The 68,563-nt window shown below is 42.0% G+C and overlaps 1 protein-coding gene across 3 annotated transcripts; it reads right to left on the bottom strand.

Annotated features, from left to right (window-relative positions):
* Positions 1 to 13,429: 13,429 nt before the first annotated feature.
* Positions 13,430 to 67,865, bottom strand: TAPT1 (transmembrane anterior posterior transformation 1). 3 transcript variants are annotated; one of them, XM_035112367.2, is made up of 15 exons: positions 67,406 to 67,865; positions 52,693 to 52,823; positions 50,539 to 50,657; positions 45,430 to 45,453; positions 35,783 to 35,945; positions 28,829 to 28,964; positions 27,494 to 27,591; positions 27,261 to 27,330; positions 25,652 to 25,732; positions 23,265 to 23,374; positions 21,069 to 21,128; positions 20,191 to 20,259; positions 17,733 to 17,809; positions 16,998 to 17,158; positions 13,430 to 15,261 (listed from the first exon to the last, which is right to left on the bottom strand). In XM_035112367.2, exons 1-15 carry the CDS (start codon positions 67,863 to 67,865, stop codon positions 15,044 to 15,046), a joined length of 1,977 nt encoding a protein of 658 aa, XP_034968258.2. In that variant the 3' UTR covers positions 13,430 to 15,043. The 3 variants fall into 3 exon arrangements, with proteins under 3 accessions (XP_034968258.2, XP_060134968.1, XP_034968259.2); XM_060278985.1 differs by lacking the exon at positions 67,406 to 67,865 and adding an exon at positions 57,060 to 57,963; XM_035112368.2 differs by lacking the exon at positions 45,430 to 45,453 and having other exon boundaries at positions 67,406 to 67,756.
* Positions 67,866 to 68,563: the final 698 nt, after the last annotated feature.

The raw sequence follows: 68,563 nt of genomic DNA, 5'->3' as shown, positions 1-68,563 counted from the left end.
TACACGGAAAAATACAGTATATACTTCTCTGTATCTGGGAAGACTTCTCACTATATAGAATCAGTTACCTTCTTTATGGGGGGCCCCACTGGGTGATATTGAACCTCACAAGTTCAGTAAAAGAAAGGGAATGATAAGAAACAGCCCTTTAAGATAGCTCAGCGATCCTATCCCACATTGATTCTGAAGCTGAGACGTAGGAACGGTAACAACCCTACAACGCTGACTTCTGAAAGAGATTAGATTAACTGGAAATTTTCCGGTTTCACAGCTCAGAGTAGTGCTAACATGTTATAAAATAAAATAAAATATCGCAGGATTTAGATATAATAATTTATTATACACCGCCCATCTGGCTAGGTTTCCCCAGCCACTCTGGGCGGCTTCCAACAAAATATTAAAAATATATTAAAGCATCAGTCATTAAAAACTACCCCAAACTTTTCTTGCAAGTTTGTCTGCCTCCCAAGTCCATTCCGGGAAGCCCTGCAATGTCATCCATGATTAGCTTTTCGAATAGCACTAAGAGGTTTACAGGAGCTAATTTTTAATCTGTCTCATTTAACCTTCATATACATACTGCCTTAGTTGCATTCTAAGATCTGATGATGTCACTGCTTGTAATTGGCTAGGACAAAATTTAGTCCAGATTTATGAATGCTTTGATGGCAGTGGAATCATGCAATTATTTTGATCCAAATAGTCTCCAGAGGGAAAATATCTACCGGCTAATTTATGTGTCATTAGCCCTAATTGGAGGAATTTCCCCTCTTCATTAATCTCAAATTGAAGAGAATTTGCAAATCAGAAAAGCACACACACCTGTCTTTGGCCAAATGGATTAGTATTTCCTGTGTGATACTGCAAGGAATGCTGCAATTACTTCTTGGGTAAAGATGGGGAGAAGCTTTTTATGGGTCAAAATGAAGGGGGCATAACATGGTGACATAGAAGGCACCTGGCTTCGGTTAAAACAAGGCAAATTGTCACAAGGTGGGAGGATGGGAATTCATATGTGGCTTTCCAGATAATAGAGGACTCCAGTTCCCACCAGTTTTACCCATTGTCTTGTTATGCTATCAGAATTGTACTGTACACAATAGTTTGTTGTGTCTTTCTCCATGCTTTTCCAAACATTATCACTGGGAAAATCATGTTGCTTACTCAAATCCTCCTCTTCCCCACTCCCACATCTCTACCAACTTTTAGCTCTCTTTGCTCTGCTACAGGAACCTTTTTTGGGGGGAGGGGGGGAAAGAAGATAGAAGAGTACTTGGAGCTGAATAGATCTAATGCAGGCATCCCCAAACTTCGGCTCTCCAGATGTTTTGGACTACAATTCCCATCTTCCCCAACCACTGGTCCTGCTAGCTAGGGATCATGGGAGTTGTAGGCCAAAACATCTGGAGGGCCGCAGTTTGGGGATGCCTGATCTAATGCATACCCTATTTCTCCGAAAATAAGACATAGCCATAAAATAAGTCATAGCAGGATTTTTAAGCATTCAAGGAATATAAGCCATACCCCGAAAATAAGCCATAGTGATAGGCAGTTTAACCTTGTACAGTGGTACCTCAACTTACGAACGACTCAACAACCGAATTTTTCGACTTACGAATGGGGGTAATGGCCGCCCGCCTATGAATGTCTCGACATCCAGAAAAAACCCGCGGCGGTTTTAGATAGGGATTTTTCGACTTACGGATTTTTAGATAGGGTTGCTTCGACTTACGAATTTTTCCATTTTCAATGCATTCGTATGGGAAATCGCATTTCCAATGGCGTTTTTCGACTTATGAATTTTTCGACTTATGAAGGTGCCTTCGGAATGGATTAAATTCGTAAGTCGAGGCACTACTGTAGGTTAAACTGTACCATAGTTAATTTAAAAAAAGACATCCCTTGAAAATAAGCCATTGTTGTTTTTTAAAAGGAAAAATAAACATAATACGGTGTCTTATTTTCGGAGAAACACGGTAGAACCTAAGGTCTCACACGGTAAGGCAGCCGCCACCAGACAGGAACGGGGGACATCAGAATTTGTGTGGCATGCCAGAGGAAGGATGCTGAGATCATGGCAAATAAAGATGCTGGATTATATGGAAGTTGCTGACCTGACCGGAAGACTACGCGACCGGGGAGAGGAGAAGGTGGAAGAGGAATGGAAGAAATTTCGAATCTATTATAAAAAATATTGTAGAATTGATGTATGAGGAGAATTATAAGCAATTGTGAAGTTGCAGGTTAAGAAATTAAGTGAGATATAATTGAAAATAGGTTAGAATAGTGTAATGAGTGGTAAAATTGAGAAAAGGATGTTGTATTTAGATAGTAAGATATAGAATTTGCCAAGAATGTTATGCAATGAACCATTAGAAGGGGGACTCGGGGAAGTCACTTACTAAAATGAGGAAAAATGAAATGTATATGTTGTTGTTGTTTTTTAAAAAAACTTTTTTCATTTTTGTATTTTTGAATATCAATGTTATAACAATGTATAATTATATGGATGTTAGTTTTTTCTTCTTATAAAATTTAATAAAAATTATCTTTTTTAAAAAAGGAAGGATGCTGAGATCAGTGGCGGAGCTTCATGCCTGGGGGGGTGGGGCTGGCACGCGTCCCAGGGGTGTGGCGTGCGTCCTGGGGGTGCGGTGCCCGGCGTGGACGGGGAGGGCAGCCACGATGGCACCCCACCGGGATTGCGCTACCGGGGGTGGTGCGCTCCCCTTGCACCCCTCTACCTCCGCCAGTGGCTAAGATCACACCACACCACCCAAGAAGTGAGTAGGTTTACTGCCTCATCATAGAGGACTCCCTCTTGATCTGCATTGAACTTATTTTACAGTTGCCAGTTCAGTAATGGAACATTAGCATTTTTATTTATGATAAATCTTTGGTGTTCCTTGTGCTTCAGTCTACGACAGGGTGACACTGGGTAAAGGCTAAACTGATCACTGTAAAGGCAAATGTGATGGTGGTTTCTCAAGGCAATCACAGCATCAGCAGACCAGTCTTTCAAAGCACAGCTCTTTTTATTTTAATCTGGTTCTCCCTCCCCCTCCCCCGCTTCGTTTCTAGTCCTCGAGCAAATCTAAACATGAAACAGAGAGAGATGGAAACCCTTAATAAAAAGGCTAATTAGGACAACTGATATGCGAGATCCAGCTCTAACCAGCTGTTAGATTTATTTGAGCCAGTTAATGAAGATAACTATCTTTGATTTATTTATTTTTTAGGAGAGAATAACGTTCATTTATATTTTCATTACTGGACAAAAGTGGTCCAGTTATTATTGTGAACCTTTATTTACATTGTGATATATCATTATATCATGTTTATCTGATGATATATCACAGTGCTGAAAACCAGATATTGCCCAGCCCTATTTGAGGCATGGCTTTTTTTGGCAAATGCTTGTCTATGGCATTAAAATATACATATATTTAGGTTGCCGAGGCACCATGAAGTGCTTCAAGTGTCCCCAATTTGATGTGGCACCTCATATGGATCCTGCTTTACCTCTGGCAAGCCAAAAACACCCTCTACCTCTTCGCCACAGGATTTGGAATCAATCTGAATCAGATCCACGTTTCTATGAAAGTCCACAGTGCTTATGTTACCGACTATCTACACTGACCTAGGTAAAAACCCAGGCTCTCAAGGCCAGAAGCGAGATGAGCGCCGCACCCCAGGGGCGTTTTGCCTATAGAGGCAAGTGGCGCAGGGTGCCAGGGCGCCAAGTTCTGGAGGGCACCAGGGAAGAGGCGGAGGCTGGGTGCAGCACCTCCTAGCATCAGCTTGCCGCCCTCGCCCCATAGCTGCCAAGTACCCCGTTTTCCCCGGGAAACCCCTGATTTTACTTACCTTTTCCTGGTGGTCCCCCGTATCACTTTGTCTCCCGTTTTTCTCCGTTATTTTCTCCTGCCGGTGGCCATTTTTTTTCTTTCCGATTTGCCCTTCTATGGGCACCAAAAATGGCCACCGCCGGCTTCAAAAGTCGTATCTACGCATGTCCGGAAGTGCATAGAAGCGACTTCCAGTGTCGGCGGCGGCCATTTTTGGTGCCCATAGATGGGCGGAGCGACACCGGAAGTTGCATTGACACACTTCCTGACATGCGTACAAGTGACTTTCAAAGCCGGCGGCGGCCATTTTTGGTGCCCATAGAAGGACAAAGCGACATCAGAAGTTACGTTGACGCAACTTCCGGTGTCACACGGCTGCCGGTCCCGGATTCTGCAGTCCGGGACTTGGAAGGTAAGTTCGCCTGCCTCGCTGAAGCAGCACCGCGCCCGGAGCCTCCACCTCCTCCCTGCTGGAGGAGCCGCCCTCCAGCCGCCGCCCGCCTCCTCCAGCCCCGCAAAGCTGCCGGCAGTGCCGTAAAAAGGTTGGAAACTCTGGGAAACGGGGGGGGGAGCCGGAGGAATCTTTGCACCATGGCACCGGATATACTTAAGACGACCCTGCTACACCCCATAGTCGCCTTTGACTGGACTCAACCGTCCAGGCGTCCTCTACCTTTTACCTTTACCTTACACTGATCTTGTACAGATGTGCAAGTTTTCAGCAACATGCACCAGGTGATTTAACAAAGGGGTGGGGATTTGACATTGTCTCGTTATTGAGCTCCCATTCAGATGCTAGCATAGGCTTGTGTTACTGTTCCCAGGCAAATTGGCTCCTTTTGAAATCCACCTGAAGTTCAAAAATGGTCTTTTAAACAGAAATGTTAAGGCTAGGTACATTAGCTCAGGAGGGAATGTAGGCATTTAAAGGCCAAATATAGTCTCAGCTTTTCATTTTCCTTCCTAATTAGATAGGTCTAGTTTCCAACCCCATCCATTTGCCTCACAGCAAGCAATTAGTTCTTGGAACAATGGCAGGAAGAAGTAAGACTCCGTTTCCTCCTGTGCTGAGAATGTACTATTAAAGAGAACTGTTACATGCCCTGTTGCTTTTAGATTACTTCATTGTAATTTCCATTACGCATAAAACTACCTTATTTGACAAATTGAATGGAAATTGAAATGACTCTGTGGCTAGATTCACATCTTATCAGATTAAGAATTTTTGTCATATATCTCCTGCTTTTTCACATCGTTGCCAACATTTTACCACCTCAAGAGACAGTTTTTATCAGGAGATTCCTGCCAAGGCACCACCAAGCAAAAGTTATTTACCTGTTCCCTTTTTGAAATGACCTCGCAGAAGCTATGCACAAATACAAAGATCTGAACTGTTTCTTCGTGCGTCAAGATTGAATCATAGAATCATAGAGTTGGAAGAGACCACAAGGGCCATCCAGTCCAACCCCCTGCCAAGCAGGAAACACCATCAAAGCATTCTTGACATATGCTTGTCAAGCCTCTGCTTAAAGACCTCCAAAGAAGGAGACTCCACCACACTCCTTGGTAGCAAATTCCACTGCCGAACAGCTCTTACTGTCAGGAAGTTCTTTCTAATGTTTAGGTGGAATCTTCTTTCTTGTAGTTTGAATCCATTGCTCCGTAGCCGCTTCTCTGGAGCAGCAGAAAACAATCTTTCTCCCTCCTCCATATGACATCCTTTCATATATTTGAACATGGCTATCATATCACCCCTTAACCTTCTCTTCTCCAGGCTAAACATACCCAGCTCCCTAAGCTGTTCCTCATAAGGCATCGTTTCCAGGCCTTTGACCATTTTGGTTGCCTTCCTCTGGACACGTTCCAGTTTGTCAGTATCCTTCTTGAACTGTGGTGCCCAGAACTGGACACAGTACTCCAGGTGAGGTCTGACCAGAGCAGAATACAATGGTACTATTACTTCCCTAGATCTAGATGCTATACTCCTATTGATGCAGCCCAGAATTGCATTGGCTTTTTTAGCTGCTGCATCACACTGCTGACTCATGTCAAGTTTGTGGTCTACCAAGACTCCTAGATCCTTTTCACATGTACTGCTCTCAAGCCAGGTGTCTCCCATCCTGTATTTGTGCCTTTCATTTTTTCTGCCTAAGTGTAATACCATACATTTCTCCTTGTTAAAATTCATCTTGTTTGCTTTGGCCCAGTTGTCTAATCTGTTAAGGTCATTTTGAAGTGTGATCCTGTCCTCTGGGGTATTAGCCACCCCTCCCAATTTGGTGTCATCTGCAAACTTGCTCAGGATGCCCTCAAGCCCATCATCCAAGTCATTGATAAAGATGTTGAATAAGACTGGGCCCAAGACAGAACCCTGTGGCACCTCACTAGTTACTACTCTCCAGGATGAGAGTCTGCAGGGAATGCCTTCACTTTGGGCAATATCCAACTAAGTCACCCCCGGTGAAGACCCATTGAATAAAAGGACTTTAGTTACCAAGTTCCTTGGTTTTATTGGGTGTCTACTTTGAAGATGGCACAGCCGGCGATCACCCTTTGGCTTTTGATTACTAGAATTAGGAACATGATAAATTATAGTAGGGGCCAGGCTACCTTATGTATCTGCCTTGGTCTTAAGATGCTCAGAAGAGCCCATTCTCTTTCTCCCACCAGTAGCCATTGCTCATTTGATGGGAACTTGACAGACAACTTTCTCAATGGCCGTGCCTAGGCTCCCTTCCTCTGGCCAGATGAAGACTTTACTTACAGTTGCCTTTGGCCTGTGATTTAATATTATTTTCTTGCTGCTAATTTTAATGAGGCTTAATTGCTGCTGCTGTTATTGTTTGGTTGCATCTGGTCGTGTTTCGTTTGTACACTGTTGCTTTTACTGTGATCATTTTCTTATCATCGTTAACGTTCTTAGGCACTCTGCAGAAAGGTGGAACAAAAATATAAATAACAGCAGGAATTACAGTATATGGTGTGGGGCGACCCCACGTCAACACAGCTGCATAGAGTGCATGTAATGTGCCCTCTTCCAGCCAGCCATAGACCCTGGGCCATACCAAGTTGGAGCTGAAGCGGGCAAACAGAGGGCAATGGCAAGAAACAAACAGCCCATTGCAGAGAGCTGGTCAAACTCAAGTCTTGAAGAAACTGGAAAAGCTCCCAGTCAAACAATGATATTTATATTGTAGAATTTCATAAACATTGTATACTGCTGGATTGCAGAGAAAACCTCAAAGTGGTTTACAAAAAAGATGAAACAATAAAATCATTTTTTAAAAAAACTTTTCAATCATTATGCAAAACACACAGAAGATCAGAAGCAATAGAATCAAACCAAATAAAACTCATACAAAAGTTTTTATTGAGAGATTTTCATGGATAACAAAGGTACATATAATGTCTGTTTTCAGTTCATAGAGTCATATCTACTGGCCAGCTACATTTGGTTTGAGACATTTGGGGGGGAGAAAGAGATGGGGAGAGGTGGGAGAAAGAGGGAGTGATGATTTTTACTTCTTTTGCCTAGTGTATGTGTACATGGGTGTGTGTGTGTGTTTGAGTGCCAGGTGGGTAGGTTCTTCATCTATTTTTTTATTAGTTTTCGTTGGCAGTGAGAGAGCTTGGGGAGCCTAGGCATGGTTGGTTGCATTTGGTTGACCGCAGTGAATAAAACTCACAGAAACTTTCTGAACACCTGGATAGGCTTGTTCAAATAAGAATGTCTTCAGCAGATGCCAAAAAGAATACAGTGAAGGTGCCTGCCCGATAACAATAGAGACGGAGTTTCAAAGTGCCCGTGCTACCAAACTCAACAATCACTTTCTTACAGATACGGTGGGGGTAGCATGTTGCCCTTGCAAAAGTGCCAATTCTTCCAATTAAGATGCTCAAGTGGGTGCATGTGGGGTGTGGCGATCTCATAAAGTGGTCCTAAATTGTTATATGCCCGAGTAAATGAGCCTTGCTGCCAGGGGCGAGCAGGACGCTGGGGAGTGTGCACTGGGGGAAGTGGGACTGGAGTCTGTGAGGCAGTGGTTTGTGGGGACCTGTAACAAACAGGAGGCAAGAGGCAGAGGAAACTTCAGGGCTGGAGGGTGGAGCACAGGAAGGGTCGGAAGAAAGGAGGAAAAAGCAGGCCAGGCAAATGAAGGATTGGGTGCTCCCCCACACTCTACTTCACCACTTTCCCCCAGAACCAGGAAGAGACTGAAGAGGGAAGAGCAGAGGACATTGTTACGCAGGCGCAGTCTCTAGTTGCATTCAGGCAGCCCATCGGAAAAAGGTACATAAGGTAAATGTAAAGGACCCCTGGATGGTTAAGTCCAAAGGTGACTATGGGGTTATGCTGCTCATCTCGCTTTTGGGGCTGAGGGAGCCGCTGTTTGTACACAGACAGCTTTCCGGATCATGTGACCAGCATGACTAAACTGCTTCTGGTGCAACAAAAGACCTTGACAGAAACCAGAGTGCATGGAAACGCTGTTTATCTTTCCAACTGCTTTCAAACTGCTAGGGCTTTCAAACTGTGCGCTTTCAAACTGCTAGGAGCCAGGACAGAGCAATGGGAGCTCACACCGTTGCATGGATTTGAACTGCTGACCTTCTGAACAGCAAGCCCAAGACAGCACCATCTGCGTCCCGGTACAAAAACTGGTGGAGAGGGAGTGGCCCATAGAGCATGGACCTGGAATTAACTGCCTAGCCTTTAGACTGGTGTGCTGGAGAGCTGTAGAAGCAACTGTGTAATATTTGACAATAAATACCATGTGCATTCCTTTGGCTGGGAAGTGCCCTTGACACCTGGCATTTCAATGAAGCTGTAAAGAGAAGGGATGGTTCAATATCAAATGGCCTCAGCTTGCATCTTTTATTTTCTCCCACAGCAACCTTGAGGAGAAAGCAAAGCCTTGGGTGACTGGCTGGCTGAGAATGCACATAGACAAAAATCATTTGAGATGCCAAGCTATTGTGGACCTGCACTCGCCCTGTTTTGGTCAATTTCCACTGTAGGATCAAGGCCAGCAGAAATCTGGTTCTGATAGTTCCCAGCAGAAGCCAGCTGTGCACAGCACTGGTTGGCTGGCCTTTGTGACATCATGAAGTCACCTCCTGTCAACCCAGGCACAAGAATGAAAACTGTCTTCATATGAGAATGGGGCGGATATTTGAATAAAGCAGAGCTTTCCAAACTTTTCATGTTGGTGACACACCATTTCACGACACAGTAATTCAGTTTTACTAGCAAACCGGATGTTAAACCAATCCCTTATAAGAGCGTTCGCGTGACACACGTAAACACTTTGGGCAACACAATAACATGTCACAACACCCAGTTTGGAAAGTATCAGCTGCTCTAATTAGTTTGGCCCTCAGTTTGAACTCTTAGTTTCACACTGGGTGGCTTCAGTCAGCAGTTCACCAAATAGTTGTCTAGCAAACTAATAGTCACTCACTATGGTTTGTGGCAAAGGCAATGGCAAAGAGCGCTCTGGGTGGTTAAATCCAGTCAAAGGCAACTATGGAGTGCAGCGCTCATCTCACGTCAGGCTGAGGGAGCCATTGTTTGTCCACCACCAGCTTTCTGGGTTTGTGCACATGATACAACAGCCATGTTTTAACATGTTAGGATTCTACCACACACCCACAGTCACTCACAAATCAGGAGAGCAATAAAAGACCTTCACCACTTAACACAACCAATCTGCCAAGGGATTACAAGACAACCGTGTTAAATAACCCTGCAGGAAATATATACCGTATCTACCCCCAGTGGCCAACACTTCTAAACCATAGTGTTGTACTATAAATAGAACGCTTCTTTCTACCTGGAAGAACTATCAGGATTTTGACTTTGAGTCATTTGGAGTCAAAGATTTCGTTCAACCATCTTCTGCTGAAGGAAGCAGTGATTTTATTTAACACAAAGTTCCCCAATCCAGATCAAGTTAGCTACATTTAAATCCTAATGAAATCAAGTGGGTCACTGTGGAGGATAGATCTAAGATCTGCAGCTCAACTGGGTGTTCCTATTGAGTTGGCAATGCAGACAGGTCAGAAAATAAGTATTATATTACTGTAGCTGCTGCTGCTACATTCAATCACTGCTGTTGAGCTCATAGGTGCAAATATATTGAACTCAAACCTGATGCTTGTTTAAGCGGGACACTTTTAAGTGGGTGATATTTAAGCTGCCATTCTACACAAATACACTGAGAAATAGGACTAACACCTGGGTCTGGCTTTGGAGCATATTGTACATTTCTCTAGCCTGGGCCTGAAATGACCCAGAAAGAGTATGAGAGTTAGGATTTTATTCCTTATCCAGCAAAATGTTTTAAGCAACAGTCATTTATCTTGTTTATGAGCTGGACTTTTGTACAGTATGTGAAATCTCTCCCACCTGAAGATCAAGTTTGTTACATTATACCCCACCCCACCCCCAATCTTCCTTTAAAAAGTATCCTGTGGCATATTTGATACAGAATTCATCCTTCCCTCGTCTGTCATCAGGTATCATAATTGCAACAACAAAATGTGGAATCTCAATTATAGGCATGAGAAGAAACAGAGTATCATCTTCTAAAATGAATCTGTGGATGTAACTGGACCATTTACTTACTACAGCATAGGGTCAAGTGAATAGGAAACTACTTGTACTGGGACACAAAGGTGCATTATTTATAGTTACAAAGAGGACTTTGAATCGAAGTCTTTCAATTCCCCCCCACCTTCAATCGAAATCTGAAGTTATACTGCAATTGCAATTTGCTTGCGGGCAAGGGAGGGGAATTGAACCTTGCCAAACCACAGAGGGGAGGCCATAGAATGTGCACCGTACCAGCATTTTCTCAACACAGTTGCTAAGGCTTGTACAATCTGTGTTCACAGCTGGCATGCAGACTTGTGGGGCTGTTGGCAAGGCTACCGCATGTGAACAAGGGGCTCAAACTGATTTGTGGTAATCAAAGGCAAGTGGGCACTGATAGATTCCATTCCAATAAATAAAAATAATAAGAGACTTGTGCTAAAGTTTCAGTCACCCCTTAAAAGGGGTGGGGGTAGGGAAGAGACCCTAGTCTTGCATGGAAACCTAGAAATTGTATTTTTGTATATATATATTTTTCTGTCGCCTCCTCCAGGCAATCAAGTCAACCCAGGCTTGCTGTCCAACATGAATCACTTGCCTGAGGTCTATATAAGTGAGCTGTAGACCTGCAGCTACTGCTGACCGGTTCACTAGGCAAACACATGAGCAGCTGTGCTCACATGTAAGGCCAGAGCAGTCAAATCATCTGGCTTTCTGTTTCCCTGATTAAGGGTACAGAGGCTGGCTTTCTTTTGACATAGGCCAACTTAATGCAGCTCCCCACTCTGTAGCCAGAAGCAAGCCCTGTGGACTGAATTGAGCACAGCTGCTTCGTTCTTGCAAAGGAGAAACTGAAGATGGGAAAGAATCTCAGGTCTCGGTGGTAGGGACACTTATTTGGAAGCAAGTCTAGCTGACGTCAGCGGGACTTACGCTGAAGACATGAATAGTAGTGGTTTGTCTTACACACAGAGCCATGCAAGCTGTTCACAACCAATTCAATCATAAAATAATGAAAGCTGAGCTCTGGTACTGCAGCAATGGCCAGCACCAATAGTCTGAATCCCTGGCAAGTGCATTTACACCAAAGGTGCCATGTGCAGGCATGTGAGGAATATACCGTAATCCACAATGCAGCATGCAATAAAATTCAACACAAGAACCCTACTCCAACCCTACAGTCTACTAGATGCACTGTAGCTCATGCACATTGTCCATACAAAGTAGGGTTGCCAGACTCAATAGAGGACAGGACTTCTGTGCCTTTAATTGCCCTGCTCTCTTTTGAGTCTGGAAACCTTAAAGAGAAACCAGCAGACCCTTTGTTTAATTTCCAAGCAAAGGGTCTGCTGGTTTCTCTTTAAGGTTTCCAGACTCAAAAGAGAGCAGGGCAATTAAAGGCACAGAAGTCCTGTCCTCTATTGAGTCTGGCAACCCTAATACAAAGTGGTAATGCAACTTGAGAGTCTTGGCCAGCACTGTTTATGAATGCATGCCCAATTCATCTGCAACATGATAAGACTGCTCAATGTGGATGGGGAAAGTGCAAAGTCTGAAAACTATGGCTCTATTTTGATCTATTTTGCTCACATTGTATTAATCAACTAATGTGGTTAATGTAGAAAATTTGTTTGAAATTTGGGAGAGATAGGAGAAATAAGTCTTGCAAGGGTAGAAATGTTTTCTGCTAACACAAGCCACCCCCTGCAGTTTAAAACAGCCACGCTGGCTGGAGCTGAGCAGAGTTGGGTTGCTATCTTCTTCTTCTTCCTCTTCTTCTTCTTCTTCGGCGATCACTCATAGCTCCGAGTAAGATCGTCTTCCATAAACACGGTTTTAACAATGAGTCCGTAAGTGACTGTGGAGGCCAATTCTGGATCCACACGTCCTTCCACAGTGGGGACATTGGCTTCCGGGTGGGAGTTGATCACGGTGTGGATTTGCCAAGCGTGCCTTCCTCTTAGCATGTTTCACCCTTGCAGCCTGAGTTCAAGTGTCTTCAAAGCCCATGACACCTTTGGTGAAGGCTGTTCTTCAGTTGGAGCACTCGCAGGCAAGTGTTTCCCAATTGTTGGTGTTTATACTACATTTTTTAAGATTTACGCTTTCCATTTTAAAGTTCGGAATAGAGTAGCTGCTTTGGAAGACGATAATCAGGCATCCGCACAACATTAAGGTACCATGGACTATTAGCTATTAAGGTACCGTGGACATGTGAATGAACAGGCAGAGTACGGATTTATTAAAAGTTGGTTCACACTTGCAGAGGTTCCTAAAGCATCAGGATGGTAGACTGAACGTTGAACAGTAACTTTTATTGGGTTCCAACATTCACCACAAACTTGAGTCTCATGCCTCTCATTCCTACCCAGCCTGGCTTTGGAACTCATGAAGGATCAGCAAATCCACATTATATCCAAAAGTGTCATCTAGACATTTCACATCAATTTAACTATGATCAATTCATGTCAGCTCCAGCAGCAAGCCCTCAAGTGAGGAACATGAAAGCATATTTTTCCCAAGGGAGACATGTTGTTAACCAACCTTTAGTAAAAAAAGTAGCATTTAGTTAATTGAAAGGTATTGACCAGGATCCAAATGACCACATACAGCACTTCTACAGCACAGAGAGGTTTTCTTTGTTTACTTAGGTCTTCCTTCCACAGCCAGATTCCTGTCCTCCAGAAGCATTGTGGAATGGTATGAGATGCTGCTGGTGGAAGGAAATATCACCCCTCATTTGTGTGTACACAGTAGCACTTTGTACTTATGTAGAACGTATTCTGGATCCTAGTGTTAAGTATTATGTTCCATATAACAATATTCAACACTCAGTTTCATTCCAGCAAGAGAAGCAGAGCCTTGAATTTTTTTAAACAAAGGATACAAAATTGATTTTTTTATTGTCACACAAGATGCACTTATAAAATTCATACAGAATATCATTTAAGAGGGGGGGAATCATTCCAAGCTTCCCTTGAGCAACAATTAAATAAAAATTAAATTACAACAAATTCACAAATATTCTGAATTAAATGTTAATGAATCAAAATTTGTCAAAATGAACACATCTGAAACAATCATTTCTGTATATTTCTAGCTTAGTTTTAAAATTCCTATTCCCACAGTATTCTTAACTTTGGCCACTTCAAGCAGAAGTGAGAAAATAGGCTTGACAAAAGGGGTGTGGGCTGGGAAATGGCTCCTTCAGAACAGCCTATATATTTCCACCTTTGTAGCATTCACTGAAGCCTCTTTAATCTGGATTTAATTTCTGTACACTGATTTTATTTTAGCAACAGCATCTGTAGCTTTGGAGGAATAAATGTGTATTTTGAATTTTAAAATTTAGTGTAACTTATCATTTTTTCCCGGGCCACTTTGTAATAGCTAATAAATGAACCAACAAAGATCTAATCAGCACAAAAAATTCTCATATTTAAAAAGTTTTAAATATTGCATTGTGTTTCTTAGACATTTGCTGATCAGGTAGCAAGAAAGCACCTTGAGTGCAACAGGCTTTCTCACTATGCTGAGCTGAAATGTCTGTTATTCCAGATTCAACCCTTCTGGAGTTCCTCTTTGCCTGTTTCCCAAGCCCTATGCACCCCAAGTAAAACAGCTTAATACTTCAAAGCCCAAGTACTTCTAAAGCAACATTCATTCTACTTAAAGTCTAAAACTAAAACCACCTATTTGGGGCTGTCTCCATTTTTGGCCATGTGCAGCTTTTCCAGCAAAGTCAAAGAAATGGGTCTTAGCTGATTGACACATTACCATGTGCAAGTAACTTATCTTGTCTATTTCAACGCAAGGGCTCACAGTTGCAAGTGAAACATCTTTAAGTGCCAAGTGCAAACCCACATGTTGATTTCACCCTTCCTCTCTCAAGCTTGTACACTTTTAACATTTACAAACTCAAGCTTTTCATGTTTAAAACAGTGCAAATTAAACAGAAAGGAAGAAAAGGCTGTTCTTGCCCAGTTATCACACATTCCACTATTCCATGTTGTTGGTCAATTTCTGGCTACTGGCTTAACATTTAGACAAAAATATGATGCAGTAAATATATCCTTTAAGGGTGATGAAATACATTTTGAACAATCCTCTCATAGCAGGAATATCTTGATTATGTATTCTACTAAAAGTTTGAAAAAGTCTTTTGGCAGCTGAAGAATTTTGAAATGTTTTGTAGCGGCTTATGAAAAAAAGCAGAAAGGGATGCTTGTTGTTAAAAGACGCAAACACGTTTCCAATGTTATCCTTCTAATTAAGGGGCTTTATGAATAGTGATGCATTCTGGAAGCACTGTTTCGTAAAAATGGATTTAAATGTATTTCACACGTTATTTTTCAGGAAAGCGATGCCGTAGCTCTGCCAAGCGGAAGCTCTCTCAAAACTCACATTTCCCAAAACAACCAAGTTAATGATGTGAAGCTTGATTGGTTATCAAGCCAAGTTATTCACTGTAATAGGTCTGCCATTAATAATTTAAGTTTTTAAATAAATATTTTTAAGTGCCTGTTTGGCACCCATCCATCGTGGCAGCGCCTGCTGTCCCAACAGCTCAGTATACTAAGCACATTTTATTTACAAAAGTTTAGTCAATTCTGTTTCCACAAATTGTAAACCTGTCTATCTCCAACAAATCTTTCTTTGCAGATCTGTGTTTTGACTCGGAATTGTCCTGGCCTATATCTTTCTCATCTCCATCAGGAGTTGTCAGGAACTGATCCGAGTTGCTCGTCACAAGTTGCGGCGCTGCATTTTCCTTCTGGTGTACAGGCTGACTGGTCACGGAAGCAGACAGGTTTTCATCTGTGGAAATTCATGCGTGGAAAACAGAAATTAGGACTTCGCACAGTGGGGGAAGATGCTGATTACAGATCTGCGCCCGTATGTTTATTGGCTTGTCACTGCACTGCAGGGTTTGCAAGTTAAATATCTGTTCAACAGATATGCAAGGCAACTCAGTAAACGTGGGATATCAGGTGCATAAAATCCTGCCACATAATTTCTCTCTTTTGTTGACAGTAGAGTTACATACTCCCGTTTCAGCCACGTTAGTAACCTTCTAAGTTTTGCATTTCTAATGTAAAATAACTTTTTTGAAACCTTCATATTTTTAAAGATAAAACCATACCAGGCCTCTCTGACAGCTCCAATAAGTAAGGGAGCTCAGTTATGGCAGAAGTTGCTAGTGATTACTATATAGTGGTATACAAAGAAATGCTAAACAAAAGCAGGGAATGATGAATGACTCGCTGACACATGATTTACACCAACTCTACACTTTACTGTCCTTCAAAAGCACAAATGGAGATAGTGATTTTATTTTACTTTAATTTGCTACACTGGACGGAATGTTCTTTATTTTCTTTTGCCTCATTCTCTTTCACTTTGAGCCTGCCCAACCGTTGGAAGGTTGGCTGTTGGGCCAAAAGAGGTTTCCCATCCCTGCTATGCTGAAATCGGACTAATAATAATAATAATAATAATAATAATAATTTTATTATTTATACCCCAGCCACTGGGTTGAGTTGCCTCAATCATTGCCACATCAGATACTGAAGCTTTAAACACTATGGAATTAATCAGGCTGCATATTAAATAACTTGAAAACCATTCTTAAATGGTTTGCATTTTCTTAAAGCTTAGTTCCTTAGAAGCCACGTCTGTTGTTAGGGGCAATGAAAACAAAGGCGAACCTTTTAAGAAATAAAATGATCAAATTCAATATAATTTTTGGAATTGCCCTGTTCAAAGTGCTTATAAATAACCCAGATAAGATGAGGTAGTTTGTTAGAAGTTCATCACTGACTGGACTAACATATTGTAATCCCAGTACTGTGACTTGAGTTCCTCAGTTCTCAAATGTGGTGCTATTACTGTTCAGAGGGCATGAGGAATGGACCAGGAGTGCATGATGTTTTAACATTACTGAAACTAATGGAGTGTAGACCTAGTAAGCTGCTTTACTGAAAAAATGTTGGGAGCCCCTTGTAAGAATAGGATAAAACAAAAACCAAATGCTGTGCTTTGAAAAAAAAATCTAGAAATGGAAAAGACCTTAACTTCCTGTGGGCTCACATACTCAGCTTTCCCCTCTCCTCTCGGCAAGCATGGCTGCAAGAAGTCCAGGGGTTTTGCTTTAGATTTCAATTCAGCTTTAATTGTGAACCCCAAGCTGTGGTTAATTTTAACAATGGTTTGTTGAAACCAGCCAGCTTCATTAACTTTGCCCTGATCCCACAATAAGGCCTCTTACATTCCCAGAGTTCTCCTGCCAAATTCTTCCTGGAGAAATTAAAAATTCAGGTCTGTTCTAATTCAGAACAGTAAATATTTGGCATTTCCCCAAAACTGCCAGATATTTTTAAGTGATCAAAAACACGAAGATGCCTTTTGGTGGGTCGATACTGGAAGCAACACTTTTGAGTTACATGGACCCCTGCGGTTTCCTAACACTTTAGCTGGTGCTTCCAAGGACAAAGCAAGGCTGCGCAGTAGACGAGAGATATGACAGAAGTGCAGAAGTAAAAGGTTCTGCTCACCTTGAGTGGGCTTGTACTTGCTTTGTGATTTGCCTAGTGGTTTGCCTGGGGTGCTGGCAGGAGGTGGGTTGAACAACTTCTCTTCCATGTTGGCTTCTTTGACATACTGGCATGACTTTCCCAAGAGCACAATGCTATTAAGTACTTTGAGTGATATCAACCTGCAAACAACAAGTATGTATGAAGTGATTCCAAAAACAGGAAGTAGATATGTCAGAATCACCACTTCTTCCCTCTCTGTCTCCTCCATCCCTGCCTTATTCAAATTTCTGCCATTCTTTTAAGTCACTACTTTCCCCTTCTGGGTGTTTCCACCTTCTCACTCCCATGCCATGGCCGCTGCTGTTGTGCGACCTGCTTTCGTTTTGCTCCCCTACCCCATCCTGACTTCATGCAAATACAGGATTCTGATGTAGCGCTACAAATCCTGCAATTAGGGTCCCTGGACCACATAAATTGTCATCCAGATCCATAGGTGTGTGTAGTATGGGTTGCTAGAAAGAAGCTGGAAGTACAGTGAGGGGGGGGGGAGTATTTGATCCCCTGCTAAATTTGCCCGTTTGCCCTCTGACGAAGAAATGACCAGTCCATAATTTTAATGGTAGGTTTATTGTAGCTGTGAGAGACAGAATAACAACAGGAAAACACCCAGAAACCCAGAATTGCTTACATCAATTCTTCCAATTAAAGTCTCCTAAATGAAACATTTTTACAAATTCTTTGATCTGTACTTACCCACAGTAGAAGAGAACAACACAAGCATAAGCCAAGACTCCTTGAACTTTTACTGAACTTGTAACAACTCTGATGAGCTAGAGGAAGAAATGAGTTAACACAGTTAAGCATTTTTTAAATAAAAGAACGGTAACAAATCTGGACATTAAAAATGAAAATAGTTCTAATAATTATGTAAAAGAATTTCAGGTATTTTCTATCTTTCTACACGTCATCCTTTTAAAGAAACCTTGCGTCTTTTGAAACACATGAAGTAATAATTTCAGTAGCGTGACATTGGCCTCCACAGTCACTTACGGACGAGTGATCGCCAAAGCAAAAAAGAAGCGTGACATTATCTTAACTACGCTTCAAAGCTGGCTATGGGATCTCTCCTCCCCTTTCATATTGTCTTTTCATTCAGCTGTCCAATGTAGTGGTGGCACTACTGCTTTGTAGTGGTTCCGGTTCTACTTAGCCAATTCCAGCAGGTGAAAGGGGAGTGTTCTCAGACCCATAAGCTCGTGGGGGGTCTGCAGGATTTGGGAAGGTTTTGTCATCAATATGTTGATCACACAGCTCTATTTATTCCTTTCATCCCAAGCAGTTGTGGCGGCTGATATAATGAACCAGTACTGACAAAGGAAATGGACTGGACAAGGGCCAATAATTGGAAGCTCAGTCCAGACAAGACAAGACAAATATACTGTTGGTGAATGGTTCCTCTGACAATGTAAGTGATAATGATAAACCGGTCCAGAATGGGACTATGTTTCCCTTGGAGGACCAGGTTTGTAGCTTGGGGAATACTTCTGGACCCAATACTGTCCAAGCAGCTCAGAGTGTCTTCTACCAGCTTTGGCCGGTGGTCCAGCAATGTGGGTGTGGATAATCTAGCATCTAGTCCAGGCATAGGCAAACTTGGCCCTCCAGATGTTTTGGGACTACAACTCCCATTGTCACGGTCCGGTCGGCGGGCGTCAGGACCAGAGGCAAGATGGTGGTGAAGAAGCAGGGCCGAAGGCAGAGGCGAAGGTCCACGGGGCACGAAGCAAGGCGAAGGCAAAGCGAGGGTCCAGGAACAAGAAGCAAGGCGAAGGTCCACGGGGCAGGAGCAAGGCGAAGGCGAGGCAGGGGTCCAAGAAGCATGGCAGCAACAAGGCAAGGGTCCAAGGAACAGGAGGCCAGATGCAACCAGGCAGGGATAGCGTTGCTGTGGCAAAGAGCTGAAGGGAAATGCTGGGCTTTTATCCCTCCCAGCTCCTGCCACCAGGTGCAGTGAGATCTCAAGTGGCCTCACCTGGGTGATTACTCCTTGCCTCTCCAGCACAAGCTGAGGACTTCACCTGTGTGGCCACGCCTTGCTTCTCCAGCACAAGTTGAGGCATGCCCCAGTCCTGCAAAGCACTACAGGCCCCAGAGCCTGACTCCTGCCCATACTCCTGACACCCATCATCCCTGACCACTGGTCCTGTAAGTTAGGGATGATGGGAGTTGTAGCCCCAAAACATCTGGAGGGCCGAGTTTGCCTATGCCTGATCTAGTCTCTGCTCTAGTAACTTCAAGGTTAGATTGCTGCAATGTGTGGCACCTGAGGCTGCCTTTGAAGATTGGCTAGAAACTACAGGTGGTGCATAACTTACTGAACATATGTACTGGCTTCCAATAAATTTCTGGAGCAAATTTTAAGTGCTGGTTTAGACCAGGCATCCCCAAACTTCGGCCCTCCAGATGTTTCGGACTACAATTCCCATCTTCTCCGATCACTGGTCCTATTAGCTAGGGATCATGGGAGTTGTAGGCCAAAACATCTGGAGGGCCACAGTTTGGGGATACCTGGTTTAGACCTAAGAAGCCTTATATGGCTTGGGACTCCAATACCTTATAGAACACTTTTCCAGCAGTAGACTCCTTGGACTTTGACGTTGTTATTAAAGAAAGGCCTTCCTCCGAGTGTCCCCTTCAGCAAAGATGTGGAGGCTGGTAACAAATGGACCTCCATTTGTGGAGTACTCTCCTCAAGAAAGTTTGCCTGCCACCAACATCATCATCTTTCCAGTGCAAGGCTACAAGCCGTTTCTTCTCCCAGGCATTTGTTAATTTTGCTCTCTCTCTGCTGCTGGGGCTTTCTGCTGGTTGCTTTTTATGGAGAATATTTTTCCCTTTTCAGACTTTTTTGCAAGATCATTTTAGGTTTTGTTTATGACGTTTTTAACTTGGAAGTCTGTATCACCAAGCTCTCACAGTAAAGTCCAAAGAGACATTTTGATTGTAAAAGCTCGCTACATAAGAATATATACCATTTTCAGCCAAGCTTTAACCTCACAGTACATGAGGAAACTATGTTCTGGGGCTACATCACATCATACCCCTCTTCAAAAATAGCAATCCAAGGTTTTAGGAATATATTTCATTCCTTGGTAAAATTTTCACCACTTGCCAAGGGAGTTTGCAATATGACAAGAAAGACATGACTTACTAGAACAGCCAATGGGAGGGGAATAAAGCCCATTCTTCTGGAAACAGAGTCGCTGTAATCTGTGTATGCCTAGGGGAAAAGAATTGAACCTGAGTTTTTAAATTAAGTGTAGAAAACAAAAATAACAGAGCAAGTTCCACTGGGACTGGCTACGCATTTTGGATGACATCAACTTTCCCTGAAGTATCTATCTGAAAAAGGACAAAATCACATTCTAAACCGGTGAAACTTGCCTTATAAAATGGCAAATATGTTTGTGAATACAATTAAAATTAATGCAATTTAAATTCACTGACCTATAAAGAAGGATCAAGCCATCACACATTCATTCACCAGGCTTTTTCTGCTTGCTTCTTCAACACTGCACTTTCTGTTTTCAATTATCACTGACTTCACCTCTCACATATTTGCTCCATTCCCCAGTGAACTATACACATCCCTTTGATCTCCAGCCCTGGCTCACACCCATGCTCTCATCCAGACTCTCCCGCTTCTCACCTGCCATCGAGCTGAACAAATGACACTGCTACCTCGGAGCATGTGAACATGCTCTGCTGATGTGCTTGTGAAGTTTGCTACTAGCATTCCGTTAGGTACTAGCATCCTATTTAGTTTGAATGCTGAAGATTGCAAATAACAATATTTTAAAATAGAGTGGCAAAAAAATAAACTCCTTTTAATATAAAACTAAATGTCAAGTGAATCACATTAAACTTGTACACATCATTTTAATTCCCTGTGCAAAGAGTGAAGTAAGCTTTTTCTAACACTTGGAGACCAACATAATTTCTGATTAACTGATGGATTCCATTTTCTGGAATAAAAACCAGGCACATCCTTTAGTATAAGGAACAGGCATTTTTCATTCTGCTACTTACATTTTTCTGTCGACTGCTAACAAGGTCAAATGCAAGACTGGCTCTGTATTCACTGTAGACCTGAAAAGAGAGCAACACAAGTCCTTTCATTCTGATCAAAGTAAATACCAGCAATAAAATTAGTACTGTTACAGCGTCTAATTATTTAAAATTAATTTAGGATTAGCACACTTAGCATTGTTGTACTGTTTCTCAGATACTCATTTATCATTGAAGAGTATGCTTAACAACTGGATTCCTATGATATGGGATAGGAAAAAGCAGATTCTGTTGGGTCAGTCCAGTGCCATGTGGATATTCTTATGTACACAGGGTTCTGCTCAACCCACATGCAGAGAAAAAGATGCATGTACTAAGATGCAGCATCTATTCAAGTGTATCCATGCAAGAGCTCCATAAGCATTTAAGAGCCCATATCCAATAGTGTGCTGTAGATATGGCTAATAGTTAAGTACTTTGCTCCAGAAAAGCTCAGTTGTTGTTGTTTAGTCGTGTCCGACTCTTTGTGACCCCATGGACCATAGCAAGCCAGGCACTCCTGTCTTCCATTGCCTCCCGCAGTTTGGTCAAACTCATTCGAGAACACCGTCCAACCATCTCGTCCTCTGTCGTCCCCTTCTCCTAGTGCCCTCAATCTTTCCCAACATCAGGGTCTTTTCCAGGGAGTCTTCTCTTCTCATGAGGTGGCCAAAGTATTGGAGCCTCAGCTCAGTATGAATAGATAAAAATTGAGTCTATAAATCATTATACATCATTGAACTGCTTTGCCGCAATCACTTTAAGTATGTTTCTCTCATAAAAACTAGTATTTCTAGGCTTGCTTGTTTATAAGTTAATCTTCCCTCCAAGCAGATATAGTGCAACTCTTGTTTTTTGATATTAAAAACATTAAAACTCGACAAGTGGGTGGAAAGCTGAACATCTACTTGGACACTAGCTGAAAAAGCTTTTTTTTTTTTAAGGTATGTGTCTACTTTCAGGCTACTAAGCCTAATTCTGATTCAGCATCTGCAACAGCCAATCACTTCAAATGTGTGTGTGTGAAATCAGGTACTTCGTAGTTTCAGTATTTTTTATTTTATTAATAAAATCTATGTGTTAATAAGAAACCTCACAGGTCTGGGTACCACAATAAATCTAGTAGGCTAGAGCTATCATTTCCATTTTTCACTGCATTATTTTTGCACTCATTATACAAAAGTAGGCCATGTATAACTGCCTTTGGCACAATATAACTTATTAAGTGCATTTATTAAATGTGCTTCCACACTATACTGCTGCTACTTTAAACAGATACCAAATCCAGCCACCCTGTCTAAATCTGACCTTGCTTCCTAAATGCACATATGTGCAGACAAATGCAATGAAGGGAAAATATTTGCCTCTATTCTTATCCTTTATAATGTCCTTGACACTAAAACACAATTTTAATAGCTAATATGAGATGGACAAGGCTTGTGGCGTTAGCAGACAACACCACTTCATCTTGTAATTTTGGGTTTGTTCCTTTTTTTACTAAAACCCCAAGATCAACCAAGCAGAGCTAGGTGCAAAAGATAGACACTTTGAATTAAAGAATTCTAAAGCCCAGGAACTTGTTTTGTGTATCAGATCTGAACTGAGCTCACACTCCTTCCGCACTAAAAAGCTCCAGACACTGGAACCCTTTTTCATAGGGAAGTCACTCTAGTCTCATGATCATTTTTTCCCTTTGCTCTTTTCAGCACCTTTTACAGGCCTTCAACACCCGTTTTGAGGTGCAGCAACGCAGCACTCCAAGTAACAGAGTGTAATGGCATTATGATACTTGTAGGCAGCCTTGTTTAGGGAAGCTTTTAATGTTTAATAGATTATTGTATTTTAATGTTTTGTTGGAAGCCGCCCAGAGTGGTTGGGGGAACCCAGCCAGATGGGCGGGGTATAAATAATAAATTGTTGCTGTTGTTGTTGTTGTAGCATATCCATGAAATTTGCATCATTTTACAGTTGCTTACAAGTGCTTACAACCATATTTGCCATTTCAATGCCTACTTAACAAATATGGATTTTCCAATTCTTGATTTACCACCCTAAAAAGAAAAGAGGTATTTATTGAGCCCTACATGAACCTTCTTCATACAGATACTGCATCCATGCTAAGACTGCATCATACCCAATTTCAAATTTAAATGTACAGTAGTTCAGCAATATACTTACATCAGCTGTGATGTCATTGAATTTTGTTATAAAAGCATGTTTTACAATATCTACTGCAATTTCTGATGCAATCACCATACAAACATCTGGAAACAACACCCAAAGATGATCTGTAAAGACAGGGTGAATGTCAGATGTACAAATGTGTCACAAAAAGAAATGACAGAAAAAGGTAATTCATACTGTTTGGCCCAACAGTCAGAACCTGAAGCTGCAAATGTCTATGTGTTAGAAACCTCAGGAAATGCCAAGGTAAGAATTGCAGAGGTTTCTGCACCACACAGGCTACAATATTACACACTTATTCTTGGCCATAATCCGCACCAATGTAACTCTTCTGAAGAAAGTGTTGTGCATACAAATTAAGAAAGTCTCATGTGATTAATTTCTGTTCTTCTCATAGACAAGGGTGCCGTTCATTATTTGGGGAAGGTCCCACTTCTTAGGATCAGGAAGGCCTAAATTATGATCTGGATAGCTAGAATCTATGAGAATAACAGGTGTTCACCAAGTAAGATGTTTCTTCTTCTTCTCTCAACAGGGTCCTGCAGTGTAATGAAGATGGGGATAGCCAAAAGCAGTGTATCTTAGTGAAAGCATGAACACTCCTGTGCCAAAATATTGTAACAGGGCCTAAGCGTCCAGTGCTCTCTGGGAGGGCTTTGTGATCAAAGGCAGCCATAGGAAGAGAAAGGGGTCAATAAGGCATTGTTCGTTTGTGAATGAAGACATAGGCTTTTGCTCTGAAAATCTTTTCAGTGAAGCTCTCTTAAAAAACAACAACTGCAGACATCCTTCTAACAGAATGTGCCAGGAGATCACCCAGGAGAAACTGATGGAGGAATGAGTTAGGCTTGTATTAACAGCCACCCAGTGAGCAGCAGTAGAAACATTTTTATTTCTTTCTGAAAGTCAGATAGTGCTATAATTTATATAGAATATAAGGTCCCTGCAGATGTCCAGCAAATGCCACTCCTTCTTAGGCTTAACAGGGTATATACAAAAGAATGAGCTCTGGAGTGGTAACTTTTGGTATGAATGAGGAGTCTGGCAGGAAGATAACACTATTTTGTTGAAAAATTAGAACACTTTTCAGTCCACAGAAAACCCTCTATAGTCTCGTTAGCACAGTGGTTCCCAACAGGTGGTCCGCGGACCCCCAGGGGTCCGTGAGCTATGCCAGAGGGGTCCGCAAGATGCTATTAGAATAAAAAATATATTAAATATATTTCGTATGATAACAGATTTTTTGTTTTGGCCGCTTCCTGCATGAGCAGAGTCTAGCGCAAAACTAGAATTAGATAAGAGGCAGTAGTTCTGCTGTATGCCGTTAGGTGGCGCTTTACAAACACTACTGTTTTGCAAAGAGGCAGCGTGCGCATTCTACTAACGCTCACCTCCCCAAGATGCTTTGCGCGCGTCGGCTTCATTTGTGCGCTACTGCGAAGGTACCCTGTCTTCTCCATTCCCCTCCCTCCTCCCTGGCGCGCGCGCTGCCTCTTTGCAAAACAGTAGTGTTTGTAAACAAAGCATTGTTTTTCGCGGAAGCTACAGTTCGCGTAGTTAAAAATGGACCGTTGGTTAAAAAGTGGTTCATCTCAGTAAGAACTGAAAATTAAAACTAACTGTATACTGATGGAGTACTCCGTTGTAACTGTAAAAAACGTATAAATATAAAAAGACTCTTAATTTGGCTCTCACTTTTTAATTTTAGGATTAAGAATTAATGGGGGTCCTTGTCACAATAGCGGCTTGATGAGGGGTCCTCGAGAAAATTTTGTTGGGAACCCCTGCGTTAGCACATAACACTGTCGTGTTCATGGCTCACTGTGAAAGAATAAGTGTGCTCGTGCACAGAGAGAAAATTGCAACACTTTGCTCCTCTCCTGCTCTGTTACCAAGAACATTATGCATTATGTTTTAACCTGAATTAAAGCATTTGGATAAATCATTAATACAGCATACACACACAATAATAAGATCCAGTGACAATACACAGATAACATACTGAAGAATTAATCAAGTCAACCACTTTTGCATTAAAATAGGTACAGCCAAATTACGTTTACGCTGCTAGCAGTCAATACAGTGGTACCTTGGGTTACAGATGCTTCAGGTTACAGATGCTTCAGGTTACAGACTCCACTAACCCAGAAATAGTACCTCAGGTTAAGAACTTTGCTTCAGGATGAGAACAGAAATTGCACAGCCGTGGCGCGGCGACAGTGGAAGGCCCCATTAGCTAAAGTGGTACCTCAGGTTAAGAACAGTTTCAGGTTAAGAACGGACCTCCAGAACGAATTACGTTCTTAACCCGAGGTACCACTGTACAACTAAAATGTCTCCAATTTTTCATTCTATATTTCTTTTCTGGAAATAGACTTTACCTGGATTCCATGAAAACTGTTCCATGTTTCTTAGACAAACAATCAGTAACAGCACATAGTTGGTGAATCTCTCCTTTATATCTAAAAAGAATAATAAACTTTTAAGGCTACCAAATAGCAATTTGCATCACCATTCTACAGAAGAGTTCTTATACAGAGGCTAAATTTAGCAGTGGGTTAATATTACTTATAAAGAGCTGGACTCTATGCAAGAGCATCGAACAAGTTCTTGACTGATGTATGGATTCATCAAATCCAGCCTAACAATCTGAAGATGGGAAATAAGTTGCCTTTATTGTTTATTTGTTCTATGCACAACTGGAATAATATACAACTGTATTCTTCCTCAGGGAACAACATACATCTGACAAAAGTGATGCTCTACAATACTGGATCATAAGTTGGCTTGATTTAATAATTACTGCTAAATGTAACATATGAAAGAAATGAAACATCATTGCTAATCACACACTACAATCCTATGCATATTGACTCAGAAAGTGAGTCCCACAGCATTCCATGTATCTTCCGCACAGGCCTCTAGTTTAAGGAGGCAGGAATGAACTTAAGTTTAAGTGTTTGAAACATGTCGAGAGTGACAAAAGATTTTCGGTATTTTTAACAGTGTTATGAATTTAACACACAATAAAATCTGGAATATAGTGTAGCTGCATCACACATGGGGGTTCCATGTATAAGCAACACTAAATATTGTCAAAGTTTACCTGGTTGCTAGCGGGGGGGGGGCTCACTGAGACCCTCCCCGTGTCTTTTAACTGCCTTCCATTACTTTCTCTCTCCCCAATGCATAGAAAGGCCGCTGCCAGAACCAAGTGTGTTTAATTGAATTCATGCAAGTGATGCGCCTACGCTGCACAGAATTAGAAGCAAAACATGACAGCGGTGGGCTACATGGACTGAAGACTGGATTTCATCTCAAAACCAAATAAGGTGGACAAACCTTGGTCACAATGTATGACTTGTCTGGATGGAGTTAAAGCACGAGTCTGGTTTGGGTGACATGCTAAACCAAACCATGGCTTAGGTCAATCCAGGAGCAGACACAGCCTCTTCTCCAAAAATTTGCATTGGGCTATGGTTTGGCTTAATTTTATATGTGAACCAGACCAAAATAAATACATTATCTATAAAAGAACTGCTACTTCATTATGGTGGGAGCCAAAGAACGTTACTCATGAGTGGGTTTCATGAAAGTCAGTATGAAACAATAGTCATCATGACTAACTTCATTATTTTCCTCTGTGGGACTTGATTACAGCTACGGTAACTTAGTTTGGTTCCATCTTTATTAGCCTGATAAAAAATAGTGAAACCTCAAATTTGTACACCACTTCATAACTCACCTATGGTTTTATTTTCAGTACTGCTGTTCAAGAGAAAAACCTTTTCCAACCCGGAGCAGGGTGGTGAACAAACCCCTTGCCATACTTGAAGAGGAACACCACAAATTATGATCACACAGGTTTTTATGAAATACCACCACCTATATTTCTGTCAAATCCACCCACTGATTTCACATATGCTACATGATATATAATGTATTAGAAGCACATACTCCTGAATTAGCAGCTCACATATATGTACATACCACTGTTTGACATCTGAAACAGATTATTCTTTTCAAACTTCTTGAAAACGCTTCCTTTAATTTCAACAAACTGCAATTTAAAGAAAGTAACACTCTTATACTTTTATTTTTTAAAAAAACATTTTCTACAAAATATGTCAACTCTGGGAACATATAAACCATTTAATAGAAGTACTGTCACACATCATAAGTTGCCAAAGCCAGTAAGGTAAATATATCTATAAAACACTTACATTGTTAGACATCATGATAGTAAGAAGTGACTTGTTATGCGAGTTGAAGGCTACATTGAGTGTCGTTGCTTGGACCATTATCAGGATAGCATGCAAGACTGTAGTCATATACGTTAAGGTAATTGCTTTTTAGAAGAAAACAGTCAATTGCAATATATATTATGCCAAATTTTAAGACACCCCCCCCCCAAAAAAAAATTAACCAAAGCAGACTTTTAGATATATTTGTGCTATACTATACTATGGAGTAGCTTGCTGATAAACATGCAGTTATATTAACCATGTCCTTTGCATGATTTTAAGCATTCCAAGAGAAGGTTCAACAATTACTAGTACTGCTTTGCTACCACTATCCCTGAGAGACGTGTGTGTGCATGCCATACTAATATTTGTTATCCATTTGGTAATGCAGTGAACCACTGTGGTTTTTCTTCTCCAGACAAAATACAACCCTGGGTTTAGGTGTAACAATAAACACAACCATGGCTCAGCTCTAGGTAGCAAACCCGCAACAGGACCAGGGAAGGAAATAAGTAGCTGCCATTTTTCCTCTGAGCACCTGCACACTGGCTCCATGGTTTAGCTAAGAGTTAATGCAAGCCAGGCCAGGGGCAAACATTAAAAGCAAGGTTAGCAGGAAAAACATGCAATGTGGACAAGGCAGGATATCAACAAGATTTGTTCTTGGCTATAGTTTGGGGTAAGTGGACAGCTTAAGTACAAGTCCTGCATGGCTGGACTGAGGAGTTCTCCTTAATTAATTCTTCACCCAATAGAAGGTTTTCAATTTACTTTCTTAAGAAAATCCAGTTTTAGTTCTTACATTAATTAAGATGAAGATTCCAACACAATTTCACAGAACTTTGAATAGGTTTGTAGATAAAATGTAGATGGTCCTCAAATTCATGCATTGTAAATACCACAGGTGAAACTTGGGAAATTAGAATATCGTCGAAAAGTGCTTTTATTTCAGTAACACAACTTAAAAGGTGAAACCAATATATGAGATAGATGCATGACACGCAAAGCAAGATATGTCAAGCCTGTATTTGTTGTAATTGTAATTATTTGTCGTTAGGCAGGTCAATTATAAATGGAATGTAATTAATGAGATGTAATAGCGATGTTTATTTTTGTATTATTGTAACTATTTGTTTTATTACTGTGCAATTTCCAAAAGAAAGCATTTGTAAAAATTAAAAGAAAAATAAATAATAATCAGCTCCATTACTGAAAAAATGCACTTTTCAACGATATTCTAATTTTCCAAGTTACACTTGTATTTTAGCATGCCTAGAGATGAAAATGAACTGCAATTCCGACACAAAAGGATACAGACATACAGCACCGCCATGAAAAAATGGGGAATCACACCTATGTGTGCCCTTTTTCTCTCCTTTGGTTCTGTAGCTGTCCAATAAAGAGCATCCAAAATATCTTGACCAAAAGATGAAAACAAACGGTCAGCTACCTAGAAAGAGAGAGAGAAAGAGAGAGAAAATACACCAAGGAAGTATAAACCAAGGAAGTTTAATTTTGTCAAGCTATGTTCCTCTTAACATGTCAGTTTCCAACATGAAATATAAATAGGATTTTCAAAAGTTAGCTACAATTTTTGTTTTCAAAGTTTCTACTTCCAAGTAGCTTTCCCCTCAACATCTGCAAAGTATCCTTGCTGCTGACTGGCCATGGAATGCCTGTGTGTTATAGAAGTTTTACAATTCTGCTTCAAGCACAAAGTGACCTTATGTGGAGCATTGGTCAGACATATCGGATTCCACCATTAGTCTGTGTGAACAAAACAGTGCAACCCAGAACCTCTGGGGTTGTGCATTGCAGGGAACCATTGGTAATGGTCAATAAATGTCATTCAGAGATGCTTTTTTTCCTGAGAAGTCCCTAATAGTATTCTAAGAAACTAGAGCCCCACGGAATGCTGTTTGAAGCCACATCTTTAAAAGGATGCAGAAGTATTTGTGCATCCTCCAATTAATGTTTTCAAATTCAACTTAAAAGACTAAATCATGGAGCAGAAAATGTCATATATTGATAATATAAACTGACTGCACATGTAAGTTCCCCCCAGGGCAATAGCAAAACTGCTGGAATTGTCACATCACTGCATCTGTGGAAATTGAACTATGAATGCCTGGTCAGAGGGCTGATACAACGCAGTTGCTGCAACAGAAGCAGCAGGGTTGTGTTTTTTTCCTCTGGGAAAATACTCTCAAGAAAAAAGAAGATGCCAAAGAACCCCGAGAGCTGTGAGAAGGAGAAAAGGAGGCACCCTGAGAAAGAAATCTGGAGTGAGCACTGAAATGCAAAATGGGGCCTGGGGGGAGATAAAGAAGAGGCAGCAGATGGACGGGAAGGAAAGACGTGTAAGACTCTGCACTGCCCACCCCCATCCCAAGCAGGAGAGGGAGAATAAATGGGGATCATCTTCCCAGATAGAAAGCAAAGACACTGTGCCACGTGCCTGGCCTGCCAGAATTCAGCCTGGTGCTGTATGATTTGCCTGCCTGTTTGTACCTGTAGTGCTTTTGCAAGAGAGTCTCTCCCAAGATGGACCAGCCAGGCCTGACTCAGCAGTTTCCAGCCAGCAGACACTCGTCACCCAATTTCAACAGCTTTCTGGTGGCAGGAGCTTAACAGGAACACTGGGGGGCAGTTTTAGGAGCTCTTTCGGGAGAAAATGGGCAAGAGCACCACCACCCTTTCAATTTTGCTTGGTGTATGTGTGCGCACAAGTTTGTTTGGCTTGCACTCCTTGCTGATCTTCTCACGGATGTGAGAAATGTTCATAAACATGAACATTTCCTAAATGATCAAAATCCAGAAGGCAAATATAATGGATGATATCTACCTACATCATACTAGACTCACTAAAATCTACAATTTCATATTTTGGCCTCGGCCATCGTTCAGCCCAGACACTGAGGTCCAGCTCCAAGGGTTTTCTGGCAGTTCCCTCACTGCAAGAAGTATGGCTACAGGGAACCAGACACAGGGCCTTCTTGGTAGTGGCGCCCGCTCTGTAGAACGCCCTCCCATCAGATGTCAAGAAAATTAACAACTATCTGACTTTTAGAAGACATCTGAAGGCAACACTGTTTAGGGAAGTTTTAATGTTAGAAGTTTTATCGTGATTTTAATATTCAGTTGGGAGCCACCCAAAGTGGCTGGGGAAATAAATTGTTGTTGTTGTTGTTATTTCACATTAGCCTTTAATTATTTTAAAGCCAGTTATTATTTTTAACATTGCTAATTAGCAATACTAGGGCTCTTTATCACTTCAGGTAGCTGGAAGCCGCACCTGATGAAGGGGCTTCCGTGGCTTCCAATATGCACAAGGTGCTGAGCTAAGGCATACATCATCAAATGCGCACCAAGAGCTTCCTTACTGCAAAAAGTGTGGCCCTTCGTCTTTGGATCCAGGTACAGAAATTCACAGGGTTGCAGGCAGGCTTTGAACCATAATGTACAAGGATCAGATATGAACTAGACCTCAAACTGAAGGACGGATCCACTGTGCTTTATACTTCTGTGAGTTTGCTCACCAATGTTCAAGCACTATTTGGGCTTGACATAATATAATCCTGGCTTTACGAAAATTAGTCAAAAATTAGTAAAAAAACCAACAACCCCACTTTTGCTTTTGAACTGTGATACAGTGGGGTGGGGTGGGGACCCAATCCGTTCCGGGGTGCCGTTTGCACCCCAAAAAAGTCCGCAACCCAAGCGGCGCTTCTGCGCATAGCGTGCAGAACGCTTCTGCGCATGTGGTGGAACCTGGGAGTAAACACTTCCGGGTCCGCCCCGTTCGCAATGCGGAAAAACGCAACCCACAGCGAGGTATGACTGTATAAGAATGAGTGAACCCGGGTATATATTTTTATATTTTTATTATTTTAATAATGTTTTGATGTTTCACTTTAATTGCATTTAACCTTTTAGAATGTATTAGGCTTGATTTTTGTGTATTCTGCATTTGTGAGTCTCTCCCTCCTACTCTGCATTCCATCTCTCCTTATCTACCCCTGAAAGTGGTACAAATGGAAGGATATTTTAGCAGCAGTGTTAATCAGCTATCCTTGAAGCTATCTGAGACCCAGGATTTTATGATGCTCCTCCCTCCCACTGATGGCTAGGTTGCCAGGGTAACGCTGGACATCCAAGACCTAAAATGGTCAAATGGCCTCACCCCTCCAAGGTGACTGTAAGGGTGAAGGTACGAGTATAGCCTGTTTTACTTTTCATGGCCTGTAACCTTTCCTGACATATGTGAAGATGTTTTATGACTCTTGTTTGTTGTGTTTGAACTACTATACAAGCCTTTGTTCTGAAGTGCCTCGGGACAGACCTTCTCAACTGGCACATTGAATTGAGTGAGCTCTGTCCTGTTGCAATAGCTATAATGAATGTTGGTTGCCTGCTGGATGCTGGATTCAAAATTAGTCTCCTTGGTTCTGTGGTTTATTCAAAAGATGGTTGTGCCTCACCTTGATAACAAACAAGGTGGTGTAGATGTGAATTCTTACCACAACTGGAAAATACAGAACTGACATAATAAAAAAGCAGCTTGGTCCAGTGAGAAGTGTCCTTCACAGTACAAATTATGTAGATTATGAACAAATAGTAAATTATTCAAGGCCTTCCAGTTTCATATATTTGTGTGCCTTTCTCCATACAAAAACATATTTTAAGTGTTATCCTCCTCTCTATACCCTTATGGGTATTGCCTATGGTTTAGGTTGGTTCAGAGTTCTGCAACCTCCAGCCCATGGGCTGTATCTGGTCCATGGAGGCCGTTTACCCAGCCCACGAGCTGCCCGGCACAGGGACTCACCACATGGTGCTGGAAATGCACATGCACACATGCCAAAAACAGCGTCTGTGTATGCCCAGGTGCCGGAAATCGCTTCTGCGCATGTCCGGCCCATGTACGATCGTCCTTGGGAATGATCTGGCCCACGGCCGGAAAACGTTGCCGATGCCTGGGTTACTTCAATGAAACTCTCAACAAAAGTAATTTTTTCCCTAAACGACAAAGGAAGTTCAACCTCTTCCAGCTCCTTCTTTCTCCTTTTTTGGAGGAAAACCAAACTTAGTATAATAGCTCTAAAGTATATTGTGTGGTTTGTTTTTTATAGTCTCTAATTTTTTAATTTTTATAGGACTCTTAAATGCTTACATGCCACACAATACCGCCCCTCTGTTTAAACTGGACTTACCTAAACCCTACATTCCGGCTCCAGACTCCAGAAGAATTCCATGATGGGGCTATGTCACTAGCATTATGTACATTGGGAGTTCATAAAGGAGCAGGAGCCGGGAGACATGAATCTAAAAACAAAAACAAAATGTCATTTGCGGGTATTCAGCAAATGCCTACGTTACTGGAAAGAGCTCACTCAAAAAAATCTGGCTTTTTGTTTCTTTATAGAAGTGCTGTTTTTTTTTTTTTTTGAGGGGGGAATCTTTGGGTGTTCAGTATGCATGGATGGAAGAATGAAGCCGCACATTTCTATTTACGGGGCAAATATAACAAATACATAATTGGCCCAGTGTGCACATCTTGGTAAGTCACAGTTAATGGTTCACCATGAAAGTGGAGATTTGCTCCTTCCCTCTTGTCAGTGGAAGCAACAAACCATGATCTATAGCAGAGTGTCACATCTATCCCAAGTACTGTAGTTTCACCCAAACAAACTATGATTAGTAAGTGATGAACATACCATTGCTTAACATGACAGTTTCACACCTTCCAAGTGTCCCTACTTTCCAAAGACAGTCCTAGATTTACAGAAGCCATCCCGGTTTCTGATTTGATCCCACAATGACCCACTTTTCCTTAGGATGTCCCTATTTTCCTTGGAGAAATGCTGGAGGGGAAGTTTCTATTTTCACTGGAGTAATGTTGGAGGGTATGCAGTTTGAGGAAAAACAAATCACGAGCTCCACTTCAGATATAAAACTAAGCCAGGCAACCATCATCTGTTGCTCTTGCTGGTTAGAGAAGTGGAGTGAAATGGGAGCCAAGTGACTGGCAGAAACTCTCCAGGATTTCAGATAGGAGTCTTTCCCAGCACTATCTAGAGATGTCAACTTGTATCTGGGACCTTCTGCATGCAAAGCAAATGCTGGCATGGCTTCAGCAAAGGGCAAGTCCTGTCTGATTAACCTTTCAGAGTGTCAACATGCATATAGTGTTGATCCTGTTAACATTGTCAAAAGCTTTTTGACAATCAAAGTGCACAAAGAACCTCACCAAAATTTCCTGAGTAAGCTTAGCAGTCATAGAAGAGAAGTTCTCCTGTGGATTATTAGTAACTAGCTAAGAAACATAAGGCAAAGAGATGGGGGGGATGGACAGTTTCCCCAATGGATGGATGTAGAAACTGGAGCTCCCCCAAGTACTTGGACCTGTGCTTTTTACGTTCATTAATGATTTAGTGTTGGAATGAGCAGTGAGGTAGTCACATTTGCTGATGATACCAAATTGTTTAGGGTGGTGAGAACAAAAGGGATTGATATGAAATTCAAAAATATCTCTTCTAACTGGGTGAATGGGATCATTAAGAAAGGGATCAAAAATGAAAATGCCAGCATCATAATGCTGTCGTAAAAATCTATGGCACGACCACACTTGGAATACTGTATTGCCACATCTCAAAAAAGTAACTGACGAATCAAGGGGTTGGAGCAACTCTCCTACAAAGGACTTTTTAGTTTAGAAATAAGCCAAGTAAATGGAGACACAATAGAGATGCATAATATTATGATGATGTAGAGAAAGCAGACAGGGAGAAGTTTTTGTCCCTCTCTCGTACTAAACATATTGGAGAACTGGGCCAATATGAATTTCAATAGGGACAAATGTAAGGTTCTACACTTAGGAAGGAATAATCAGCTGCACAAATATAAGATGGGGACACCTGGCTTGGCAGTAGTATATGTGAAAACGATATAGCGGTCTTCGTAGACCACAAGCTTAAATGAATCAACAGTGTGATGCAGCAGCAAAAAAAAGGCTAATGCTATTCTAGGCTGCATCAACAGAAGTATAGTGTCCAGATCAAGGAAAGTCATAGTACCACTCTATTCTGCTTTGGTTAGACGACACCTGGAGTACTGTGTCCAGTTCTATGACAATTTAAGGAGGATACTGACAAGCTGGAACATGTGGAGAGGAGTGTGAGCAAGATGATCAAGGGTCTTAATATTTAGCCTGGAGAAGAGGGCACTGAGAGAAGATATGATAGCCATCTTCAAAAAGAAAGCTGCAAAGGTTAGGACCTGAACCAATGGCTTCAAGTTGCAAGAAAAGGAATTCCGAAAAAATATCAGGAATAACTTTCTGATGGTAACAGCTGACTACCTCTAGAGTTGCCATACATCCAGGAAAACCTGGACATGTCCACTTTTGGGGGGCCAACATGCCCATCCGGGTGGATTTTTACATTTTAAAGAAAATGTATTCCAGAGACTACAGTCCATAGCTGCTGGGGGGAAATGAGGCAGAAAAAGTCACATTTTGCCAACCTTTTTCTCTAGACAGATCTCAGGATCAAACCCAAAGTCCTGGATCTAAGGGTCTGCTTTGCATAAACAAGATTATATCCATTCACATGAAAGGGGATTGCTCTGGGATAAAACTGTATTTTGAAATATTTCAAAAGATTAATAATAGCAGAGCTGAAAAGGATTTTTAAAAAACCCACTTATGCACATGTAGTTGCCTCCTCAATTGCTATACTATTCTTCTGCTTGCTTTAATTATTTTATTTTTATCCCTTCCTCCCTTCAAGAATTCTTGGATGGCACTATTAATGGCAAATCAGTTGTTTTCGAAGTCGAGGGACTTTGAAAAGCAGCTTGCTTTTTCACATGTAGGTCTACTATTCATAGAAAACAAAGTATAAGCTTCTTCAGACATGTCCAACTTCTGAGATACATGTGAAATAATTCTTGAGATACCTACCACTTTTTAAAAAACTCCTAAAATTGGTTGGGAATATATCTATTACTGTGTTAAAAATCCACCACACTTTTGTGAGAGTTGCTCTTTTAAAACCCATTACAAATTTAGCTGCTTACAAATACTAAAGAAACTATGGCATCCACAATACGATTTATTGCTTATCATTGTTGAAGAAAAATCGATCTTTGTCCCATAACAGGGCAGAAAATATATTACCATAATTCTTTTACCAACTTTGACATTGTTCCATCTGGAATATTCAGGAAGGAAGCATATTCTGACAGTTCCAATGGCAATTTGCTTACCTCAAGCATATTATAGATGATGTAGAGTTTAATGACAGACTGTCCTCTGATCAGGTGGTACATCATGGAATAGTCAACATAGTGCATCATGAAGTAGCAGATTAGCAATATAACTCCTTTGAAAACATCACACACCTGAGCGGGCTGGAGCAAGCGTCTATCACTGAAATATGGAAAGTACACAAAACAAATAGTACATTTGTAAACAATAGCCACGTATTAAATAAGTTTTTTCAAAAGTACATAAAAAAGCACCAGAGCCACTGAACGCAAAGCACTTGTACTGAATGGTATGTTTTCTATTTTAACAACAAATGCTTACATTGCTGCTGGTTTTGCCCCCAGTCAATCTAGAACTAATGGTTCAGACTTAACTCTTTGGTGAGGGTCACTCAGGACTTAAAAATGATACTGAAAGTAATTTGCAAGAGGAGAGCAGGCAACCTGTTTTGCTGAAAGCAGAATACCTCCTTTTTGAGTTCAAAAAGATCATCATTCCAAGACGTAACCCAGAATAGTCTATTACAGGGATAGGCAACCTCAGTCTCGTGGGCCGGATGCGACCCAATCGCTTTCTCAATCTGGCCCGCGGACGGTCCAGGAATCAGCGTGTTTTTACATGAGTAGAAGGTGCCCTTTTATTTAAAATGAATCTCTGTGTTATTTGTGGGGCCTGCCTGGTGTTTTTACATGAGTAGAATACTGTATGTCCTTTTATTTAAAATGCATCTCTGCATTATTTGTGGGGCATAGGAATTCGTTCATTTTTTCCCTTCAAAATATAGTCCGGCCCACCACATGTTCTGAGGGATGGTGGACCGGCCCCCTGCTGAAAAAGGTTGCTAACCCCTGGTCTATTACTATTACTATTAATTAAATTAACTAATTGGCAAACCAGTGAAGTTAGGCCAGAATCGGTCTAATATGCTCAAACCGTCTTGCCCCCATGAGCAACCTGGCTGCTAAATTCCGAACTGTCTTCAGAGGCAGCCCCATCTTCCAACCTTTAATCTAACCTTACAGGTGGCACAGAATCCCACAAATCACTGCCCACTTCCCCTGGATCCTCCTCCCCACCTGCCTGCTCTGCTCACTTAAGACTCCTGTCTTCTTTCTAACAGTAATTTATTCAGGATTTTAAAACAAAAACGTAGGTTTATTTCGTGAGATGGAAATGCAATCAGCAAACAGACACAACAGAAATTTGTTTGTGGCGTTTTTATGGCTTTGTGTTTGGAACGCTCAAGGAAATGTTTGGACATTTGTAGGCAAACGGTGCAGAAAGGGGGGGTATATGCACAGCCAAAATGATAATTCATATCTAGCTTTATCAAACTTGAGGTACAATTGTCTGAATGTGGCCATCATGTGCTTTAAATTGCCTGAACTATAGAAGAAAATGGACCATACTGATAAGAGGGCAGCTACACAATCTATCAAAAGTATATTATACTGTCAACATTAACTCAGAAGATGTGGGAATACATTTTGATGAATAATTAAACACTGAAATCTGACTCTGGTTGTTGTTGTTGTTGTTTAGTCGTTTAGTCGTGTCCGACTCTTCGTGACCCCATGGACCAGAGCACGCCAGGCACTCCTGTCTTCCACTGCCTCCTGCAGTTTGGTCAGACTCATGTTGGTAGCTTCAAGAACAGTGTCCAACCATCTCGTCCTCTGTCGTCCCCTTCTCCTAGTGCCCTCAATCTTTCCCAACATCAGGGTCTTTTCCAAGGATTCTTCTCTTCTCATGAGGTGGCCAAAGTATTGAAGCCTCAGCTTCACGATCTGTCCTTCCAGTGAGCACTCAGGGCTGATTTCCTTCAGAATGGATAGGTTTGATCTTCTTGCAGTCCATGGGACTCTCAAGAGTCTCCTCCAGCACCATAATTCAAAAGCATCAATTCTTTGGCGATCAGCCTTCTTTATGGTCCAGCTCTCACTTCCATACATCACTACTGGGAAAACCATAGCTTTAACTATACGGACCTTTGTAGGCAAGGTGATGTCTCTGCTTTTTAAGATGCTGTCTAGGTTTGTCATTGCTTTTCTCCCAAGAAGCAGGCGTCTTTTAATTTCGTGACTGCTGTCACCATCTGCAATGATCAAGGAGCCCAAGAAAGTAAAATCTCTCACTGCCTCCATTTCTTCCCCTTCTATTTGCCAGGAGGTGATGGGACCAGTGGCCATGATCTTGGTTTATTTGATGTTGAGCTTCAGACCATATTTTGCGCTCTCCTCTTTCACCCTCATTAAAAGGTTCTTTAATTCCTCCTCACTTTCTGCCATCAAGGTTGTGTCATCTGCATATCTGAGGTTGTTGATATTTCTTCCGGCAATCTTAATTCCGGCTTGGGATTCATCTAGTCCAGCCTTTCGCATGATGAATTCTGCATATAAGTTAAATAAGCAGGGAGACAATATACAACCTTGTCATACTCCTTTCCCAATTTTGAACCAATCAGTTGTTCCATATCCAGTTCTAACTGTAGCTTCTTGTCCCACATAGAGATTTCTCAGGAGACAGATGAGGTGATCAGGCACTCCCATTTCTTTAAGAACTTGCCATAGTTTGCTGTGGTCGACACAGTCAAAGGCTTTTGCATAGTCAATGAAGCAGAAGTAGACGTTTTTCTGGAACTCTCTAGCTTTCTCCATAATCCAGCGCATGTTTGCTATTTGGTCTCTGGTTCCTCTGCCCTTTCGAAATCCAGCTTGCACTTCTGGGAGTTCTCGGTCCACATACTGCCTAAGCCTGCCTTGTAGAATTTTAAGCATAACCTTGCTAGCGTGTGAAATGAGCGCAATTGTGTGGTAGTTGGAGCATTCTTTGGCACTGCCCTTCTTTGGGATTGGGATGTAGACTGATCTTCTCCAATCCTCTTGCCATTGCTGAGTTTTCCAAACTTGCTGGCATATTGGGTGTAGCACCTTAACAGCATCATCTTTTAAAATTTTAAATAGTTCAGCTGGAATATCATCACTTCCACTGGCCTTGTTATTAGCATTTGACTTCACTCTCCAAGATGTCTGGCTCAAGGTCAGCAACCACTGACTCTGGTTAATATGTAACCACTGACTCTGGTTACATATTAGTAAAAAAAATGTTTTGTAAAGCCAAGATTTACTGAAATAGCAATTGTGATTAATTATTTTTCTCTAAATGCTCAAGGCTACACCAAAGCAATATTAGCCTGTAGCACACAAATGCAAGAATTGCTATAATCTCAGATGCTCATATAAAATAACTCTATTTCAGTCCAAACTCAAATAGTTTACAGAAAATATTTGCAAACTTCAGGACCTTTTCTTGACAAGTTAGAAGTTTTTTAGTGTTCTGAATGGCAGTGGGTAACAATACCAGTGCTCCCAGGTTCACCCTGGCTTCCTATTTTCTCCTGAGCATTTTCAGATTACAAGTATAATGAAAAGTCAAGCTCTTCTAAGAGTTAAACTAGACACAACATAGTAAAGCCTAAATCACCTAGACAAGGGTGAGTGATTAGTTTGATTTTAACTGTACTAAACCCTCCCTTCAGGGAAGTGGGTGGCGTTGTGGTCTAAACCACAGAGCCTAGGGCTTGCCAATCAGAAGGTCAGCGGTTTGAATCCCCATGATGGAGTGAGCTCCCATTGTTCAGTCCCAGCTCCTGCCAACCTAGCAGTTCGAAAGCACGTCAAAGTGCAAGTAGATAAATAGGTACCGCTCCGGCGGGAAGGTAAACGGCGTTTCTGTGCGCTGCTCTGGTTCGCCAGAAGCGGCTTAGACATGCTGGCCACATGACCCAGAAGCTGTCTGTGGACAAACGCCGGCTCCCTCGGCCTATAGAGTGAGATGAGCGCACAACCCCAGAGTCGTCCGTGACCGGACCTAAAGGTTAGGGGTACCTTTACCTTTACAAACCCTTCCTTCAACCAAAATGGGAGCAAATTCTTTCTCCATCTTAAAGATAAAGGTAAAGGGACCCCTGGTCATTAGGTCCAGTCGCGGATGACTTTGGGGTTGCGGCGCTCATCTCACTTTATTGGCCGAGGGAGCCGATGTACAGCTTCCGGGTCATGTGGCCAGCATGACTAAGCTGCTTCTCCATCTTACTTTGCCACAATTACTCTCCCCAAGTGCACTTATTCTCAGCTGAATATTGGAAGTTAACACAGCTAAGACAAAATTACTTGCAGAGAAGATTCTGGAGAGGTTAATTGGTGGGCAGGCTTCTGAAGGGGTCTGTCACACCCTTCCTGATATCTTTTTCATTTTAAGCCCTCCATTCTTCTCTGTGTGATTAGGGTAGATTTGTGTTCACACACACAAAGTTGCTACTATCACATTTAGGTGGGCTCCAACCTCTACCACAAATCTCCAAAAATTACCAAAAGTCCCACCTACCTGGTTACCGATTAAGAGCAACTAGTGCACGCAAAGGAGAGTGACCAATGAATATTCAGCTCAAATTGTCCCTAAACAATCATGAGCTATTTCCATAAAATATGCAAGGTCTTTTCTACCTGAGCACAACACTTAAAAAACAACAACTGTTTGATGTTTGTCAGATTGGTACATAACAAAAAAGCTTTGTAATGTATATCAGAATTTGCCAAAGAGTAAAGATAGCATTCCAAACAGATTGCAGTTAAGAGCTACCTTTATTATGCGCTGCAAATTTAAATAAATTCTGAGCTTGTTTCACATAATCAAAGTACTGACTCCATCTGCTGGTTAAGAAAAACATCTACATAGGCAACGCTGACCAAAAACAAGATTAACACGAGCATACCCTATGCCTGTACAGTGGTACCTTGGTTTACAACCATAGTCCATTCTGAAGGTCCGGTTGTAAACCAAAACAGGTTGTAACAAAACGTGCGCTTTTGCCAATGGGGCCTCCCCCCCAAAATTGCTTGTAATTAAAGGGACACACACTTCCGGGTTTGATGTGGTTGTAATCCAAAACAGTTGTAATCCAAAGTGGTTGCAAACCAAGGTACCACTGTACTGAAAAAGCTTCAGGATCATACTTCACGGGATAAGCCCAGTGGTTCTCATACTTTTCTCAGGGCCACACTTTCAGAATAAACATTTGACTGCGCCACATTGAATTTTTTATTGATAAAATACATTGAAAAGCAATAAGAAACAACTCCTAGCAGTACTCGATTTTATAATACTGCTTTATAATATGATCCAGAAGGTATAAAACCTTCTTATGCAGCTTATGTTCTTATGCAGCAACATAAGAACAGGAATCATTTCCAAAATATAAACGAGCCTCTTAAATATGTATGCAAACTCAATGAGAGGTGTGAGCTTGTTTTTACCAAGTAATCTCATTTATATTACATCTAATTTATGACAAACTCATCTCCCTCATCAACACAAAGAAGCCTTTCTCTTTTCTGAACTTTCATATTTGTCAGTTGAAAATCCTTGTTCATAACAATAAGTCGTAGAAGAATAGCCAATGCTCTTGAAAAGAGGCATGGATACTGCTTCTGTTGTTTATCCATACTACACAGAAATGTTTGAATGTTTATTTGATTGTCCTTGAATCTTCCTGCTACACTTGCCATCCTTTCCTGCCATACCCACTGAATTATCCTGTGTCAAACAATTATCCCAAGAACAGCTGTTATCAAAATTCTGCAATACTACACACCCTAAAACTACTTCTGAAACATGCCTTCCACAGAACGTATCTAGGGTCAACTAGAGGTGTTTCCTGCTTTGCTTGTGTGTGTCAGTAAATACTGTACACACAAAGACTGCCTCACTTGACAGTTGTTGTTGTTGTTGTTTAGTCGTTCAGTCGTGTCCGACTCTTCGTGACCCCATGGGCCATAGCACGCCAGGCACTCCTGTCTTGCACTGCCTCCCGCAATTTGGTCAAACTCATGTTCGTAGCTTCGAGAACACTGTCCAACCATCTTGTCCTCTGTCGTCCCCTTCTCCTAGTGCCCTCAATCTTTCCCAACATCAGGGTCTTTTCCAAGGATTCTTCTCTTCTCATGAGGTGGCCAAAGTATTGGAGCCTGAGCTTCATGATCTGTCCTTCCAGGGAGCACTCAGGGCTGATTTCCTTAAGAATGGATAGGTTTGATCTTCTTGCAGTCCATGGGACTCTCAAGAGTCTCCTCCAGCACCATAATTCAAAAGCATCAATTCTTCGGCGATCAGCCTTCTTTATGGTCCAGCTCTCACTTCCATACATCACTGCTGGGAAAACCATAGCTTTAACTATACGGACCTTTGTCGGCAAGGTGATGTCTCTGCTTTTTAAGATGCTGTCTAGGTTTGTCATTGCTTTTCTCCCAAGAAGCAGGCGTCTTTTAATTTCGTGACTGCTGTCACCATCTGCAGTGATCAAGGAGCCCAAGAAAGTAAAATCTCTCACTGCCTCCATTTCTTCCCCTTCTATTTGCCAGGAGGTGATGGGACCAGTGGCCATGATCTTGGTTTTTTTGATGTTGAGCTTCAGACCATATTTTGCGCTCTCTTCTTTCACCCTCATTAAAAGGTTCTTTAATTCCTCCTCGCTTTCTGCCATCAAGGTTGTGTCATCTGCATATCTGAGGTTGTTGATATTTCTTCCGGCAATCTTAATTCCGGCTTGGGATTCATCTAGTCCAGCCTTTCGCATGATGAATTCTGCATATAAGTTAAATAAGCAGGGAGACAATATACAACCTTGTCGTACTCCTTTCCCAATTTTGAACCACTCAGTTGTTCCATATCCAGTTCTAACTGTAGCTTCTTGTCCCACATAGAGATTTCTCAGGAGACAGATGAGGTGATCAGGCACTCCCATTTCTTTAAGAACTTGCCATAGTTTGCTGTGGTCGACACAGTCAAAGGCTTTTGCATAGTCAATGAAGCAGAAGTAGACGTTTTTCTGGAACTCTCTAGCTTTCTCCATAATCCAGCGCATGTTTGCTATTTGGTCTCTGGTTCCTCTGCCCTTTCGAAATCCAGCTTGCACTTCTGGGAGTTCTCGGTCCACATACTGCCTAAGCCTGCCTTGTAGAATTTTAAGCATAACCTTGCTAGCGTGTGAAATGAGCGCAATTGTGCGGTAGTTGGAGCATTCTTTGGCACTGCCCTTCTTTGGAATTGGGATGTAGACTGATCTTCTCCAATCCTCTGGCCATTGCTGAGTTTTCCAAACTTGCTGGCATATTGGGTGTAGCACCTTAACAGCATCATCTTTTAAAATTTTAAATAGTTCAGCTGGAATATCATCACTTCCACTGGCCTTGTTATTAGCAGTGCTTTCTAAGGCCCATTTGACTTCACTCTCCAAGATGTCTGGCTCAAGGTCAGCAACCACACTACCTGGGGTGTACGAGACCTCCATATCTTTCTGGTATAATTCCTCTGTGTATTCTTGCCACCTCTTCTTGATGTCTTCTGCTTCTGTTAGGTCCTTACCACTTTTGTCCTTGATTATGGTAATCTTTGTACGAAATGTTCCTTTCATATCTCCAATTTTCTTGAACAGATCTCTGGTTTTCCCCATTCTATTGTTTTCCTCTATTTCTTTGCATTGCTCATTTAAGAAGACCCTCTTGTCTCTCCTTGCTGTTTTTTGGAAATCTGCATTCAGTTTCCTGTATCTTTCCCTATCTCCCTTGCATTTTGCTTGCCTCCTCTCCTCCGCTATTTGTAAGGCCTCGTTGGACAGCCATTTTGCTTTCTTGCATTTCCTTTTCCTTGGGATGGTTTTCGTTGCTGCCTCCTGTATAATGTTACGAGCCTCCATCCATAGTTCTTCAGGCACTCTGTCCACCAAATCTAAATCCTTAAACCTGTTCCTCACTTCCACTGTGTATTCATAAGGGATTTGATTCAGATTGTATCTTACTGGCCCAGTGGTTTTTCCTACTTTCTTCAGTTTAAGCTGGAATTTTGCTATAAGAAGCTGATGATCTGAGTTACAGTCAGCTCCAGGTCTTGTTTTTGCTGACTGTATAGAGCTTCTCCATCTTTGGCTGCAGAGAATATAATCAATCTGATTTCGATGCTGCCCATTTGGTGATATCCATGTGTAGAGTCGTCTCTTGTGTTGTTGGAAGAGAGTGTTTGTGATGACCAGCTTGTTCTCTTGACAGAACTCTATTAGCCTTTGCCCTGCTTCATTTTGAACTCCCAGGCCAAACTTGCCAGTTGTTCCTTTTATCTCTTGATTCCCTACTTTAGCATTCCAATCCCCTGTAATGAGAAGAACATCCTTCTTTGGTGTCATTTCTAGAAGGTGTTGTAGGTCTTCATAGAATTGGTCAATTTCACTTTCTTCAGCACCGGTAGTTGGTGCATAAACTTGGATTACTGTGATGTTAAAAGGTCTGCCTTGGATTCGTATCGAGATCATTCTGTCATTTTTGAGATTGCATCCCATTACAGCTTTTGCCACTCTTTTGTTGACTATGAGGGCCACTCCATTTCTACTACGGGATTCTTGCCCACAGTAGTAGATATGATAGTCATCTGAACTGAATTCGCCCATTCCCTTCCATTTTAGTTCACTGATGCCCAGGATGTCGATATTTATTCTTGTCATCTCATTTTTGACCACATCCAGCTTACCTCCATTCATGGTTCTTACATTCCAGGTTCCTATGCAATATTTTTCTTTACAGCATCGGACTTTCCTTTCGCTTCCAGGCATATCCGCAACTGAGCGTCCTTTCGGCTTTGGCCCAGCCGCTTCATCAGCTCTGAATCTACTTGTACTTGTCCTCCGCTCTTCCTCAGTAGCATGTTGGACGCCTTCCGACCTGAGGGGCTCATCTTCCAGCGTCATAACTTTTATATGCCTGTTGTCTTTGTCCATGGAGTTTTCTTGGCAGGGTTACTGGAGTGGCTTGCCAGTTCCTTCTCCAGGTGGATCACGTTTAGTCAAAACTCTCCACTATGACCTGTCCATCTTGGGTGGCCCTGCATGGCATAGCTCATAGCTTCTCTGAGTTATTCAAGCCCCTTCGCCACGACAAGGCATTGATCCATGAAGGGGCACTTGACAGTACTCAAAGTATAATAGCTGGATCAGGAGTAGCCCTTCAAATGTTACTGGACTACAATTCCCATCATCCCTGATCAAGCAACATGCTGCCATGAGGCAATGGGAGTTGTAGTCCAATAATATTTGTAGGGGGCCACATTGGCTTCCCTTTACCCAGATGGTTCACAAATTGGGTGGAATTTCACGTTACAGTCTTCTGATTGTTCCTTCATTTATGCTTGCCAGGTGGAAAAAAAACCACCTCCTTCCCCTCATCTCTTCTCAGGGTTCTCCTGACGCTCCAGGAGCACATCTGGGGAAGTGGAAGAGGGGAGGAAAGAAGCCCCACTGCACTAGCAGGAACCCTTGCACTGCCTTAATGGAATCCAGGCCACTGTTTTCAGTTATAACCTAAATTTTTAAGTGCACTCCAAAAAATGTAGTATGTGAATGGGACACATTTGGAAAGACAGGCATCACTCAGATGCACTTACAAGAGCCAAGCTGCTTCAAAGCATGCATTTTGTGTAAGAAGCATTATTTAAAAGAAGCTAAACTTCCGTAATGTGTTTGCTTTTATCTTGATCAACAACAAAAACTACATGCGCACAGATAGCACAACAGCATGCTAAGGGGAAAAAAATCAACACCAACCTCATCCTTAGGCCTCGGTGAGAGCTGTCTCAAAACAAACAAGGCGAAATGAGAAATCGCACGATGATTAGTAAGATTTCAAAACACTTTCCCTAAAGAAATTTATCTTGAAATTGAATGGGTGAGGTACTTTTCATGAGGGATAATTAGTATCTACAGTATTGTTTTCACTCATCCCTGTATCTTAGCATGCACATTACTGACTGTGTGTGTGTGAGAGAGAGAGAGAGAGAGAGAGAGTGAGAGTGAGTGAGTGAGAGAGAGATTGTGTCACACCTGGGCAGGGTGGTCTGCACTATTGAAGGTAAGCTTTCTTTCATAAACCATGGTTTACGAATCCAGAAATGAATGCTCCAACCCACATACCCTTCTTTTCATAGCAGTTTTGGCATTTCATCCCTGTTTTAGATTAAGCCAGACTTCCCTCCTTTGTCCAAACCAGGAAACTCTGTCTTAATTCCTTTTTACACACCCAGGTAATCCTATTATCCTGGTTGTTAACAGCCATTAAGCCCGCCTCCCAAGTTGAGACTTTATTATGCAATAAAGCAAGGACTGTAGTACGAAGAACACTTGATATGCCCTGCACATCATTTTTAAAATTAAAACTGCTTTAGATACAGCTTACATCTGAAATATGTCTTGAATACAGAGGTGTTCTTGTGTGAATTGCAGACAAGGTAGTCCTCCAATTACTGAGGACTCCCTCCTTCTACAGCAGCCCCCTTTGTCATATCCAGGGCTGGTCTCAGAGGGGCCCAACCCTCAGGAGTGGCTTTTCATGGACAAAGGAGACTGTAGCGGGGAGGAGAGGGTTAAAAAGCCCTATTAAGTGAGCAGAGTTCCACTTGCACAGTGATATTTATCTTTCATAAGTAGCTAATACGGAATATTTTGAAACAAACCCATAGCATTCACAAAGTTTACTACTCACACACAAAAACACTATTTAGTCCTTCTTCCCGCAATTGTTTGTGGCTCATGTGAAAGAAAAAAAGAATCCAAACTTTTCCTGCCTGGTCTCTGTAGTTGATTTTTCACTTGCCACAGTTAACTTGACTAGTGGTCATTTACAAGCCTAGGACAGGCATCCCCAAACTGCGGCCCTCCAGATGTTTTGGCCTACAACTCCCATGATCCCTAGCTAGCAGGACCAGTGGTCAGGGAAGATGGGAATTGTAGTCCAAAACATCTGGAGGGCCGAAGTTTGGGGATGCCTGGCCTAGGATAACAATTCATTTGACAGCTCCTGGAAATTCAACTATTAAGATTTTCAGCGAAATAGGCAAAATTGCATGGCGTCTGTTAAAATTGACCGGACAAACTCTTCTTAGATTTAATGTAAGAATGTACTCTAATTTAACACTTTATTTCATTATCTTCCTAAATAATTTTCAAAATAAATGATACTGCAACAGGTAGGTACCATTTGTACCATTTGGTTTTCTCTAATTTCTCTCATCCCTGGGTCTACTCTGGTCAGGAAATAGTTGAATACAACCCAGCAAAATTTATGAACAGAAGTGTGATGTTAATAATTCGATGTTGGCTTTTTAACAACATGACATACAGGTTTACAATTTATGGGGAGAAATCATTTTAGCTGATAATTTAGAAGAAAAATCAGGATATATACTCACCATGAAGGAGGCCCATGTGACATCATATTCCATCCTATAAAGGAAGTGAAAGTGCTCTCCCCTTCAGTCTGATTTACAAGAAATAAAAGAGAAAGAGAGAGAAAGAAGGTTGTAATGTTGCTACACTAGGTACGTTGACCATCACGGAAAAGAGGGAAAGTGATTGAAAACTTTATTTTCCCTCATGTAGCACATACAGATTGAAGCAGGAAAAGAGTGTTATTCTCTTTGAGATGAATTGAATGAATCATATCTGCCTAATTAAGAATTGTGGGATAATCAAGAATTTAACTCAGCAAAAAGGAATTAGATCAAATCTGCTACTGTCAAACTTCAAATATGAGACAAAAGAAAAAAGAAACAGAGAAGAAAGCCTGTATTTCTAAAAAGCTGGTATTACTATTTCGTGGAATTAAATCCATCGATGATGTACATATTATCTACCAAAAGATTGAAAGCCCTATGGTCTCATATAAGGGGAATACAACAGTACATATATTTATTTGTTAGTGAACACAAACTGATCCACAAAACGAGTTACATGAATTTATGCCTTTGGGATCACACTGTAAACTTGGCAGAACATGTAGTCACAAATTACTTAAAATGTGATAAGTTTGAAACAACAGGGAGAAAAACCTTAATGGAGGTATTAATGTATTTCTCCAAAAGAAATTAAAGATATGACTGTGGAAATCCACTATTTTCTGGTTACCAACAAAGGCTCAATTTGTGGCAAAAGTCATTGCTGTATTTAGTAGAATGTGCCCTATGACAAAACTACCATAATCTGTGCTGAGCCCATCACATAGGGCACAACATAAATATTTAAGTTATGAACAAAGCTTTGCTTAAAACAGGAGGAAGGCTACCCCAAGCTTGATTTAATGCTGCAGCCCTACATCCGCTGTGGGAGTGATGCAATAACACCTAGCTTGCCTTTTCTTCCATGACTCCTGTTCTTTTGGGCAATGTTCCAAGTGCTACCTCGGGCCCCAGGCTTTGCTAGACCCAGATCTGCTATCTGGCCCAGCAATGAGTGACATAGCCGCATTTGGCTTGCAGAAGTTGGGTGTACTGAGGCAGCGCAACTGACATTCTGAAACTGTTCACCTGGAAATACTCAGGATTCTCAGGCATCAGAAGATACCTGTAGGTTTTCATTGCATGACTAAAGATGTACAAATTTTAATACAAATATATATATATATATTAAAAAGTAATTAACCCTGTTAGCTAAACATCTTGCTCAAACAATCCAAAATTAATCTGGCAGTCTTGAAAGAACCCGCCTCCTAAGAGGCACAAGTACAAAAGAGCAGGAAATAATCTTAGCTATGAAGAAATCACCTTATTCTGTTTTTATCTAGTCCAAGAGTCTGGATGCAGAAACACAGCTATATGCAATATTTGCACTTTACATGAATCATGAGAACGTGAATGACGATTAACCTCACAAAAGAAAAGGACTGCTATACTTTCAGAGCAATAAAGAATGGGGGAATAGAATCCAGTTTAAATAATTTCTAAGAGAATAGAATAAATGGAGTGTAAACGAAGGCTGGAGATATAGGATATTTAGTCTTTCTGCTGAGATCTTGAAAAAAAAACAGAATGAAGGGAGGAGCACTTTTTGTTTTTACATAGAATGGAATATGATGTTGTATCTATAGGAAGTCCTTTAAAACAGCTCAAACAAACCAATGCCCACATAATACTGAAATATGATCCACCCACTTAAATCTAATTATTTCAGTACTTTATTCCTCAGAATGTCATTTCTTAACAGGCCTACATATATTTTTCTACAGCAATATTTTCACTGTTAAAAACATACAATAATCAAGAAACTTGAAAACAGCCATTTTTTAACCATAGAAGACAAAATTTATAGTGCATTGTAGAATTAAGTGCTGAATAAAACGACCCAATTAAAGGATTTATTAAACAAGTTGCAAATTATACAGCATCAAAAATGTATTTGCAGCACAGTTCAAAAGGGACATTTCATTCTAAAAAAAGGAGCACATAACCTGATTCTTTGCACTGACAAACTCAATGAAGTCAATGGGGAACTGATACCAATTTTGATGTTTCTGGATTGTACTCAAGTCCTTCAAAGAAGCTGGATATGCTGAAGTCTTAGCTTCTGACTTCAGTAACAGGTTTTTCCCAGTCCCCTACAACTGGTCTTAACAACAACAACAGCAACAATAAAACTAACAACTGAGTACAAGCACACTGGGCATGGGATACATGGTACATTCCCAATTGTATCATGAAGAATGTGAATGTTTATTGGTAAGACAATTAATTTATTAAGCGGGCAATATATGGTATGTTCTTTCTATAGACAGGACAATTAATAAGATGGCCAGCACATCTCACAATGTTTTCAAGTTGGCTTGTTTCAAAGAAACTATAGTTAAAATTAACTATCATTTGATCATGTCTGGATGAGTTGACAAGCTGTTGTTAAGCAGAAACTATTACTACTTAACTTGTCAGCGGAGGTGTGAGCATATGAGCCTGGGGCTTATAACAACTAACTCACATCACTCTACATTATGATTTACCCTGATGCTAAATAAATATTGCTACCAGTATTTAGAGGTATTCGAATGGGTTTATTTTATAATCCTGTTATTCTACATTATCAGAGATGCTAAATGATCCTTGGAACTAAGAGGGCTATTCTCTTGAATGGTTTTTGACAAATTTACCCTGCAGGAATTTAAATACTGGGGTAAAATTCATAAGCTTTAACACATTTAAATAAAGAGTATAATCCAGAGTAACATCCTGAGGTCCACTGAGGTCCAGCGCCGAGAGCCTTCTGGCGGTTCCCTCGCTGCGAGAAGCCAAGTTACACGGAACCAGGCAGAGGGCCTTCTCGGTAGTGGCACCCGCCCTGTGGAACGCCCTCCCACCAGATGTCAAAGAGAAAAACAACTACCAGACTTTTAGAAGACATCTGAAGGCAGCCCTGTTTAGGGAAGCTTTTAATGTTTGACGGACTATTTTAATATTTTGTTGGAAGCTGCCCAGAGTGGCTGGGGAACCCCAGCCAGATGGGTGGGGTATAAATAATAAGTAGTAGTAGTAGTAGTAGTAGTTGTTGTTGTTGTTCACTAACAGAACTACTTTGTTATGTATTTTGGTCCTTTTAGAAAAATCATTATAACTTAGAAAAACAAAACCTAGAAAGTAAGGTTCCTGGCATGCCCTCAACACCAAATTCTGGGAAAGCATGGAGAATTTTTGAGCTAACTGCTATTCAAAACCACAAATGGATGAGGCTCAAAAATGAATGTCAAGTGTTAGGATTATTTTTTGTTTGCTTTTCAACATGAAACTGTTTGCAATTTCAAACCAGCTCAAGCCTTAAGACTGACAAAGTTAAATCGGCCAATTAAAGTATATTTAGATCAACTTAGTTTAGCAAAATAAGAGAAATAAAGGAACTTACCGCAAGCCATAACAAGGTAATGTGATGAACCTGAACATTGCCAGAAAAACTCTCAATGGGAGGAGTGTGAACACATAGAGAAAAGCATCCAGGCACAAAAAAATCCCAAAAATCATCAACTGCAGGGTAAAAGGAAAGAGAAATCAGAGTAAAAACTGTTACTTTAAAGATTTCCATGCTGATCAGCATCACAATTCTAAGTCTATAAAATCACCCTTACCTTTACCCAAAAGTAATACTTAGAAAGCACTTACACCCCAAAGACCTTATTAAAACTGCCACAAATACAGAATGCAGAAATCCTCACAAAACCAACATCAGCCAACAAAAGAATAATTTAAATCTTTCTAAGGGTTTGGAAGAACAACTATTTTTTTCAGCATTTCCCTAAACCTAAATGTGTGACACCATGCCAGTAAAGTGGTGGTCGTGGTTTTATGAGTTTGTTTAGTTTGGTAAACTTTATGGAACAATACACTGTGCACTTGGAAAGTGTTCAAGAAAATGTCTGCACTGTAAGAATCAGTCAAAGTTTGCAAACGTTCATGGCTCAATGATTCCAATCTTTCCTCAATAGATGACCTGTTCTTGCACACAATTTTAGATAATCAGCCCTGACCTTCCTTTCACATCATGGTGACTAGTAAAGACAGGCAGCTTTTGCAGAAGTTAGTTTAATTTCGAACGTTGCCCCTCATATGGAACAATATGGGAAAATGTTTAGCTTTGATACACCAGTATTTTTCAGTTTGTCAATTAGGGAATCCTGGGATTTCTCAATAAGTTGATACACCTTCTTAGTTGATGCAGAGTAACAATGAGGTCTAATGGGCCTGGCCAATGTCCCACGTGAACTGAAGGTGTGTCTTAGCCTGGAACATGTGGCAAAACCATCTGTATGAAATAGATATGGAAAATATTTCCTGAAGATAAGGAGGGTGAAAATAATTAGTCTATGGTTCACGTGTTATATGTTAACTGTACAGTATGGAATTGTGTACAGTACTGTTAAATCGTCTTTCAAATGACTTCAGAGTTATCACTTTAAAAGATTTTTTTAAAACCCAGTAGGATTAAATTAGATAAACATATTAATATCTAATTCCAATGTGTAAAACTTAAATTTGAAAAAAGAATCCCACCAACATATTCCTATTTTATTCCCACCAGCCACCAGTTCCAAGTCCCACTCTTTCAGTAGGAGAACTAAGTAGATTCTTATGGGACATTTCGTGGTCTGCTTTGGAGTCTTCAAAGAAGCTCACCACACTGATAAGATATAATAGTTCAGGGAGCTCAGCTTGTCAGATAAAACTATCTACCCCCCATGTACTTTCTGGGGGTTCTCCCAACTGTTTGGGGGAGATGCAGGGGGAAGGTGGGGGAGAAGCCCTGTTGAGCAGATGGAACTCTTTATTCAGGCTTCTGCTAGTGGGACTCCTTACCTGAATCCTGCCAACCGTTAACAACTTTATACTTTAACTGCATAAAGCACACATAAAAAAACCCACAGACTTCTTGAAGCAGCAACGTGGGAAAATAGGAAAGTGTCTTAAACAGAGTCAGACCATCTTGCTCAGCATCTAACCCTAGCTTTTCAGAAAGGATGATGCAGGATGTAAGTGTTGTCATTGTTTTTGCTCAGCATCTTTTAGAATAGAAATGATGTTTATAGCACCTACATAAGGTTTACCCATGGAAAAAAGTTTACAGATGAACCATTTGCGAAGGGGTTCCCCATGAGTGTGCCTCGTAGCCTGTACAAGATCCACTCATAATGACTGGCATCTGCTGGCTTTTTTTGCCAGAGGCAAGCCACTTATTGAACTACTGCTTTTCTCCTTGGCAGTGCTACTGCTGCAAAGAAAACAACAAGTGAAGCTCTGGCTGCACAGGCTGTTCTCTTCAGTCCACACACCCTTTGGATACAAGCCTACACATTCAATTATGGCATCACCATACAAAAGACAAAGTGATGCTTTTGGACTCCATACATAAGACACAGCCCTCAGACCACGTACAGGGAAAAAGTAATTTACTTTTTTGTAATTTAAAACCTATTCAAAATGCATGTTTAGAAAGTTGTGTTATTTTTTAAATTTAATCAGAATTTTAATTGATCAACCCAAGTAGAATGCTGAGAAAGTAGTTTACCTTTTCCAACTCTCTTGGTATTCGCATGCACGTGTACACTCGCTCTCTCCTTTCTGTGTACTTCGCTTCATTATGTTCCAGGAAGTAACCCCTTGTAAGCTCTGCATTGATGAACCTCAATAGTGAAAGATCTGCATTAGAAGAGGGGAAATTTGTTTTAGAGCAAGTTGTACTTCAATAAAGAATAACGCTTTACAGGATTTTTTTCTAGGCTAAAAATATTTGTTTACCAAGTTCAAAACATGTATTGTCCCTCAGACTGGATGGGTTTAAATCAACATATTACCTATAACTACATAGTATCTTTTCAATGTTGTTGCTTTCCACTTCACATCTACTCCTTTCTCTCCTACACTTGAGCCCCAAATCTTGCTCAAAGCCCAGACGCAGGGCAAGCCAACAATCAAAATGTTTGCTCATTGCAGCCCATGCGGTTAGAGACAACTAGGGGTGATTAACAACAACAACAACAACAACAACAACAACAACAACTTATTATTTATACCCCATCCATCTGGCTTCCAACAGAATATTAAAATACAATAATACAATAATCTATTGAACATTAAAAGCTTCCCCAAACAGGGCTGCCTTCAGATTTTACAGAACCGATCAGTTGTCAACTATGGTTTGGTGGTCAACTGCAAATGCCTCAGATGTAATGACAGACTATGGTTTGCCCAAATCAGGAAGTCAGAGAGGAAATATGGACATGTGAAGTGATGGAAGGGGGAAAGGGGAGAACACCAGCATGATGATGGCCAAAACTTGGTTCAGAATTACAGTACATTCCGTACATAATATCAAACCCTGAGATACTATTAGAAAAACTACAGTGTATCATGTCATTATCTCTACAGAAAGAGGCCTAGTGAACAGAAAGTGGTGAGGATGACATAAGGGCTTGTGTCACTCTCCCAAACCCTGGAGATGACAAAGCAGTCACTCCACACCTCCTTCCATCGACTTTGCACCATTTGCTTGTGCATGCACCCCAGTCTTACATGTCCCTGCTATGTCAGCTTGCCCTTACTATTGCTTGTTGTCTGCTCCAAATGCACCTGAGACACACCTGAGCTCACCTGGACTGTACCTCTGCCTTTCTGTCACATGTCTTTTGGCTCCTGTACCTTATCCACTTCATGCCAATGTCTTGGGCTTCACTCCTGTGACCACTCACATCTGAAATTATGGGCAAGAGCTGCCTATCACCTAACAGTCAATGATAGCATCAAAAGCAGCTCAGCTACCATATTTAAGTTTGCACTGTTTTACTAGAATTTGTAAGACTTCAGAGACCACCTCTCTGGCATTGTCACTATGCCAATTTTGATAAACTCACACAGAAATTCAGGGCAATCTCCACACAAAGGGAAAACTGCTGCAGCTACAAGAAAGGCATCCATGTTTATTGCCCCAAGGCTGCAGAATGATATCTTCTCTAAGGTGCATTATTTGCCCTCTGTTTCCCAGAAGAAGGTAAAGCACACCTCTTTCAGCTTGCCTTTTGCATGACTGGTTATTCTTTAGGGGGATTTGGACTGTTCATTGTTTTTAATCCACTGCAGGTTTTCTATTCTGCTGAACTCTGGAAAAGTGGCTAGTAATTGTGCTTAATAAATATAATACAACAACTGGAATCAAACTCTGTTTCAGAAGATACAGGGAAAAGTTGCACCAGTGCACCTGTTTTTATGTTTATTAAAAATATGAACTACCAACTAGTAATTGCAATAACGCTTTATCCTCTTTGGTGGAAAAATATATGAAAAGTTCTCAAGTTGACAGGCTCAAATCTAATTAAACTGTATTTACCTGATCCCAGAGAGCTCAGCAACTGTTGGCTCAATCCATTATAGACTATTTATTACTCCCTAGCTCAATTTCTGCTGCATGAGCCAAGAGCTATGCTCAGGAAACACAGATCTTGCCATGTCATCTGCCTAGTAAACAAAATCGTTGCTGGTCTGAACCTAAATTCTTAAAACAAGATTTAAAGAACAGAACTAACCTTTTCAACCAAAAGTCATTGAAGTTGAACTGTGAAATCATTAGGTCAAGCACAAACATACAAAAAATATTGGAGTGGGGAATCACCTTCTCTACTGTTAATTCTACAATGGGAACGAAACTGCTATTTGCAGAGAATGAACCTACTATCTGCCAAGAGAGGAACTTAAATGCATATCCAAAATCTCCTAATATAAAGGTTCCAATTTTGGTTAAGTAACTTGTGTATTCTGGAACGTTTACAAAGTACAAAGTGCTTCAAATATTTGCACATGTATATGAACTGTAGCTTTTCCAAACAAAAGAAACAGGTATGATGCAATAAAAAAGGTTGGCTGCACAAGGGCATTTGTAACAGTCGCTGCATAAAGACAATAAACTGAACCATAACTTGGTGGATTGTAAGCCACAAATGAGATCTCATTTCCTTCTACTCCTGCATAAAGAACTTCATTGATTATTTCTTGTTTTGATCAAACCTTAGTTTCTTATTACATCTGAACACACAAACTCTGGTTTGAGTTATCCCTTCAAGTCACAATCAAACCATGCTTTGCATTGCAGACTTGAAGCTCCAGAAGATGGGAGGCAGTGTTTGAGATGATTGCTTATTTGGGATATTCCAAAGAAAGATGAAGACATTTATCTGAATGAAGCCTCTATTTGACTGTGACAAAATAATAGGCAAGCAAGTGACCAGCCAATTGGTCAGCATTACAATCCCACCAAGAATTTACCCTGAAACCAGACAAGATGGGAAATGATGTTGGCATTCAAGCTGGGCTCTCTCTGAGGCTTTGCTTGTTATTGAAATTTCTCTAGCTCTATTGGACCAAACACAATGTGGGAGTGGGGGGTGGGCCTGGGTGATATATTGATCCCAGGAGTTGTATGAGGGGCAGATCGTGATGACAGCTTCACTCGGCGGTATATTGCAGGTGAAACCGCCACCTTCTGAGTCCCTCTGCTACCAGCGCCCAGCATGCCGAGGGAGAAACAAGCTGCAGTCGGGTGCTGGAGGCAGAGGGACTAAGGAGCGGTGGCAGCTTCACCAATATACCACTGAGTAAAACCACCATAGCAGTCTGCCCTCATACCGGCAGAGGGAGAAAAAAAGCTGCATTGGCAAGGCACGATACAGCTTGTTCCTCCCTCTGCGTCTTTAAACTGCTCAGCTAAGGAGCTCAAGGCTACCCTTGCCTATGCCAAGCAGTTTTACAGAGCCTGCAACCTGCCACTGGCTTCCACTCCCCAGCTGAGAGAGCCCTGATCTGGCTCCTGTTTGCATGTGAGCAGGATCAGGATCACGGCTCCTCAGCTGGGGAGGTGTGGGATCCGTCACATTCTCCCTTGGGGGGGCGGGGAGTGGCTGTACCATCCCAAGGGAGAAGGTTAAAGGAGACCCCACCTCGCCTCCAGCTCATGCAGGGCAGGCCCATGCACTTGCCTCATCCGCAGCAGCCTTGGCATGGGGTTGGGCAGGCTCAGCCAGGTGGTGCGAGGGCTGTGTGATGCTGCTGCAGCAGCGGCAGCCCCACTTTGTGGACTTCGCGCGGGAGGGTGGGCTCCATCTTCCTCCAGGGGTGAGCAACCACCCTAGGAGGAAAGAGGCAGCCACAGGTGACGGTGACACCTGGTCTGTCTTTGGGTAGTGGGGGCCGAGAGAGCAAGGTAGCTTGCCTGCACTGGCAAAGGGAGCCTTAGGAAGGAACCCCAAGGTCCCTACTGCTTGCGTGTGAGTGGCAGGGACACCAGGGCTGGCTCCAGTGGGGCCAGCTAACAAGAAGAAGCATGCACATGTTTAACTAGTCTTCAGCCATTGCCCTGGTCTCCAGTAAGTTTCTGGGTCAAATTCAACATGTTGCTTTAAACTTTAAAGCCCTGGGTGGTGTGAAGGTGTCAGATAGCACCTCTATGTTAGCCTGTCAAGATGATGGTCCTGCTCAAGTTATCATCATTAAGGGAACTTAAGATATCAACAGGGTCAAGCCCTTCTTAGGAGTAGCCTTAAAAATTCAAAACAAGCAAACATGAGAAGTTGTCATTTGATATTGGTCATTCACAAAGCTGTCCAAGGCCCATCTACCTACATACAACTTTGGCAAAAGAAAGCTGCTCTAAATTTTTTTGCCTGCTGTACATAGAAGCCATATGACATAACTATATTTTCAAATAACTCTGCAGTGACTGTTGCACTATTGTATCAAGGTTGTCCATGATATTTGTCTTTTGCTACTGTTGAATAAATTAATAAATAATACATTTTTTTAAAAAAGAAAGAAAGTGTGGTTTAAAGATATTTTTTAAAATATTAAGGAATCTAAGAAAAGATCTGCAGGATCAGACAAAAGTCCTACCTAGCCGAACATCTTGTTCCCCACAGTAGCAAGCCAGATGCTCCTGGGAAGCTGAACACAAGGACAAAACGCTGTTTCCCCCCTGCATTAGATATTCAGAGACCTCCAGTCCTTGAAGTAGTATATAGCTATCATAACTAGTAGCCTTAACCTCCATGAATTTCTCTATTTCCCCTGGCTATCACTACATCTTCTGGTAGCAAATTCCAGAGTTTAACTCTGCACCATGTAAAAAAGTACAGTATTTTCTTTTGTCTGTCTGAATCTGAAAAAAAATCAGTTTCACTGGATGGCACTGTTGTTGTTGTTTAGTCGTTTAGTCGTGTCCAACTCTTCATGACCCCATGGACCAGAGCACGCCAGGCACTCCTGTCTTCCACTGCCTCCCGCAGCTTGGTCAAACTCATGTTGGTGGCTTTGAGAACACTGTCCAACCATCTCGTCCTCTGTCGTCCCCTTCTCCTTGTGCCCTCAATCTTTCCCAACATCAGGGTCTTTTCCAGGGAGTCTTCTCATGAGGTAGCCAAAGTACTGGAGCCTCAGCTTCAGGATCTGTCCTTCCTGTGAGCACTCAGGGCTGATTTCCTTCAGAATGGATAGGTTTGATCTTCTTGCAGTCCACGGGACTCTCAAGAGTCTCCTCCAGCACCATAATTCAAAAGCATCAATTCTTCGGCAATTAGCCTTCTTCATGGTCCAGCTCTCACTTCCATACATCACTACTGGGAAAACCATAGCTTTAACTATACGGACCTTTGTCAGCAAGGCGATGTCTCTGCTTTTTAAGAGGCTGTCTAGGTTTGTCATTGCTTTTCTCCCAAGAAGCAGGCGTCTTTTAATTTCGTGACTGCTGTCACCATCTGCAGTGATCATGGAGCCCAAGAAAGTAAAATCTCTCACTGCCTCCATTTCTTCCCCTTCTATTTGCCAGGAGGTGATGGGACCAGTGGCCATGATATTGGTTTTTTTTTATGTTGAGCTTCAGACCATATTTTGTGCTATCCTCTTTCACCCTCATTAAAAGGTTCTTTAATTCCTCCTCGCTTTCTGCCATCAAGGTTGTGTCATCTGCATATCTGAGGTTGTTGATATTTCTTCCAATATTCTTAATTCCAGTTTGGGGTTCATCCAGCCAAGCCTTTCGCATGATGAATTCTGCATATAACTTAAATAAGCAGGGAGACAATATACAGCCTTGTCATACTCCTTTCCCAATTTTGAACCAATCAGTTGTTCCATATCCAGTTCTAACTGTAGCTTCTTGTCCCACATAGAGATTTCTCAGGAGACAGATGAGGTCATCAGGCACCCCCATTTCTTTAAGAACTTGCCATAGTTTGCTGTGGTCGACACAGTAAAGGCTCTTGCATAGTCAATGAAGCAGAAGTAGATTTTTTTCTGGAACTCTCTAGCTTTCTCCATAATCCAGTGCATGTTTGCAATTTGGTCTCTGGTTCCTCTGCCCCTTCGAAATCCAGCTTGCACTTCTGGGAGTTCTTGGTCCACATACTGCCTAAGCCCTCCTTATAGAATTTTAAGCATAACCTTGCTAGCGTGTGAAATGAGCGTGGTAGTTGCAGCATTCTTTGGCACTGCCCTTCTTTGGGATTGGGATGTAGACTGATCTTCTCCAATCCTCTGGCCACTTGCTGGCATATTGGGTGGCATATTGCTGGCATATTGGGTGTAGCACCTTAACAGCATCATCTTTTAAAATTTTAAATAGTTCAGCTGGAATATCATCACTTTCACTGGCCTTGTTATTAGCAGTGCTTTCTATGGCCCATTTGACTTCACTCTCCAGGATGTCTGGCTCAAGGTCAGCAACCACACTACCTGGGGTGTACAAGACATCCATATCTTTCTGGTATAATTCCTCTGTGGATGGCACTAGGTTCTAGTATTAAGACAGTGAGAAAAACATATCTGGTTACTTTTTTCATACCAGTCATAATTTTATAAACCTCTATCTTTAACTAGGATTTAGTGCGGTGTCACCTCACCACTAGTCAGTTCCATGATAAATTGTTCTAGGCTTGGGCACCATCATTTATGATATCTAGAAATTTTACCTATTTATCTTGACTGGAACATGCATTCACTCAGTATATAAAGCCACAGATTACTATCATGCTTTCCCTTTTGGATGCCAATATCGACCTGAACATTTTGGTAGGTGGGGGCAATAAGTTGCTTCCAGTACTGTACTAAATTACTTTTTGGACTCCATGTTGCCACTCACAGCAATTCTGTAAAGGAGTCTGTCCTATCTGAAATATCGCCTCCAGTATGCTTTTCCTATAGAGTTTGTATGCAAAGATCACAATTCTGCTCACTACGGGCAACCCCCCCCCCATTTCATGGGGGTTACGTTCCGAGGCATCGTGTATGCCAGTGAAATCATGTATATTTTAACACCATTGGAAAAACCTGCAAACACCCCATTCCGCCCCTTCCCCGTCACTTCTGGGTTTGGCGTGATGCACATATGCATAGTTGCACACATGCTGAACACACATAAATGGGAGGTTCGTTCCTTCACAGGCAGAGACATAGGGAAAGTGTTCTAATGGCAATTTCTTCTATCAGTTCACTCTCTAGCTCCCTGTCATTTTTTCCTATCATGTACACATTAGTTGTTCCAATACGTCTGGTACTCTAATGATTGTGATCCCATTTTCCTGGGACTGTTTTCCAACTGGACAAGGACAACAACAGCTGTGATGGGGATAAATGGCCAGTTTATGCCACATGTATTTTTAGTTGCCAGCATCATCTTTTTAGGCACCCAGGAAAACAGGTGCCTGGGGGTTTTCCAGCCCTGTTCACAGCCATTTTAATGGGAAGTGCATTAAAGTGGTAACGCCTTTGGACTTACTGCTTTTGTGACCACAGGCAGTCAGAATTTGTGTATTAAGGTATGTTAAAATGCATTAATAAAGTTACTTTGCCTATCAGAACTCAGTCTCAAATTTCTACAGCTTAAGAGAATCACAGGGCCTATCCAAATGTTGTCATTTTAAGAATACACCCAAAAATTAAGTGAGTACTTAAAAATGTTACAGGTTAACATTGTAAACAGATGTTTTGTAGAATCATAGAATTATAGACCATGAATTGTAGACCACAATGGTCATATACTGTACTCCAACCCCCTGCAATTCAGGAATCTTTTGCCCAATGTGGGTCTTGCTCAAACCCATAATTCTGAGATTAAGAATCTCATGCTCTACTGACTGAGCTATCCCAGCAGTTTGAAAATATACATATTATACAAGTACCCTTATCAGAGAGCAGGAATGGCTGCAACTTCCTTTTGAGGGTACACCTGGTGGCAAACCCAGAACTGCTGCTGTGTAATGTGCAAAGCAAGCAATTTCTTCTTCCAAAGCCAAGAACTGAATTTCCCTTATTTTATTAATTTGAATTAAATATCATCCTTACTAAAAGTATGTATCATTTCCAAACTTTCTGGTCCCTTCCCTGAGTTTGCAGTGCATTGGCTGTAATGCATTTATGGTGGGAAAAATGAATTTTCTCCTATTGCAGTTTGATCCTTGCAGAGCATCTGAAGTTTGTTCTTTTACACACTAAGGGTGTTCCCTTCTCTGGTCTCGCCATGTACATACTGAAATGTCAATTTTGGGTTCGTGTGGCAAGGTTTAAAATACAAATTGTCTGCAGGTGAGAATACTGTGAAGCAAATGCAAAGTGGCAGATTAGCTAAAGTCTTAAAGGTAAAGGTAAAGGGTAAAGGGGCCCCTGGCCATCAGGTCCAGTCGTGTCCGACTCTGGGGTTGCGGCGCTCATCTCGCTCTATAGGCTGAGGGAGCCGGCGTTTGTCCGCAGACAGCTTCCAGGTCATGTGGCCAGCATGACTAAGCTGCTTCTGGCGAACCAGAGCAGCGCACGGAAACACGGTTTACCTTCCCTATTTATCTACTTGCACTTTGATGTGCTTTCGAACTGCTAGGTGGGCAGGAGCTGGGACCACACAGCGGGAGCTCACCCCGTTGCAGGGATTCGAACCACCGACCTTCTGATCAGCAAGCCCTAGACTCTGTGGTTTAACCCACAGTGCCACCTGGGTCCAAACTTTTAGACTGCCCCAAATATATTTTGTTGCAAAGCTGCAATCTGATAGCAATGAAAGAAAGATCAGTAAAAGAGCATTCTAAACAAGGAAGCCTTAAATACTGGACAGCTCAGCTGGTTAGTGTGTGGTGCTGACAATGCAGGTTCGATCCCAGTAAGGGACAGGTGCATATTCCTGCATTGTGGGGTGTTGGACTAGATCAGAGCTTTCCAAACTTTTCATGTTGTAACACACTTTCTAGACATGCATCATTTTGTGACACAGTAATTCAATTTTACTAGCAAACCAGAGGTTAAACTAACCCCTTTCCGGCCCCGGGAGGAGCGTGGAGAGTGTTCACACAGCACACCTACACATTGCAGCTGACACACAAATGTGTCACAACACACAGTTCGGAAACCTCTGGACTAGATGACTTCAGGGTCATCCAACTCTATGATTCTATGAGAACTGACAGCAGGGACAGCATAACAAATATAAGCTCTTAATACAGTAACATTTATTTGAATTGCAATAAAGCTGCAGTCCTAAACTCAGTTATCTGGAAGTAAGCCCCTGTGAATTAAATAGGACTGAATTCTGAGTGAATTTTTTAAGGATTGAACAGGTATAAAATGCAAAGAACACAGTGGGACTTACTTCCAAAGAAATATACTGCTGATTTTACAGTGGATCAGTAGCCTGCAAGGGTTATATGAGAATTATCTGAGATATTAATTTGTTTAAAAACTCAAAAGTAGAATTCGCAGAATTGCAAATGGTTTCTGTAGTGTATTGCATTCAAAGCTGTGCAAAGAAGTGTTTAGCATACAGTGGAACCTTGATTTACCAACGCGATCCGTTCCATGGAGGCGTTCGTAAACGGAGGCATTTGCTCCCCGAAGGCACGCTTCTGCGCGTGCGCAGATCGCTTCTGCGCATACACGAGCTGCGCAGATCGCTTCTGCGCATCCGGCGCTGAGGAACCTGGATGTAAAAACTTCCAGGTCCGCGGCGTTCGTAAACGGAGGCATTCATAAACGGGACTGTTTGTAAACCGAGGTACCACTGTATCCTGAAAAGCAGTCTTATTATATTTGTATCCCAACCTTCCTATAAGAACTCAGGGTAGCATACATGGATCACTAAGCAACATTAAATGTTGGATATGAGAATCTACAATATAGATCAAGATATAATTATTTGCTTTGCCAACCCCTTGGTGATATAACTACACTCACAACCATGTTACAACCATGATCCTCCTATTTTCTGTCTTTGACTAGAATTGGCACACCTTTCAATACAGGCTTCAATGAGCCAATCTGTCTGGCTGTTAGCCAGCAAGTTGATATTTTGATAGCCTACCCAGGGATGGCTCTGGGCAGTATTGCAGGGGGTTGAACTAGATGACCCTCACGATACCTTCCAACTCTACAATTCTGTGATTCTATGTTCACTTTCACCACTCCTGTTTCCCCCTCAATTTAATAGAACACTTTCCAATTTTATGAAATCACCGTTTGTCAGTTCAGACAGCAAACTGGTATGATCAAACCAGTAAGCATCCTATTTTTATTAAGTGAAGTGCTCAAGGGGAGGAAGTGGCAAACTAAGCATGCCACTAAGCAAGCTAGTAAAAGATAGAAGGATGTAAAGCACATTTGTTAATTCTTTCAGTTACAATTTGCTTTGCTGACCACTAAGTTCTTATTGACAGGCTTCCAAGATTATCTTGAACAAAGCTAATAAAAACCATTTCCCCACCAGAAACACTTTGTATATTCATTTTAACAATGTTTGATACCATTAATCGTTCGCCTGAACTAGTTTTATGCAATGGGCACTGGGGACACTGTTTTGCAGTGGTTCCAGTCCTATCCCTGGGGTCAGTTTCAAATGACAGCATTGGATTATTATCTCAACTCACCTGTAAGCAGTGTTAGAAACTGGGACAGAAAAGCTTTTGCCACATGGTTCCTGGTACCTGGGCACAAAAACAGAATGGCTAGTCACACCCCCCCCCCCCAAAAAATGCAGCAGCACTTTCTATTTATTTTTTCAAAATTCATGAAGACACAATTCACATCAGTGACACTGTTAATAGCAATTACTGGACACCTCAAATATAAATGGGGCTCAGCCCCTGCAGTTTTAGCCAAAACAATGACATCTGAAAAATTTATATTTACGAATACCAGCATGTATATAAATTTTATATGTGTACGTGTTATGTAAAGTATTGTGCTAGATTCGTGAAGGGGCTGGGACACCTCAATGTTCAGAGAGCCCCCCCCCGTGCAATGTCAGGACATCACACAGCATTGTGTGTGGGTGACCTCAATCCTCTGATTGCATGTGGGTGCCTCTGATGAAAAGTCATTGGAGCTGTCATTAGGAGTTTGGGGGAGAAGTGTAATCAGTACATTAATGCAGTCAACTCTATTTCTCTGTAATATTTGACTCAGAAGAGGCCACATTATCCCTGAACCAGTGCCTGGACTCGTTGATGGGCTGGAACAAGGCCAACAAACTGACACTAAATTCCAAGAAGACAGAAGCACTGTGGTTGGGTAGGTCACAAGTCCAGAAAATTGGTCATTTGTCTACTGTGAATGGGGTTGCACTCCCTAAGAAGGAGCACATTCCTAGTCTGGGGGTTGGATCCATCTCTGATGACTTCATGATCTATGGGTTTCTTTACCAGCTCTGGCCATTTCTAGGCCAGGATAGCCTGAGAACTGCCACCCATGTACTGGTCCTCCAGAATCAAACTGTAGAGTTGGAAGGGATCTTGAGGATCATGCAGTCCAACCTCGTGCAAGCTGTCCCATATGGGGATCAAACCTGTGACCTTGGTGTTATCAGCATCATGTTCTAACCAACTGAGCTATCCAGTGGTCACCAATGGATTACTATCATGCATTGTACATGGGGCTGCCCTTGAGGTTGACCTGGAAAAGCTGGCAGCTAGTGTAGAATGTGGCAGCTCAACTGCTCAGAGGGGAAGAATTCTGCTGTTGAAAGAATTGCAGTGGCTGCTAATTAGCTACTGGGCCAAGTTCAAGATGCATAAAGCCCTATAAAGATTGGGGCCAGGGTAACGAAAAGATAATCAAATCCTTTACATGCCCAACCAATCATTGCACACTGCAGGAGAAGGCATCCTGTTCGCAACATCTTACCAGGAGAGCTATTCCACAGCATGCTGAAATTGAGCCTTTATTATGACAGCATCTACCTTTCAGAACTCCTTCCTCTTACGCACGAGACAGGTGACATCTCTCTGATGTCTGTTGAAGACTTTCCTCTTTCAGTAAGCCCTTTAAGTCGAGATTCCACCTCTGCACCCCACCCCTTCCCAGTTAGTATCCATACTGAATGGAAATGGTCTTTACATATGTAAATGTTTATATATATGAAATGTTTTATACATTTGTTGTATTGTGAAATTCCTTTGATTGCTTGATCCATAGATGAAATAAATAATGTAAGAGCTCCCTGTTATTATAAATCTTAAATCAATGTTCATCGTAATGATAGACCTCAAAAGGTGACGTGACATGTCATGCTAGATTACAGTTGAGTAACATTAACAAGCCAGGACAAACCTTGAGTTCACACTCTCCACCCTTCTCTCCTTCTCCTGTATAGCCAGGATTAAGAGTTCATATGTTTAAATCATGGTATGCAGTTTCATTCGTACCCAGTGTTTGAAACTCCCATTGTTCCAGGCGCATTTTGCGACAGAGAATTTCATTAGTACAAGCAGTTTCTGAGCTCTGGCAGCTTAACACCTCAGAGCACTGCTTATACAACAGGTAGTTATCAGTGTCCCTGTATTTAACCTGTGCAAAGAAGACTGTTGCAGCTGTTGCTGCATATTGATTGGTGCTTTCGGCTAATGTGGGGGAATTCTTATTATGTAACATAATGATGGGTTATGTGGTGCCATTTGTAGGGACACTGTAAGAATAGGCACTGGTCTTGCTACTTTAATTTTTGTTTCTGCAGCCACTTTTGTGCTGCTGACATAGATGCAATCCTTTAGAAACATTTCCAGTAGTAATATGGTCATCTTTTACAGACCACAGGATAGCCCACTAAGCACTTTTTTTCCTGTTTTATAATAATATTTTATTATTTGTACCCCACCCCTCCAACCAGGCCGTCCCAAGTCAAGTCAATTTGCCAATGAGATCACACATTAGTACAGTTTCATCCACATGAAGAGCCGCAGACTTCTGTGACATAATGTTCTAGTCCAGAATGTTATAGAATCTGCGAGTGTCATGAAGAGGAAAAACAACTGCAGCTTTGAGCAAAAAACTGAACTTAATTTTCACATAATCTAATCAGCTCCAATTCCAATAAAGAAATGTATGAGGTATGCATGTGTTACAAAATTAGTTTCCTATCTGTCCATATTTCATGGGCACCAGCAGTGCTTATCTATATAGAACAGATGCCTGCAATTTTAACACTATTTGTTTCCTCTTGTAGTAAAGTATTTCTAGCACCTCCTTATTTTTTCCTTTTTAGAACACAGTTTTTTTTAGCATGGTTTGATAAAATGATGCCTGCTTCCATTTGAATAATACTTATAATTCTGGAACAAAGCACACTATCTATTTGACGTCTAGCAGCTTTGTGGTATAATTGCTCTATCACCTACTGCTGATAGTCATTATTCAGACAGCCCAAATAGTTCTTCTGCTCTTGAGTTCCTTTTCCTAACAATTAACCCTAATATAAATCTGAAATATAGACTTTAAAAATCTGTAAATCCTGTCTCCTGAACCAGAAATGGAGAATGGCAGTGTACCCAACAACTTCTAAGGTGTACAGTACTCTAGTAGTAAATATGACTTCTGACATAATTTAAACAAGACAAACCTCAGTTTTAAACTCTGCACTCAAGTCTCTGTGTGTGCATTGACACTTTCCATCCTACAAGTCAAGACACTAGAATTGTGAGTTGACAAAACCCACCTATACTGTCACATCCAATGCTATTATCTCCACTCTGGAGAGGAAATTTTTTTTTTTACACAGATGCATAGTTATATATGTTCAAGCAATAACCTCTTTCCACACCTAGATACTGCATCAATACAATTTGATGAGCTGCAGAATCTCTAAGCATTTTTTTCCAAACCTCACAGTGTCTAAAATTAGATTCCCAAAAATAACTTACTGCCTTTGCCGACATGCCTAATAAACTTCAGTGACTAACTATGGATCAGAACTGGTGTGCACCAAGCGCCTGACTTAGCAAGAGAAATGTGTAGTAGTACACAAGCTTCAGCTTAGGTGCTTGTAAAACTAAAATTCCTCCAAACTTTTGACAGCACCGAATCTCAAACTTGGAAAGGGCAAGAACAGCAGAGCCAATCAGAGAGCAGTTGACAAGGCTGTCATGAGAGAGAGAGAGAGAGAGAGAGAGAGAGAGAGAGAGAGAGAGAGAGAGAGAGAAAGAAAGAGAAATCCTCTTAAGTATAGTACTTGACTTCAGAGGAACTCTTGTACTGTCTCAAGAGTAGAACTGCCTGATTCACTTCTTGGAGCACAAAACACGCACGCTGCTGGAATGATATTTCTACTTCTACAACCTCCTTGCTACCTTTTGATTTAAAAGAGCAGCAACACTTGGCTGAGAAAGGACAACTTTCCGCTTTGATTTCTGCTCACTCACTCACTTACTTCCTCCTGCCCCCCCCCCCCAGCTCCAAACACTGTCTGCCAAAAGTCACCCGCCACCTAAATCTCTCCATGCTCCTGAATCTACTCAGCCCTTCATTTCTACGGAAGGGGGGGGACACACCACTGGGGCTTATGCTTTTGTTTGGAAAGGTCTTGCCCTGGCACCCTGAGCAAGACCCACCTCGCAACCTATGAACCACCACGAAACACTAAGCGCAAGGTGCATTTATTTTCCCTGGTGCCGCCAAGACATTCCCCGAGAGAAGCGGGCGTCATAACCACAGGCGTAACAAGCAGCCCCTTTCGTTCCCACCTCTTGGGAAAATCTAAGCCCCTAAATTTGACTCCTGCCGCCCCCAAACAACCGAGAAGCGGCATGGGTTCGAGTGCGTGTGAGCCTGCTCTGCACGTGCCCAGAGGCACTCCGCATTTCTTTTTGCCCGCGCCTCCTGGGCCCGCCGCGATGCACTCTGTACATGCTCACGGGCACGCCTACCTGTTCTTCCCGCCCCCGCAGGGTCAAGCCCGGCGGAGGAATGGCCGCCCCCCCGCTCGCCCCCCCCCTCACCTGAGGCCCCGCTGCGCTTCTGCTGCCTGCGATGGTCGCTCTCGTAGAAGCCGAGCGTCTCGGCGGCGCGTTGCTGCTGCTGCTGCTGCCCGAGACCGGGCGACGGCGGGCTGGAGGCGGGCGGCGCGGAACGAGCAGGAGACGGCTGAGGGGAGCGGCACTCGCCGCCCGTGAAGCTGCTCCGCCGCTGCTGCCCGGAGCCCGGCTGGAGCAGGGAGAGCTCCGGGGGGCCGCCCCCCCGCCGCCCGCCTTCCCCGCTCCCGGCGGAGGCGGCATCGGCGACGCCCGCCATCTTCACGCGAGCGGCCGCCACAAACTCCGCTCCGCGCGCCGGCGGCTGCTGCTGCTGAGGGAAGCCTCCGCTGGCCCGTCGGAGCACGTCATCGCCGCGCGACAAGGAGCGCACGAGACGGGCCCACCTCTCCAGCGCGCGCGAGCGGCGAGCGGTCCTGGCGGCCATCTTGACGGAGGCAGAAGGGGCATTGCCATAGCAACCACCTTCGCGCGGCCTGCTGTTGCTGCTCCTCCTCCTCCTCTCGCCCAGCCCGAAGCCTCGCAGCGACGACGCGGAGGGAGGGCGGGCCCAGCCTCCTCTGTCATAACAACACACAGTGCAAATAGAAATAAAAATAAAACAATCCCCCGACGGAACGAAATACTCGTGCACTTGGAGGCACGCTTAGCTGAGAGCCCCAAAGCCACGAGGACTTTGTTCCCTAAACGGAAAATAGCCTGGCAAAGTTTCTTCTTCCCCACCCGCTACTCCTGCGCTTCTCCGGTGGGGCTGCTGGCTGGGAGTTTCCCCCCTTTGAACCGCGTTTAGGATGGGGCTGCGCGCAAATGAAGCTCAGATCTCCCCTCGGGGTTGCGCAGCTCGGGGCGCCCCCTGCAAATCCCACCTGAGCAGCTGCAAAGGACAAAGCTGTAAAAGTTTGCTTCGTTTTATTTAAGAGCATTCAAGAAAGCAGAAATGTGGGGGACTTGCATTTGAAGTTTTAAGGTTTTTTGGGGGGGGGGTTTCGCCCTCGCGTTTCTGATAGCGCACAACGCCTGCTTCAAGAATAAACACTCCTTGCTCTCAGCTAGTAAAGCTTAAAACTACAATCCTATAAAGGGCCCTATTAATACACTGGGATTTGTTTCAAAGTACGGTAAACA

The sequence above is a fragment of the Zootoca vivipara genome, chromosome 9 (genome assembly GCF_963506605.1).
Source record: "Zootoca vivipara chromosome 9, rZooViv1.1, whole genome shotgun sequence".
In the NCBI taxonomy this organism is placed as follows: domain Eukaryota; kingdom Metazoa; phylum Chordata; class Lepidosauria; order Squamata; family Lacertidae; genus Zootoca; species Zootoca vivipara.
Note: the sequence above shows the minus strand (reverse complement) of the source record. Positions and strands in the feature narration are given on the sequence as shown.

Coding starts and splice junctions, on each gene's coding strand:
- TAPT1 (XM_035112367.2), bottom strand. CDS start 67,865: ATGGCCGCCAGGACCGCTCGCCGCTCGCGCGCGCTGGAGAGGTGGGCC. Junction 45,454..50,538: donor TTACCTTGTTATGGCTTGCG/GTAAGTTCCTTT, acceptor GTTTTGAGACAG/CTCTCACCGAGGCCTAAGGA. Junction 20,260..21,068: donor TTAGCAGTCGACAGAAAAAT/GTAAGTAGCAGA, acceptor CTTTTCCCCTAG/GCATACACAGATTACAGCGA.